Raw genomic sequence first — 65,413 nt, 5'->3', positions numbered from 1 at the left:
AGCATCTTTAAATTATGTATTTTTTCCCAACATTAAGATCTAAAAGCTCTTTAAAGCCTTCTTCTTCTCTCCCACTCACATTTTCTGACGTCATCTCAGTCAGAGAATACAGACTGATCAGTTGTAAACTCAAAAACACGGGGAGACTAAAGGTTTAAAAGAGCTCTTTTTAGAAGTTTGTTGTCTCCATGACAACCGAGCAAACTTTTACTGATGAAGACCATGAAGGAAACAGCGATTAATTGAAACATAAGTGAAGATATTTTTGGACTACTGTTCCAAAAGAAAAATCCTATTTCTATTTCTTATTATTAAATGTGAGTACATTGAGTCTTTAAATCACAAGGTCGGCTTTTAAAATCCTCATTTGTTTTAAACTCAGTAGAATATGAACGGCCTCAGGTGGAGAACCAGCAGAACATCCAGAGGACGTGACCTCACCTGTCCTCAACGGAGGCTTATCTGAGATCAGCTGATGATATCGGCCGAACCTCTGTATCATTCAGGTCTCCACTCAGTGGTGGACGGCTTCCTTTGTTACTGTGTGTCCTTCAGATGAGTCCAATAAAGAGATCTATACAACCTCTCTGTGTCAACGTGATGTGTGGAAGAACAAAACCTAAAAGATATTTAGTTAATCAGCACAGAAGGTAGTGAAAACCAGAATATTTTCACTGTTTAGAAGCTGGAACCAGAGACTTTGCTGCCGTTTTGTTTGAAAAACTACTCGAATTACTTCAAATATTTTTGCAAATTTCCTGTCCAGCGATTATATTTATTAATACTAAAATGTATTTATATAGAATGTACGAAACACTAATCATTTTAATCAAATAGAGCAATAAAATGAGGAAAAGGGACCAATAAAATACCAATATTCAGTGTTCAATGTTCAATGATTAATCCCCAGCGCAAGGTGAAAGAAGTACTCAGATGCTTAGCTTCCATAAAAGTAACATTACCAGTCTAAAAAAGTAAAACGCCTGTGAGCGTACATGTGGCTTTAAATTCCAAAGACTCATATTTAATAATCATGATCATACTATTTGTTTTGTATGTAAAGTAACAAATAATATTTCAGTTATTGTTGATTTTCTACTGTTTTTTTATTGCTTATTTATAATACTTGTTTTTTTATTTCATTTTTATTTTCATCTTGTCTTTCTTCTACTATGTCTCTTGTGTGCACTTTACTCTATGCTGCTGTAAGCCTGCAAATGTCCCCGCTGCGGGACTAATAAAGGATTATCTTATCTTATCTTATCTTATCTTATCTTATCTTATCTTAAAGAAAACTTTATTAGAGCTGAAGCATAAAGAAGCAGAAAATGGATACATTTAAGTAAAGACAAAACTTAAAATACTCTCTAAACTGTTATAGTTGTTATTGTTCGTTTTTAACAATAAATCATATTTTATACATTTATGTTTTGTGTGGTGAATCTTCATTTGTAAAGCAGTGGAACTTCTAAAATGTAGTGCAGTAAAATGTATAAATCAGAACAACATGGAAATACTCAAGTACAAGTATCTCTAATTAACAAAGTACTAAATAAATATACTCAAATGACTTTCCACAACTGTTAATCCCAATGTAAACACACAATAGTTTATATAAAAGTGTCTAAATATCTAAATGATGAAGATCTCCCTCCCTCCTTCCTCTGTGCTTCCATAAAGGCCCTCTGCTGGGTCATAATGCCCAAAGATTTCCCCTGCAGGTAAGCTAACATGCTTGTGTAATGGGTTAAAAGATAATAGACCATAGTGTGGTTAAAAATGGTTAAAAATGTAGATAGATTTGATGCATCATTAAAAGATAAAGTTATAGTAGGATTGATAAGATAAAAATAAGATAAAAATAGACACCCCTTTATTTTTTTTGATGCATCAAATCTATTTACATTTCTAACCATTTCTAACCACACTATGGTCTATTATCTTTTAACCCATTATTCTCCGACACAGATTTCTGAATGAGGTGGAGCTGTTTCAGCACCACGGACAGCTCCATCCTGATCTCTGAGGAGGCTCCAAACTACCACCAGACTTCATGTTTTTAAAGGCTGATTTAAGTTTCCAGAAGGGTTGATGGATAGAAAAACTATTCAGATTATTTATTTAATTAAAGTACATATACCACACTGTGAAAATATGCTGATACAAGTCAAAATCCTGCGTTTAAAATCATACTTTTTGTGGTTTTGTGTCTCTCCATCCATCTATCTACCTGTATTCAGGGCCATGGACACCACAAACACCCCATCATTCCTTTTGTTGCTCAAACAATATTAATATTTGAAGTAAATTACCAGCCTACCAAGTCAATATTTGTTATGCATTTAGGAGGCTGTGATGCGTGAAGCCGGCGATTCTCTCCTCATTCTCGAAAGCAATCAAACCTGAAGGCTGATGACTGTTGGAGAGCGTTGGTGAACTCAGTGACCCGGATTCATCACAGCTACGATGCCGAACACCGGAGCTGTGTAACTCATCAGGTGTCGGTTCAGACATAAACAGTCAGAGAGGAAGTGCAACAGCTGACATCTACGCAGACATCAGCGTCAAGCATTTATACAACGAGGTTAGAACGAGCAGCACAAAGAGCAAACACACATTAAGAGTGTGAGAAAGACATCAGAGGACACAGTCACCAACGAAGACACAGTTAAAGCAGTAAAGCACCAAATGAAATGTTGTACGGACATTCATGGTTCCCAGAGGATGAATGCTACTGACTTTCTTTGACTTTTTAGTGAAATATCTTGACAACTATTTAATGCAATGCTATGAAATTTGGTAAAAATATGTATGTCCCCATAAGGATGAATATTAACAACTTTGGTGATCCCTTAACTTCACATCTAGCGCCACCAACAGGTCAACATTTATATTAGTCCAATACTTTGTACTTTGCTGTGTTTTTTAGTGGTAATAGGCAAATGTTAGCCTGCTTGGCCATGAGTTGTGATGCTTGATCATGATGCTTGGTGCTCAAACACAGTCAAAATTGATGGACAATGTTTTTTTCCCCTCATGTTTAATTTTTCATGTGAAGATGTCGGCAATAGTATCTGCCCACAGAATCGTAAGGCAACGGTTTAGAGAAATATTCAGAATACTTCCCATGAAAAGACTCATTACAACATTAAAAGAGGAAGAGGCACAATAGACCACTTTGGTTCTAAAGGCATCATTACAACCTCCGCTGTGTTTTATTAATATATTTTTTTCATGTCTATCTTATTTAATTTTATTTGGTGGTATTTTATTTATTAACTTACAGCTATTTCAATTTTTTCCCAGTTTTAGGTAGCTCAGACCTGTAACAAAATGATGTTACGTCATTAGCACTTAGCACTGGCTAAGAACTGGCTTATCAAATGTTTTAGACGGAACGGAACAAGGTGACAGCAAAAAGATTGGTTGATGCTTCACCGCGTTGGAGCACTGAAACAAGGTTGAAACGAGCTTGACTGATATGCTAAACATTAGCATGATAGCATGTATATGTTAAAAGAAACACATGACAAACAATGAGGAGAAGGAAGTGACAAGTGAGATTTGAGGAGCTGCTTTTGATGCAACTTTGTAGGTTTGTTGGTTCCTTAATTCCAACCTGAAGCACCTTTTAGCAGCGTGTTACTTTTAATGCATAGCAGAAAACAGTATTTATTCCCAGAGTCCATCCTTTGCACAACCAAAGTGAGATTTCATGCATGAATAATTGATCGCACTTCTTCTCACCCTCCCATCGTCCACACTGCACATCACATCCATACTGTGCATATTGATCATGCTGCTGAGTCACCAAGCAAAGCTCCCTGTGGAGCTCCTGCTGACCTTCACCTGAATGCCTGCAGGCTCTGCACCGACCGCGGGAATCACACCCTCGGCTGAAACGAGACTCCTCTGGAGAGCGTCTGGCCTCGCTCTCTGTGAGCGGGTGAGGGGCCCAGAAGGACCTCTGTATCGAGCTCCTCCACGTGAAGAAGAGCTGGTGGAGGACACTTTGAAACATACTCAACAAAAAGGACATTCCTCCTGACAGAAGCTTCTCTGCAGCCCGTCTTCATCCAACATGGTAGTTTGTAGAGTTATAGACTTTGAAAGTAGCCTCCAAAGCTTAAGATTTATCTGTGAAAATGTAATTTGAGAATTAAAATGATATATATTACATGGGGCGTAGTAGATGCACTGTTTATTCTGCAGGTGTGCAGATAACATAAATTATTAATATCCTATTATTAATGTGAATCTTTCACCAAATCCTAAACAAGTGAGTAAACTCCCAATAACTGTGTGAACATACACCATGACAAGTACAAGTGCTTCGTTTAAAATCAAGTGAAAGTATTATCAAAATTCATAGCAGCACAGTCCAACATATTCAAACTGTTTGTCCCTTTCAGTCAAGATACAACTCCCCACAATGCAACCCAACTTATTCTTGTGATGATTAAACTGATTATATAGTTAACTATATATATATATATATAGTTAACTATATATATGGTTATATAGTTAACTATATAACTATATATATTATAAATGAAAGTTATAAATATGTATATAAATATGGTTATATAGTTATATATATATAGGTAACTATATAACCATATATATATATATATATGGTTATATAGTTATATATATATAGGTAACTATATAAACATATATAGTTAACTATATATATATAGTTAATCATATATATATATGGTTAATATACGGTTATATAGTTAACCATATATATATATAGTTATGGTTATATAGTTAACTATATATATATATATACCATAACCATATATATATATTAGTTATACTATATAGTTAATATATATATATATATATATATATAGTTAACTATATAGCTCTATATATATATATGGTTATATAGTTAACCATATATATATGGTTAACCATATATATAGTTAACCATATATATATGGTTATATAGTTAACCATATATATATGGTTAACTATATATATGGTTAACTATATAACCATAGTTGCACCATATATAGTCAACTTTAGCTCAGTTTTTGGAACATCAAGCTAGATTTTTAATATATATAAGTGCTTTATATATAAGTACAAATCTAGTTTGATGTTAAAACATACTTTAAGTTGTATATCTTAATAATACTTTATTACTTTAGTAATACTGAAGACTGCTTATAGAGCATGCTGAAGTGCCTACTTGTCAAATAAATGTGGTTGCGTTAAAAACTATTCCATGTCCCTCTGATATGTAGAATAATAGAAGTATAAAAGTACCATTACACGGAAATAATCAAGTAAAAGTACTTCAGAATTGTATTGAAGTACTTAAAGTTTAATTCCAGCTCAGCCTGTGAGCAGAGGTAGGATGAAGAGAACCATGTGTAGCTTTTGATCGACCATCTTTATTTTAGGGTCACAGATGTGGGGTCAACACCTGTCCGCCTTAAAGCGTTGATATCGTTGTGATTGTAAACTTTTAATGGAAGGAAATCATCGTGAAATGGAAAGTAATGAGTGCCATTCAAAGGGTAATTATTTAAAATATATATATTTAATTAGTTTGACGTTAATAGCTCGAAGTAGCGTGACGTTGATCTGAGCTAGCATCGCGTTAGCTTTAGCCAGCTAGCTTTAGGGGCGGGGCTACACGCTGATTGACAGGTCGTCACCACTACGTCACTCCTCCTCAGTCCATATATGGGCACTTCCTGTTCACTGGTTGCAACAAGATGCCAAAGATTCATTTGAAGCTGTATATAATTATATATATATAATATATATATATATATATATATATATATAATTATATATATATAATTATATATATATAATTATATATATATATAATATATATATATATATATATAATTATATATATATATAATTATATATATATATATATATAATTATATATATAATAATAATTGATCTGGAGATTTAAATGAAATAAATAAAAACCAGATTAACAATAAAATAGGTTGTATTTTATGATTTATCATTCTAAAAGTTATGTAAACACTAAATAATAAAGACTGTAAGTCCTCTTTAAGAAATGATTAAATGTCCTAATAAATACAGTACCAGTCAAAAGTGTGGACACACCTTCTCATTCAACTACTGTGAAGAATCTAAAATATAAAACATATTCTGGTTTGTTGAGCATTTGTTTGTTTACCACATAATTCCATATGTGTTCCTTCATAGTTTGGATGTCTTCAATATTAATCTACAATGTAGAAATTAAGAAAAATAAAGAAAAACCATTGAATGAGAAGGTGTGTCCAAACTTTTGACTGCTACTGTATTTCCCCCCAAAATCTAATATGTAATCAAAAAAATAGACCTTAAAGTGATTTTGTTTGGTAAAGTGTTGATGTGTGTTCATACCCACTTTAAGTACAGATGGGCCAAACGTTTTGAGAATGACAGCCCAGGGAGAGGGCTCGCTCCCAGCTTTGCCTCAGAACACATCCATGAATAAAGAAACACCAAAACATCCTCCGAGAGCAGCTTCTCCCAACCATCCAAGAACAGCTGCGTGACAACAATGCCTTCCCAGCATGATGACTGTGGTCAATCCTCAAGAGGCGGGTGGACAAACAAAAACCCACAAATTCTGACAAACTCCAGTCATTGATTATTGATTCTGATAGAACGGCTGCCATCAGTCAGGATGTGGCCCAGAAGGTAACGGCAGCATGCCAAGGTCTTGAAAAAGAAGGGTCAACAGCATGCATAAACAATGTAATTGTCTTGAATTTTACTTCAGTATACCAAAGTAACATCTTACAAAAAGATCTAAAAACACTGAAGTGAAAACCAATACTTTAGTAGTGAAGTACATCCCATCACTACCAAACTGTGTGATGAAACTGTAGAGAGCTTCCAGACAAATATACAATCATGTTTGGGGGCGGCAACTTACTAAAATCATTTAAAATATTCTGCTAATGATTTCCTAGAAAAGTTGATTTATTGTTCGATCTATTAAAATGTCAGAAAATTACACATCTATGAATCTCTCCTTTTGTCAAAACCGAAAATGTATTCAGTTTACTTTCACATTAAATAAATGAAATCATGAGCTGAGATATTGCAATTTGAATAAATCAAAAATGATTACAGATTTCTTTTTTTCTTTGTGGACCAAATGAGTATTTTTTTCAGTTTTTATATGGCTGTTAAGTGTCTGTTTTTTGCCATGCACTTCAGCAAAACAAAACATTATGTTGAGGGTGTAAGCTTTGGATAAAAGTTTATGCTGTAATGTAACCTTATTGAAGCTTAGTTTATGCTAACCTTATTGAAGCCGGCGTGAGGAGCGTGTGCGATCATGTGACTCACAATTATTTCCCTGATAAAATAACTACTTACATATCCAGCCATTTTACAAAGAAGAAGTCTTATATTCTTATAAGAATTTTGCAGCCAAATCAAAAATGTTTACAGGATATTCAACCTTTGTTTCTTTATATTACATTTAAAACTTGATTTGTTTCTTTACAGGGCTTTTAAAAAGACAATAAAGTTGTTTATGAATATGAGAAATGAGTTTACAGATAGTTGAAATCCCTCCTCGTCATTGTTTAGGTTGATTTATGGAGTTTTGACGTTTACACCTTCAGTCTATGTTCATATCCATGAGTTACTCGTTGTCTTTTTGATTCCTCACAGTTCGTTTTGTTTGTCTGGTGTTTTGGAGAATAATGCGGCGGACATTGAGAGAGTATAAACGCCTCTTTTAATACATCTAAGAGTATGAACAAAGCTTGACTCTTTATCATGTATCTTCTCTTCTTGCCTCTGTGGATGTTTTTGTTGTTTCCCCTAAAATCTGTGCCCCACCTTCCCTTTCCGTTTCCAGGAGCGAGTGAAGCGGAGTGGTTCTTCACGAAGGCCAAGGTGGCCCTGGCCGTGGCGATAATAAAGAGCAGGCCCTCGGGAATGAGCGGCAGGGAGTACGCCGAGGATTTGGCCCGCAGGTTCAAGAGCCGCGATGGAAGCTGGGAGGAAAGGGCCCGGGGGCTGCAGCTGGAGGTGCTGAGGCTGCGACAGGAACTGCTGATCACCAGGGCGACGGCAAACGTGAGGAGCAGCACGGAGGCAGCAGGTACTTCTACCTCCATGTTTGTATGTTAATAAACACCAGTAGAATATCAGATATTTAAGTAGAATGATCCTACAAGCAGGAATACTTCTGATTCTGATGAAAACTAGACTTCTGTATTTATCAGAAAGAACAGTATGTAGTTAAAGAGGCAGCAGTAGAGGAATGTAACCAAGTACATTTAGACAAGGTACATATTGTACTTTTACTGTACTACATCTCAGAGGTACATATTGTACTTTTACTGTACTACATCTCAGAGGTACATATTGTACTTTAACTGTACTACATCTCAGAGGTACATATTGTACTTTATACTGTACTACATCTCAGAGGTACATATTGTACTTTTACTGTACTACATCTCAGAGGTACATATTGTACTTTTACTGTACTACATCTCAGAGGTACATATTGTTTTATGAGTTGAGAAAATCCTCCAACTTCTTCAGCTAAATAAACTCTTTAAAAAGCCTCTTGGATCAGCTGGAAAATGCTTAGTCAAAAGGATGATTTCCTTAGTTGATTAGTCATTTTTTAAATACTTTTTCATGCTGAATGATTTATTACAACGAAGTTTACACATATAAGAACCAGTTTAAAGTCCCTCAAAGTACCTTTAAGTACAGAACTTGAGTTAAAGGAACTCTAAATAAAATAAATACAGGTGTCTGTACTTTGTGTTTTAAGGTAAAACAAGACTTGTTAACATAAGTTCTCTGTCTTAATCCTCCAGGTCATGACGACATGGACATCGCCTCCCAGGATCTGTTCGGTCCAGGTAGTGAGGCGTACAGCGCTGACCTCCAACCACGCTGCGACTCTGAGACTCCTGAACTCCTTCAGCCGGACCCCCCACCTGCCATCCCGCTCCCTCAGCCTCCAGTTCCCTCCAGTCCTCACGGGGGTCCTTGTGGTAAAACCCTGGTTCCTCATGCTCAGTTCCTCCAGTCGCTGTGCTCCCTCCACCGCGTAGAAGAGGACAGCCGAGGCCTGGAGTCCCTGTGGTTCAGCCCTGAGGGGGGCGTCGGGTCCGTGTTGGCGGACTCCGTGTGCCAGCTCTTGGACTCGGTGGTGGCGGCGTGCAGGGTTCCTCTTCAGCTGGGATCCGGCGACCCGGTCCTGCAGGCCTGCCGGGTCGTGACCAGAGCGATGGACCTCTTCTGCTCCCAGAGGCTGCCGTCCGTGGAGTTCACCAGGAGCGTGGAGGAGTCGCTGAGGGAGCTGACGGTGCTGCTGCTGCACAGCAATCAGCTCAGCAGGGTGAGTAAAGCTCGCAGTGTGTTTCCTTACCCATCTGGACACAGCTGGAACAGAACCGCCACAGTTAGAGGAGCTCAATTAAAGGTCCTAATTTATCAGATATATAAACATGCAACCGAATAGGGTCGCCTGTTTCTCAGAGTTCTTATTGCTCCTCATCGTTGTTTGTTCCTGTCTCTTCGAAGGATCAAAGTAATAAGGCTTTGCTCTGTCAGATGTTTATGAATATGTATTTTCAACTCAACAATTTGGCATTAAGATCCCCGTTTATTATTGTTAAATTTGACCTACATGTCTGCTCTCCATTACGTGACGTCATATCCAATTTCTCCGGGAAAAATACCTTATATTAATATGATATACAGTATCTAAATAATTAGATATATAGATAAATCTCGGTTCTGCTGATGAAGTCAAAGCTTCATGTGTTAAAGCTGCATTCTCTCTGCTGTCCACCAGGGGGCGACTCCTCTGGTTGTATAGAAGTCTATGAGAAAATGACTCTACTTCTCTCTTGATTTATTCCCTCAGTAAACATTGTAAACATGAGTTTATGGTCTCAATCTCTAGTTTCAAGTCTTCTTCAATACAGCATGATGTTCATTTAGTAAATGATGCTCCATTTAGAGTCAAACAGACCATAAAGCAGGGGATGCTTTAGGGCGGGGCTACACACTGATTGACAGGTCGACACCAGAGACGTATACGGCGTCTCTACGTCACTCCTCCTCAGTCCATATATGGTCACTTCCTGTTCACTGGTTGCAAATAAACAAGTTAAAAGTTAAAAGTTTGTCTTTCTCTGCAGCATGAAAATTAAAATGATGGCAGGAAGCAGCAAATATCAAAACTTTGACTTTCCTGGCAGCAGATGAAATCACCACATTGTTGGTGGTATTAACAGAGCTGAAGGTCTTTACACGAGCGTTGCAGTAGTTGGAGTACATTAACTGCAACACAAAACAAGTTTTTACACCTCCAAATTTCCCATGAGCACCATTAAAGATTCATGATATTCTATTTTACCAAAGGCAGGACAGGACTATTGGTTTGTTTGTGTAAAGATGATGTGTTGACTCAGTTTAAAATGCCCCTAATATATTTACTGTATAAAGTTTTATGGATCCAAAACAGCTAAAGGAGAAGCAATAAAAAACTAATTTTGGTTTTATTGTTTCTTCAATACACATTTGTTCTATGAAATGACAGAATAAAGTTAATATAAAACAAGGTGACTTTAAATGACTCTTTTAGTCCACAGAGTCAGCAGTACAAAACCTTAAATATATTCAGTTTACAGTGAAAAAGAAGAAGCTAGAAGTAGAAAATGTGTTGCACTACATTCTGCTGTATCGCTCCATATTCACTCTGATCAGCTGTTTATGGAAGCAGATCAATCAGCAACAAACATTGGACCTTTTTGGTTTGTTTGTTTGCTATTTAAAACCCTTTAAGTTTAAAAACTGAACTGAACTTAATTATATTTTGTCTGTTTGGATATTTGTGTGTTTTGGATATTGTAGGTGGATTGTTGAAGCCAGTAGTACAAAGCCTGCATGATATTACAGACAGTGAATCATCGACCAGTCACCCCAGCAGACAGAGACAGCTTGTAGAGTCTGCATATTTTTACATCAAACTCAGTTAATTAAGGGTGTATTTTGACCAAAGACGCACCAAGACACTTTATTTTGTTTCTGTCGAGTTTAAATGAAGAGTAAATGAAAAACAACACACATAAACACCTGCCTAACTTCAGTAGGGGGTCTGGAGTTTGTGAACTGTTCTTTATATCTGTTTTTATTCGAGAATATATACGATAAAATGAATATTATATTAAAGTTTTCTACTCTTTGGTTTTCAAAGAATATGATTTTACAGAGCTGATGATGGCTGTGAGATGTGTAAATAATAAAATATTGTTATTATAATAATAGATACTATTCAACTACTGCAAGTTTGGTTTTAAAGCTTTATGGGCTCTATCTATATTAGAAATAATGATCCAAAATGAGGTAATATTGCATAGATTCAAGCCAAAATCATGTGTAGTACCAGAGATGCGTGCCGTGTAAAGACATTTAGAGGGTGGTGTGTTTGTCCATCAATATCTGACGATTCTGGGTCATTTTATTTAAAAAGCAACAGCAGCTTGACATCATTTTGCTGTGAGACACTACAGCTACCTACCTCCATAATATTCCATCTTAAGCCTCTCCTACTCTTGGAATGGCATTGAGGATATGTATCATCACAATAAAGGAGCAAAGAATCTCGTCTCATCGGGTTTGACCTTCATTCAAAGCTCACTGAGTCCATAAAAGGTGAGAATAATTCGCAGCCTTCTTGTAAAAGTCGCCCACCGCCCATAACTCCCTCTGTCTGTTGTTAGTCGTGAAGAAGTGGAGTTTTTCTACTGAAGTCATGTTAAGCGGTCGTCAATAAAACGGTGGTGCTGAGGAGAGTGTAGAATAATGTAAATTAAATGAGGACCTGGATTAACAGAGTAGTGATCTGTCTCTGAGAACCTTTAATGTCCCCACAGAGACAGAGTAGGAACAGGTCACAATGATGTGGAGCAGCACCTTCATAATGTGCGTCGCCCCCGTGGGGAATCAGTATTCTTTTTTTTAATTATCATACGTGTTTTTAAGCTGTGATTTATTATTTTTACTTTTATTTTTACCCTTTTTAAAATAAATTAAAAAAAAAATTCTTTCATTTGTATTTATTTTAAATGTTTAAATTTTTAAATTTAAAAAAAAAATAATTATTGTTTAAATGTTTTTTTATTTTTTTATTTAAATGTTTCTTTAATGCTTACTTTTTAATTGTTATTCCTAATTTTATTTTTTTAATTCTTGTTTAAAAATGTTTAATTTTATTTTTATTTAAAATTTAAAATGATAATGCTTGTTTTTTATTTTTATTTTAAATTCTAAATTATTTGATTAAAAAAAAATTCTTAATTCTTAATTTTAAATTTTAAAATTGTAATTCTTGTTTAAATTTTTTAGTTGTTGTCTTTGATGTGCTTTATACTAAATATTTTTTATATAACCATCTTGCAACATTATTTCTGGAACATCATGTTTTTATGGTGCTACACACACACACACACACACACACACACACACACACACACACACACACACACACACACACACACACACACACACACACACACACTCAGTCAGCGGCTCCTCTGGCAGCAGCGTCTTTCTTTCCTCTCCTCTTACCCAGCATGCACACAGGCAGGAGTGAGTAACTATGGTTACGGGCATCGGTGTCGCTCAGGTCGTTTTTTTGTCGAGTGGTAAACCCTGAAAGTCTGGAGTGTAGTTTTAAAAAAAAAAAAGGTGAAATTCTTTGAATGTAAAGTATAGAAAACATCCACATTTATAATTTTAAAAGTAAAGAATTGTTTTTGAGGTAAACATTCACATTTTTCAATGATTAAGAAATGTACTTTGCATGTAAATAAGGTGCCAGAGTGCATAAAAAACATTTAAAGAGCCTGTTTATCAAAAATGATATTAATGTTCCACCCTTTATCCTTTATCCCACGTCTCAAAGTAGATGTGTTTTCCACTGAGCTGCTAAATTGTCTTCGGTTTATTAACCGTCACTGACTTCACCTGGGTGGTTTCCAGATCAGTGAAAAATCCAAACGTGCATGCTACGTATAAATAATGAGGATTAGCTTATAATTGTATAATCAGCCTGATCAATACGCTCTCGTATATACGGATCGGCTCACCGAAAATCTAATGTCCGCCCACGGCTTTCTGTCTGATGCAGAGTAAATTAAAGGAGCAGGAATGTCATTAGGTCGACTCATTCCGTGATTATTATGGAGGGACAGAGCTTAGTTATTATGATGGGAAAGTTATGGATTCAGATGTGATGAATAAAACATTTGAATTGTTTAAGCTTCGCTCCGGTAAATAAGAAAATGACCCATCGGTTTGTGGACTTTATGAAGCCTTGAGTTGGCCATCTTGGACAACAGCCGTCCCCATGATGTCTTTTTTGTAACCAGTGAACAGGAAGTGACCATATTTGGACTGAGGAGGAGTGACGTAGAGACGCCGTATACGTCTCTGGTAAGAAACCGTTAAACTCCCACGAGATTTAGCAGCACATTTATTCAGTCGCCTTTTTTCCTCACGACATCTTCCAGAGTGAGCTCTGTGTTTGCAGAGAGACGACACTGTTAAAAGTAAAGATGCTCTCAATGCATGGGTAATGAAGTGCTCACCTTCTTCTTTTAGTGAGTTTTTGTTATTTTCGCAGAATGAATTCTGACAAGGCCTCAGTGAAGAGATGTGAACTTGTTGCTCTGAGTCAAATGTGGGCATCCACAGGCGGAGGAATATCTCTTTGGAATGTGATCATTCAGCTGTGGGTGATGTGGGTCACTGATCTCAGATGTGTCTTGTTGCTCTGAATGCAACACCTTTTGTCTGCGTCACACTTTGGTCTGCTGCCAAGCCTGGAGAACATGTGGTTGCTCTGCTTTTTCTTATTATGGATACTCTCTTGTATGGTGAACATAACAGCTTTGGAAAGAAGAACTTTGCACATTTGATTTACAGAAGCTGCTACTGAAAGCCTTCAGTTTTAGACATTTGAAACATTTCGGAACCAAACCATTGATACATAATGTATAGCATACATATATGTTTTATTATATTTTATTTCAAAGGGACCATGTACAGTTTAAAACGTAATATTCACCATTGGATGCACCGTACCAGATTGTAGCTTTAGCCTAATTCACATGTGTAGTCCCTTTTGAAAGTCAAAACAAAGCAAACACATCAACAAACAGTGCAGAGTAAAAACATATTAATAATCAGAATCAGAATCAGCTTTATTGGCCATGTATGTGTACGCATACATAGAATTTGACTCTAGTTACTTACGCTCAATAATACACAGAAACCGACAAATAAACAAAAAAAATCAAGGAGGTCCAAGAAGAAAAAAGTATGTATAAGTATATATATGAACATAAAAACACAAAAAACAACGACAATGAAGTGTAGATAAAACAATAAGTAGTGTATAACATAACATAAATTAAACAAGAAAGAACATACAAAGCTACACACACGATAGCACATAACAAATGTATGCTTGTCAGATAAAACATTTTTTGAGATAGAGTTAAAGCTTTAACATAGAGCTGAGCAGCTTTAACATAGAGCTGAGCAGCTTTAACGTAGAGCTGAGCAGCTTTAATAGAGCTGAGCAGCTTTAACGTAGAGCTGAGCAGCTTTAACGTAGAGCTGAGCAGCTTTAACATAGAGCTGAGCAGCTTTAACATAGAGCTGATAGAGCTGAGCAGCTTTAACATAGAGCTGAGCAGCTTTAACATAGAGCTGATAGAGCTGAGCAGCTTTAACGTAGAGCTGATAGAGCTGAGCAGCTTTAACGTAGAGCTGATAGAGCTGAGCAGCTTTAACATAGAGCTGAGCAGCTTTAACATAGAGCTGAGCAGCTTTAACATAGAGCTGATAGAGCTGAGCAGCTTTAACGTAGAGCTGAGCAGCTTTAACGTAGAGCTGAGCAGCTTTAACGTAGAGCTGAGCAGCTTTAACGTAGAGCTGAGCAGCTTTAACGTAGAGCTGACAGAGCTGCAGCTCCTCACATCGTCAGGCAGGGTGTTCAGATGATTTGTCATTCTTAAAGTTACAGTTCAACTACTTTCACTTTCATTCTTCAACTTACAGTTCAACTCTCATATTTTAACTTCAACTCACAGTTCAACTTCTTTCACTTTTTCATTTTCAAACTGACAGTTCAATTTCTTTATTTTTTCATACTTCAATTAACAGTTCAATTCCTTTCACTGTTACATCAACTGACATTTCCATACTTCAACCTTTCAAACTTTAACTCACAGTTTAACTTCTTTCACCTTTTATCCTTCCACCTACAGTTCAACTACTTTTACTTTTCATACTTCAACTGACATTTCCATAGTTTCACTTTTCAAACTTCAACTCACAGTTCAAGTCTTTCACTTCTCATACTTCCATCGAAAGTTCTTTAACTTTTGCTGTTCATACTTCAATTGACAGTTCAACTACTTTCACTTTTCAAACTTCAAATGCCAGTTCAACTCTTTTCATCTCTCACACATGAACTTGACTCTTAAACTTCAGTGCTATGAACTACCTCCAGGGTTGAACCTTGACATCAAAGTTCCAATGGCTTTCAGTGATTACACTTAAAAAGACACTTCACACCCTTTCAGTTCACCACACTTACCTTTTTTTGTTTTTACAATAAATGCAGAAGATAACCTTCCCCCAAATTTTCTTTCAAAGAATTCTCATCAAATATTTGCATTCTCTCAAACTTTCTCAAAAAGGAGGTTTCAGAGGACTTTGAGGATACCTGTTAATGAACTCTTTCTGACGTTCAGTGAACGCTCCATCACTCTGCCAGTCAGACTGATCGTTCTAGACAATCCAGATATGGAGGCAGGAGGTCAGAGATGGAGGGCAGGGGTAATTTAAATACTAAAAAGACTCCCGACAAGATCAAAGAGTGTCAGCAGGAGGAAAACCACCGCTGGGACACGATTCTTAAACATTCTGACACCAGAGTAATCTGTCAAACACGCTGTTCTGAAACTATTTTATAATGGGATTTAGATGAGATTGTCTTGGAAACAGTGTATTCATGAACCACTGAGTGGATTTCCAGGGTTACTCAACTCACTATTTCCTTTCCATTATTAAAATAACTCCATCTTTGTTTATAGCAGAAACCAAGAAACACTATTTAATGTTTGATTTATCACATCTGGCCAATTACAAGATGATTTATTAAGACCCCCAACACTGATATATTTAATACTGTTTAATACAAGTATATCATTAGGCAGATAAATCACAAAAACGTTGTTAACATTTCTGTCCACAACAATATCTTTTGATATTTCCAAGAGTCAGTAAAGCTAGACATTTTCTAAAATTGAATAGATTTTGTATTCTGGCATATTTTGCTCTCCTTTTTTTTTTTTGAAACAAAACATATATGTCATACATTGTCATAAATATGGCTTTTGATTAGAGTTACAATAATATAATATAAATATTTAGATATAAATCCAGTATCATCTAGGATTAGTAACTTTTAAAAGCTGCTATAATCAATCTCAGGTGGCCTGAAACTCCACGCCATGTCTGCTGCACGAATAAATAAGCATTTGTTTGCTAACCACTTTATTCCATCAATTTAAAAGCTGATAATATGTTAGATTTTGTGTTTAAATGTTGACTTTCAAGGTCATCAATGCTGCATTATAGTTTTTTTTTAGGTTCTTTTTAAAACTGTGATTATTGTCTTTTTACAGAACTTTCAAACCCCTACACACACACACACATATACACACATCTTTGTACAGACATTAAAACAAGGAATAACCACCATACTAATCAAAAACCTCAATATATAATAATTTGATAAATTAAATTAAGAGGGAAGGGGAGTGTCAAATAAATACAAATAAAATAAAAAAAGACAAAAATTAAGAAATGGTGGATGTCCCGGTACTCCATTCTTTACTTTACATTCTTAACATATGCTGCATTATAGATAAGTGATTATTGGCTTACTGGATTATAACAATTATATGTTGACATTAAGGTATTATTAAAAAATATTAACATATTTGAGATTGTCAACTAGTGTTAACTCCAATGTGGTTATTTAATCTCCAAACAGTTTACAACTGGAATGACCACGGGAGTACTATACATACTAATATATCATGAGGTAGAGTACGTCTGTTGTGAGGTAGCTGAACCTTTGATCGTCAGCCTTACAAACCTGTTTCCTGGCCCTGACTTCTTGTTTGTTTTCCACCTCGTCTTGTTCGCCAGTCAGATGAAGAGACTCACAGACACATTAGGAGTGAATTGTAGTGTTTTTGTATGCGAGTGTGCCCATACAATTACCTTGTAACTCTCTTTTATGTGACAGGCTATTTATTCCTGGTAAAGGAAAGAAGAAAGTCAGTCAGTCCACGATGGTCTGTTTTCATGAATCACAGGCTCAGGAGGTTTGAGTTTAACGTATGTCTTCTATCGGCTGGTGTAGTTCTGCTTCCTTGTCACACAGGGACAGATGTAATACATCTTACTGTCCATACAAGCCTGTTCTGAACTGATCCATCTTTTGGATTCGGCCCGTCCTCAAAAGGGTGACAGCCAATGTGCTCGTAATCTCTCGACTAGGTATGAAAGTGTGCCGAACGTGTGTTCCCTTTGTGAGCTATAACCCAGCCCACAAACCTCCCAACTTAAAACATGGATCAGTAGCAGAGATCATTTTGGTTGTAAACTCAATTGGTAACATAAATTCTGAAACTCTGAATCCTACTAGAATTTTGAGGGTACTAAAGAGTTTTGGCTGCCTTCTTCACTAGCGTCCCTCCTCCTCAGTCCTAATATGGTCACTTCTGTTTATCGGTTGCAAAATTCAAGATGGCGATGTCCACAATCCAAGATGGCCACAGCGCCCAACTTCAGGCTTCATAACATCAGTCCACAAACCAATGGGTGACGTCACAATGACTACGTCCACTTCTTATATCCAGTCTATGGTCACAGATGTAGAGTTTCTCTCCTCTAGACATTGTGGCGCTGCAGGGAACCCGCCATCATTCTCCCTACCTTTTCTGAAACACATACTATGTAGTGGAACATTGAATAAGAGTCGTCGGTAAGTGTCAGCTAAGCGCTCACAGTTTTAAGTGTATTTCATCTCGAGGAGTGATTCTGCGAGCAGCTGCACTTTACCCAGCAGCAGGTCCTGCCTTCACAGCGAGCAGAGCGCTTTTCCTCCTGGCTCGGTTTCTCAGACACACCTGGAGGAGTTTTTGCCGTCTACGAGGAAGGAGATTGGACAAGATGAAGAGTCCAGACAATGAGATTGCAGAATCCTGAATCCCAAGTGGACTCATTCAAATGTCACTCTCCCAATGTGTTGGTCTGCGGGCATATTTGATGTAATAACCTTTCAGAGAGGAGAGCGGTTTGGTGTCTGGCTGGTCTCATAAAGCCTCACACAGGCATCATCCAACCGTGTCAACCTTTTGTCTGCCAGAGGAACTTTTATTACCTTCCGGTTTATTGCTTCCAGCTCGCCTGATTTGTTTCAAACCCAAACAGAACGCTCGAGTACCTCTTTTATAACTCTATTCATTTTCAGACAATGCTAACTTTCACTCATATGGCCACAGCATTTGCCTGTAAACATGAAAAATGTTTTAATGTAGAGCTTTGGCAGAAGACGTTTTGGAAAATAAAACATGGTCATTCCCACAGACATTCAGTGCTTTTCAGTCACCAAGAAATCAGACTTTCAACCCATAGAGGCTGGTGCAGCTGTGTTTCTTCCTAAACATGAGTTTATGGTCTCAATCTCTAGTTTCAAGTCTTCTTCAATACAGCATGATGTTCATTTAGTAAATGATGCTCCATTTAGAGTCAAACAGACCATAAAGCAGGGGATGCTTTAGGGCGGGGCTACACACTGATTGACAGGTCGACACCAGAGACGTATACGGCGTCTCTACGTCACTCCTCCTCAGTCCATATATGGTACATTGGTTCCAAAAAAACAAGATGGCGACGGACAAAACGGCGAACTAAAGGCTTCAAAACCTCAGTCCACAAACCAGTTGGTGATGTCAGGAAATCCAGTATGGAGCTAGACTATAAGAGCCGAGATGAAATGTTCAGCTTTCCATCTATGCTGAAACTATTCATTGATTCATTTCTCCGTGCCTTAACTTGAAACGTCACGTAAACGTTGTGCTCCCGGAACAGCACCGTGGATTAAGGGACACTGAAAACGGTGTACAACGGTTCCGTCTGATTCACAAATTTCAAAACGTCAAAGGAGCAAGACAAAGAAAACGTTATATGTTGGTTATTCCACTTTTCAAAACACTTTCCGCATTTAACAATTCAGAATCAAGAAATAAACTGCCATAAAATAGAAAGAATGCTGTCGAAAACAAAACAATCAAAAGCCAAGGTCAGATCATTTGAAAATAAAAGGCAGTTTAATAAAATATTAATAATAAGAATGATAAAATGATGATTAAAACCTTACATATGTATTAAAAGTAGTAGTTTTTATTTTCCATCACCTGTGTTTATGTGCAAAAGATAAAAAATATATATACTTGAGTCGTAAATAAATGCTCCATGTCGCGGTTACGTTAAGAGCTCGTAGTATTTAGTCCTGTTTCATTGGCATGACATCAATACTGATTACAAAACGGTCAAATGATAAGGAGCTTGTTGAATGGAGGAGAGAGGAACAGACTGAAGCCAGAGTGCAGCTTGACATTAGAGAAGTGGTGAATCAGAATCACAAAATCTAAATACTTCTTTCTCTTCTTTTTTTTCCATCTGTTCTCAAAGTAAACGACCAGCTCGGTTTGTTTGTTACCAGAATACAAAGAGGTGAGAGAAGAGAGGCCTCGTCAGTCCACAGCCTGAGAGAAAAACAATCTTCTCCCTTCAATTGTTTCAAATTATGAGTTAATCTCTTGATGGGATAATCATGCAGACAATTTCACATGACGTGCTGGCATCATTCAGCGCTCAGAGGTAATCAGCAGCAAAGGCAAAACAAAACAAATTGAATTTATTTTTTCTTTATTCTGTTCGTTCCTCTTTAAGTTGCTCTTGTTTGTGGAACAACCAAACACGCCTATCTGATCAGCTGTATGCATCAAACTATTTCAGCTCTGCTCTTCAGAGTTGTGCAAGGCTACTGGTTGAATCCCCCAAAACCAAATAGAAAGGCAACAATGGTCACGGTGCCCTTGAGCCAAACAATTTCTCCCCAGCTGCTGCTTCAGCGGAGCTGCCTACTGGCACAACAACAGAGCGCAGTTTGGATGTTTTGAAAATGTGAAAAACTGAGTGAATTTAAATGAGGCTGTTGCTGAATGTGAGCGTGCATGCTAAGCACACTCCCCCCAGGGTCAGGAGGAATTAAAACCTGGAGCAGAAGCTAACTGTTAGCTGCATGTGTTTCAGGATGGAGCAACTGAAAGGACAGGTCTGGTAATAATATATAAATCCCCTAAAAAGACCAAAACAACAGTGAACGTATCTACTAACAAGTACTGTGTGTTTCACTGCATGATATCCTCCTTTTTTACAATAAAAACTATAGTGAGCAGCTGTTTTAGGAGATTAATGATGAAACTATTTATTTCTGTTTTTGAAGATTCACGTCTTCAGTAGAATCCAATGAGCTTTGAGCTGAGAGACACAGACAGGAGGTAAGACAGTATTCAGAGGGTTATTTTTGGGTATGCAACCTCCGGTTCTGCACAGTGAAGCCGATGCTTCATGTGTTAAAGCTGCATTCTCTCTCCTGTCCACCAGGGGGCGACTCCTCTGGTTGTATAGAAGTCTATGAGAAAATGACTCTACTTCTCTCTTGATTTATTCCCTCAGTAAACATTGTAAACATGAGTTTATGGTCTCAATCTCTAGTTTCAAGTCTTCTTCAATACAGCATGATGTTCATTTAGTAAATGATGCTCCATTTAGAGTCAAACAGACCATAAAGCAGGGGATGCTTTAGGGCGGGGCTACACACTGATTGACAGGTCGACACCAGAGACGTATACGGCGTCTCTACGTCACTCCTCCTCAGTCCATATATGGTCACTTCCTGTTCACTGGTTGCAAAAATTCAAGATGGCGACGGCCATAATCCAAGATGGCCAAATCGACCAATTTAAGGCTTCAAAACATCAGTCGACAAACCAACGGGTGACATCACAATGACTACGTCCACTTCTTATTTACAGTCTTTGGACAATACGAGACATTTAATGATGTCACCTTTGGCTCTGAGAAATTCTAATGGGTATATTTCCCCTTGCAGTCTTTCGTACTTTCAATGCATACTTATTGTAACCAGTTTGTGATTTGTAGAATTGTGATTGTTGTAGCAAAAGGATAAAAATGACGTTGCTTTAAAGTTTTAAAGGTTAGTAAAAAGAACGTTTAAAGAACGTCTCTCAGTGAACTCTTGTTTTTTCCAAACCTTTAGCACCGGTCCGCTGAGAAGCTGATGGAGTATCTGATCACGCTGGGGAGCAGCAGCCTGTCCAGGACCTTCCTCATTCCTCACATCCTCTCTCTAATCAGCGACCTGGCCCATCAGCTCTGGCAGTTCTTCCAGGTAAACAACCCCACAACACTCATCATCATCACCCTCCTCTTCCTCTTCTGCGTCCTTTGGCTCGATATCAGCATTGATCCCTCCGTTGATGTTCATATAAAAACATCAGTTTTATAAATCTCACTCATGCTCTCACTTTCTTTGTTTGTTTCTCCCCCACCTCCTCCCTCCCTCTCTCTCTTTCATACACTATTGTATTTTCACCTTTTTGTGCGAGGCTGCAAACGGTTTGCCCCATCGACTGGTTGCCACGGCCACTTCTTTACCACCATAATCAATACCGCATCCCAGCAGTTCTCTGTTAAGCCACGCATTCAGACGTCTCTCAGAAGCTCTCTGGAAGCAGCCTGAAGTCTCAGACGGGCGATCGCTGCATTCTGGTCGGCCTGCTTCCTGTGAAAGGCTGAGTGTTGAGCCACCGGGGGTTCTTGGAAATGGAAATGTGTAAAACAGCAAAAGGATACAGATCATGTTTGCCTCCTTCGCCCCTCCTGCTGAGCCTCTGCTCTTTTCCTCTGCGGAGGCTCAGCACTAGCACCTGCTTTTCTTCTCCTCCCCCTCAAAAAAGCCTCTCGAGGTGGGCAAAGACAAAAAAAGGCAATTTAATCAACACTGCATTTTTATAAGGGCCAGTTAAAGAGAGAAAAACAAATGTTCACTGGTAACAAAGACAATGTATAACAGCTTTGTGCTGTGTTGAAGCCATGGTCCGTAACAAACCAACAGTGATGGGTATTTGTATGCAAGAATCTAGTGGCTCAACCCTCATCGTCCGAGATGTAATTTAAATCAACCGAAATGTAAGCGTAGTCCCTCGTTAATGTGGTAGTTTTGTATTTTAAAGCAATAAGAGCGTCAGTAGAGCTGTTCTGAAGCTAATACCAGGATCAGAAACGCCTCCGATACAGCCTAAGATCCTGGATCGGGTATAGGTGAGTACACGAGTCTATGCACAGATCAGATATCACATTTTCATATAATTGAATTATTTATTTACAACAACAACACGTGTCACTTACTTCCTGACCCATACATCCTGCCCCATCGCTTCTAGTAGTCAGCACCTGTGGTTCTACACTCTTGTGTTTTATTATTTACATCTGTTATAATACAACAAGAAGCTGGTTTGAGACTCTGGCACAGAATCTTTTTGCGTGGCGTTTTTGTTGTTCCATCACGGTCCCTCTTCTCTACCAGGCGGCAACTTTCAGGTCTGAAAAAGGGAAGTCAACGCCAAAGTGTCTTAAAGCTGCATTCTCTCTGCTGTCCACCAGGGGGCGACTCCTCTGGTTGTATAGAAGTCTATGAGAAAATGACTCTACTTCTCTCTTGATTTATTCCCTCAGTAAACATTGTAAACATGAGTTTATGGTCTCAATCTCTAGTTTCAAGTCTTCTTCAATACAGCATGATGTTCATTTAGTGAATTATGGTCCATTTAGAGTCAAACACACCATAAAGCAGGGGATGATTTACTTAGTTCAAACGCTCTTGTATCATTTCTAGTTATAAAAAAAAAAGATGTCAACCGCCAAAAAACTATTTAGCGACGTCCAAAATACAATAAATATTATTCCATTCACATCCTCCTACAACTTTGGAGCAACACTGTCAACACTTATTAATGTGTTGAAGCTGGAAACATAGAGTTACAAAGTGTTAGATCACTTTTACCAAATTGAGGGTATACCATATTGCCGGTTCCACCAACCTGGCTGGTCCAAACAACCTCCCACCTCTCATCTCTTTTCTCTCAGACAAAGATATTGCTTTTGAACCCTCGGTGTGTCCGAAGACTGAGCCGTGAGACTTTGTTATTTGCTCTCTGCGGCTCATTCTCTCAGGGCAAGAGGTCTCCAGGGAACAGCTGTGGGCCTCCACATTATGTAAAACACTGCAGGGGAGGCCACATCCAGTATATGTCTCAGTATGTCTCTCTGTAGGAGTACTAGTATCAATAAAATCCCAACGATTCTCATTCTTGAGATGATTCTTGAGCTGCAACCTTCAGTTTACCGAATCGCCACCATCACAGGCAAACTGTTTGTAGTTACAGAGGTTATAAGTACCCAAATACTCTCTGGACTCTAGAAGGTAGAGATGTGATGAGGAAGGCTTTTATACAGAGGGAGAGAATTAAAAGGTTGAATTAAACTAATTACAAAGCAAAACATTGTGATACTTTAAGTGGCTCTAATGGATGTTTTTGTGTCAATTCACAATGTGACGGTGTGATATAGGTTGCAATTAGTTTTTTTACTTGTACACCTAATTGATGAATCAATTCAATATGTAATCACAACACAGGATTAGAATCTGTGAAACATTTTGATATGGTACATAGTGGTAACCTTTAGGATGCTAACGAAACCCTTAAAGTGACATTAAAGCATTTGTCACTGAGCCGAGGACCTGCTAGGACTCTACAAAGACCCTCTGGGAGTCCTTGTCCCCAGTTTGAACACCACAGAGCTCCACTCTGCTCCTGAATAGAACTGGGAGCTTTCATAAACTCTCCAGGGCGAGTCGAAGCCATGAGCGGACCCCTGCTTCAGCTCTTTGTGAGCAGCAGGAGACCCCCGACTCCCCGTCAGTATAGTGCTGACTGGAAAAGTATTTCTCAGCGTGGACGATTTTCTTTGTGACATGTAAAAAAAAAAAACTGAGTGTGTTTCCTCTCTGTCTCCCTTTATGTTCAGCTTCCCCACATTTCTGCAAAGTGGAACATCATTTGTTGATCCAACTGTTTGTCATCCAGGACGTGACTTTTTTTTTTCACGTGGTTTGTGTGTTGCCTTGGGGTGCTTCAACACCTGTTTGGTTTGCTTTAAAACGACATCTGGTGCATTTGATTGCTTCATTCGGTTTCTTTGGGCCTGTGTGAGAGTGTGTATCCATAAAGTAGGTAATTACCTCCATTAAAAAGGTTGATTGAACTCTTGTACTTCCTGTAACGTTGCTGCACAAGACGCCTGTATTCCGTCCTGTCTCTACTCGTTTGTAGTTATTAGTAGTGCGGTGCTTCCTGTTTCAAGCCTGTGATTAATGATGTATTATATATTTTTACTCTTAGTCCAGGCCAAATGAACTGGACAGCAGTTGTGAAACATTTTTTAGACATTGACCAAAGCATGTGCGGCCCTTTTTACCAATTTATTTAAAAAGCAAGGAGCTCATGATTGAACGTCTGAGCTGCTGAAAAGAAGTTCTAACTCCTTTCTGAACAACACAAAGCCATGTTTCCAGTGAAGTACTCCGATCTGTTCAGTGGTGCAGGTAACGTGAGCGCCGTGCGTCATCATCAGGTTTCCATCAGACGCCGCGTTGCTATGCATTCCCATCTATTCCTGTCTAATAGCATTGATTACAGCTACCAACACGTAGCGTTAGTCATGCTAACTGCAAATGGAAAAAGTTTGAGTAATGAGAAGCTCTGGGTTGATGCCATTACATTACATTACATTACATTACAGTCATTTAGCAGACGCTTTTATCCAAAGCGACTTACAGGAAGTCATGAAGCCATGAATAAGAACGATTCCTTCTTCTACTTACTACTTCTTTCTCTGATTGATAATAACACGCTGCGTCTGAACGAGGCTTTGTTGAGGCGTTGTTCAAGCAGCAGCTGAGTTCAATGCAACGTTTGTGAATTGAATGGCTTTTGATGAAAAAATGCCAGGAATAACTGATTTTAGTTTATTAAAATCATGATACGAAGTTCTTCAAAATCTAAGTTACAATTAATAATCCCTTCAGCTAAACCTCTGTATGTTTGAGTCTCAGTGTCAGTCTGCCATGGTCTGATCTACCAGACAGCTGCTGTGCTTAGTGTCTGTGTCAGTGATTTATGTGGGTGTTTAGATTTAGTTAACCCTTCACTCCTGCTGATACCAGAACCATATGCTGGTCCGAAATCTCTGGCCAGCAACCCCCCCCCAGAGTTTTCTGCCAGCAGATTCAACATACTTCTACAAAAAACACAGCTGTCTCTTTCAATCGTACAGTTCCTGCCTTCTTCCTCATTGAGACCCAGTAGATTATCCAGAATTTGCAGCAACGTTAAGAAGTACAAGAGTTCAATCAACCTTTTAATGGAGGTAATTACCTACTTTTTTCTCACACAGGCCCAAAGAAACCAAATGAAGCAATCAAATGCACCAGAGGTCGTTTTAAAGCAAACCAAACAGGTGTTGAAGGCAAGAGGTGTTTTTCTGCAGTTGTGCATCCAAAACGAAGAGTAATAATAACAACAATGGAGACCGATACAGACGACATTCATGCCTCTAACAGTTCTAAAAAGCTCTAAAAATGAAAATGAATGTATCAATGCATGAAAAAATTGTTGTTCTTTATTTGCCTACCAATGATACATGGTTTGGATAATTTCATGTCTGGGAAACATTTATTATTTACATCTGTTATTATACTGCAAGACGTCGGTTTGAGACTGGACACGTAATGTACTTACTCTAAAAACTCTTTAACAAACTTGGTAAACACTCGTCCTACTTCAAAGCGTTGGCAAATCCCATAACATAAAGATTTTACTACTTCTTACAGTAAAAATGTTGAATTTCCCGAAAACCATTTATTTCGAAACCAATAATCTTGTAACCAAACAAAAGTAGTCCAAGAAAGACAGAATGAAGAAACATTGAATATATACGGTGCAATAAGTAGTATATTTAGATAAGTAAGTATTTATCTGCAGTAAGAGAAGCCATACTAACCATAGGCTGTCTATATCATTACAGTTACAATAAGTAGTTGTACTATTGTTATTAAGATATTAAACGCACCTACTGTCACTTTGGCGACTGCAAAACAGGCCTCCACCCTTCTCCAGCTGGTGGTTCAGAGAGCAGAGTTCCCATCTGTCCCGGGACTCTCAGCTGACTCACACTTTAACGTTCCAGAAGGTTGAGAGGACAGCTGGTGACGGTTGAAGGGCTTTGTGTCACGTTAACACATCATCAGCTTTATTTCCGTGTTACGATTCGCATCGTAGTGAGACCTTAATAGCTCCTCTGGGTGTTTGCCTGGAAAACGAGATAACGAGACATTTCAGGTCCTCAAGTACAAGATAGGAAACATTAAAACTATCAGCTCATGACCTTAAATAGAGATGAGTGTTGAGTGTGTTTAGTGTACACATTAAACATACCGTACAGGCTCTACATTGCAGATGAAATATGTAATACATTTCCCTGCATTTTGTTAAACATAATTACATATTGCAGTGGTTATTATATAATGTTGGAGTTGCATTTTTCTCATTAAAAAATGAATTATAAATACATAATGTAATAACCAACCAAAATAGACTTCTTCATCATGTTAAACCTATTTTATTTAACTTGGGCAACAACGGATCATTAAAAAAAGCAGCAATTATAAATTTAGAAAATGCCCAGATTACGTTATTATGCAGATGATATTATTTTGTTACTGTTGATGATCCGTGACGGCTGAAACTGATTGTTTTTGTTGTTTTGTTTTGTTTTAGCAGCTGGTCTACAAGGGTATGTTTGCCGTGAAGTGAATCAGACATTGCAGTTATGATTTACTATATTTAACATAACTTTACACGCTGCATGGTGAATCACTGTGATTGTCGTGAATGAAACCATTTCAAGGACGCCGTGAGTGTGAGTGGAGGTGTTGGCGGTCCTGAGTGTCCTCTCAGGATCCGGGTGACCTGAGGCCACTGTTTCCTGTCTGACACACATCCTCAGAGATCCTCGTAGCGCCGCCGCATACAGATGAGCTGAGCCATCTGGGCAGCGCGGCGTTCTGTCAGAGGGCGTGACAGTCAGTGCGGCGTACGGCGAAACCGCCACAGCACCCTTAGGACAAAAAACCCACCACGAAACCGTCGTTGACACCACAGCGCTGAGTTTAAAGGCCACTCTGACTCTGTCTGTCCCAGAGTCTGCATGTTAGTTAAACTGTGAAGTCCAGAGGAGAGAAGGGCAGTTTAAAGGAGATACAACCACAAGAGGAAACTGATGAATGACTTAAATGATTTACCCGTTTACAACAACGCTTAACCTGGAAGTGGCTCAACAATAAGATGAACTGTGAACGTATGAAACTAATGATTATTTTCATGAATGATTCATCTGTTGATGTATTTTGACTTCATTGATTAATTGTTTAATCTATAAAATGTCAGAAAATAATTTAAAATGAAGTTTGGTACTTTTACTCTACAGACGGATTTTGTCCTGTCATAATCCTTTTATTTGTGTTACGTGTTTTATTATTCTATTTATTTAGTTTTTTCACTCTCATAGCATAAGAGACGCTCTTAAGTATTATAATAATAATAATAATAATAATAATACATTTATTTTGTATAGTGCTTTTAAAGGTATTCAAAGACACTATACATGGTAAAAACAGTTAAAGCAATATATATATACCCATTATTATAGTAAAAAAAATTACATAGATCACACATTGCTTATTGTGACCTGTTGTCTTTTTTTTTATTATATAATAATGTTTTTTACCAAAATTGCCAGTGAACGAAATATTACTTCAGTCCCTAAAAACTACTGGTGTTTTAATAAAGATTGTCCGTGTTTAGTGACATATCTTAACATGAAAGTGACTTTGACCTTTTTCACTGACAGATATGTTATTTTTATCCCAAATGAATCAATTTTTTTGTTCAGTAAGAAGAGATAATAATGTCCTTTATTACTAGTAGAATACTTTTTGTAAATTAAATGTTTTATTTTATACTTTTCATGCAAATTTTGGTGCCTTATCCAGGGACAAAAAAAACGAACCAAATGAACCATAAAATAAATAAAATGCCTGCATGCCCCACGTGGAATGAATATAAATGAATTTGATTTAACATCAAACAACAACATTGCACTATTTTATTTGATCAAAGGAAGTGCTCCAATACATAACATCCCATCCTTTTATGAAACAAAATGCTCTAAATTGTCCAATTGATCATCAATGATGGATGACTAACAGCCCCAAAACCTTCCGGCGGGATGAAAAGCATGTTTTCTTTCAACAATCGCCAAAACTACACAGATTGTCGCAGCCAGAAGCTGTAAAAACTGTCATTATCGTCAGATTCTCGTCTTTAAGACGGTCCTTGAACACATTATGTGTGACAAATGCTAATTTAGAAAAAGCCTCCGAAACTAAGCTTAAATTTGTATTTATATTTCATCAAAAACATTTTATCCTACATGACTTTTTTTAAATCTTGCCCAAAATAAACCGTTTGTTTTAACCAGATTCTGTAAAAAACATTAAATTCTGAGCTCCTCAGTGAAACTATGAAGCCATGATTGATTCTTCTGAGACCAACAGTTACATGACAAAAAAATTTGCACATAGAGCCTAAATATTTTCATAACATTGGTAACACTTTTGGACAAATTTTTGTTAAATAAATTATCAAAACAATTCATTATCAAATACTTTTTTACAATATATGTCACTGTAGCTGTGTTATTCTGCACTGAAGACATATTTGTGTTCTTTCTACTTTTAGTCATGATTGTTCTGTTTCCAGTTTCCATAGAGATGCAGAACTTTTATTTTGAAATGAAAATCAAGGCCACAGAGAGAAAAATGTGACACGAGCGCAAAGCGCCCCGACACTTCTTTGTTCAGATGATTAACAGCTGAATGCATTTAAATCATCATATTCTGTCCTGAAATCTGGAAATCATAGGGCCCTAAGAACTCATAGAAAACATCAATGATGTCATTAACCTTTAGGTATTACATCTTGCAATCAACATTTACTTAATACTGATTGTCATTGGTCGCAGCCCTGGATCGGACTCCCTCTGAACCATTATGAGACATATGTGTGTGGAGTCGTGGTGGAGGTGGTCCGGCTCGTTAACCTTCATTTGTAGCTCTACTTGGCGTGAGATCCCCATGAAACCTCCCCGTGTTATTACCTCATTAGAATGATGTGATGGGTTTCATAAGCAGCCCGGTGTCTGGCCTGATTGCCCTTAACGATATTAAGTTTGGCTTTCGGGGATATTAAATCTGGCTTTTTTTTTGTGGTGAGACTCCAGACAGGCAGGGGTTCAGAGCCTGGAGGAAATGAGCATCACAGCGGACGACTCCAAACGCCAGTGCCAGTTCAATTTGCACTTTCTGGCTCCGCCGCCCTCGGCGAACGCTCGGGGGTATTTCTCTCGCCCTGCGTCACGTTTTCATGTTTAAATACCAGCAGTTTCACAATACTCACTCCTGGATTTTCCTTCTCTGAGAGGCGGGTCGTCTGAGGCTGCGATTGGAATCTCTTGACTCTTTAATGGACGTGCTTCTTCTGTGTTCGTGGTCTTTGGAGAGAGAAAAGCGTGGTTTGACCCTTTTTTGTAGATCTGCTTCTACAAACCATGGTTTAAAAACAGTAGAGGAGGATATGAAGTGTGTTTGTGGTGCAGAGCAGACATGAGCACATGATTAATGATAATTAAATAAATTAAACCAGGGCTAATTTGAGAAGTTTTACTGCCTGACGAAGACGTTCTGGTCAAAACGTGTAGAATACCTCTTTTATTTTTTGAACTTGGGTCGGACATCCACGCCCGCAAACTACATTTATCACTCGATAAAAATGAACAATATCTGTGGCCTTTAAACCTGAAAAATACGGGGAAATAATGTGATTTTTCTCACCAAAATACGATTCAGTTTTTATCTAAGTTCCTTATCTTCTGTAGTTTTCACAACACACAAACAATAAATCATTCTATAGTATGAACAAGAAAACATTCAACATAGAAGCTGCTCTTTCTGATGCAATGAGAAAAACTGAAGCATGAATTGATATGAATGAACATCTTTATTTAGCTAAAGAATTGTAAAAAACCTTCAATGACAGTAGGCATGTTTCCATTAATATAATCATAATGACTTTAATAACAACAGGCCTGGTTTGACCTTTGATATATATAAAAATAATATAAACCTTACTGATCTCTGATTATTTATTGAGAACACCATCGTATATATCCTAAAACGTTTTGGTCTTTCCAGCATTAGATCTTCATCTTGTTTGACATTAAAAACACAGCTGGAGACAATAACAGGAATAATCAGCAATTACTACAATGCAGGAATTAACTGCTATTTGTTACGTCTGTGTTTGACGGATTAAAATGTAAAGATCTTTTATTAACTCAAGACTCTTCTGATGGATGAAGATCAACATATTTTTGTCGTTTCTTAACTGAGATTTCTTGTTTCTTTTCTTTTAGCTAATTTACAGGCAGATTTATCCGTCTGGCTCTATTATACTTTATATGTTTTATGTGCTAAATCTATCTTAACTGGAACCTATGAAAGAGGGCAGAATCATTTAAGGCCCAATAAATATTTAATGCGTACATAAAATAACTGCCAGCGTGATTTGTTGGTTGTGTCAGCAGAGCTCCATGATGTTCACATAAACCCAACAGCACAGAGAGCTCTTTCTAGTCCTGACTCAACGGCTCTGCTGACGGTTGGAGTTATGAAGCACAGTGGGGGGGGGCATGTTTAGTCGAGTCAGCTGTAAGTTGAGACTCGGAGATGGTCGGTCCTGATTCAGGAGGGGAACCTCGCTGCTGCAGATACGGACATGCAGGTCTCAGACTTCTTTTTAGTCTCCATATTTACCATGTCAAACATTTCATCTCGTCACCAGCAGTTGGAAACACTTCTCTGGTTCAGGGTCCAGAATAAGACACCTATACCTTACATCTTTATGACTCAACCCAACTGAACTGATACTGTCCAATGTAAGACCCAAGGCTACATTTTAACTAACATACAGGCATAAAAACTGCCAAAGTTTTGGTGAATCTTGGCCAATGAAATTTTAATAACAGTCATACTGCACTATATAACGGCGCTTTGGTTGATTTGGCAACCAGTGAACAGGAAGTGACCATATATGGACTGAGGAGGAGTGACGTAGAGACGCCGTATACGTCTCTGGTGTCGACCTGTCAATCAGTGTGTAGCCCCGCCCTAAAGCATCCCCTGCTTTATGGTCTGTTTGACTCTAAATGGAGCATCATTTACTAAATGAACATCATGCTGTATTGAAGAAGACTTGAAACTAGAGATTGAGACCATAAACTCATGTTTACAATGTTTACTGAGGGAATAAATCAAGAGAGAAGTAGAGTCATTTTCTCATAGACTTCTATACAACCAGAGGAGTCGCCCCCTGGTGGACAGGAGAGAGAATGCAGCTTTAAGACATGAAGCTTTGACTTCACTTTTCAGAACTCGATGTTGTTGCCTGATTAAAACGTTATATCAACGATACTCACCGGCATTAATCACCGTTAGCCCGGCTGATCTGATCTCACAACTTTCCGGTCTTTGTCTTTCTGACATATTAACATCAGGACGTCAACGGCGGTTTCTCTGAAAAGTTCAGAGATTTTCAACTTCTCAGAAAAGAGACAGAAAAAGATGTCATCAGGACAAAGGCCCTTTTCCTCATTAGTTTGAGAGCCCTAAGAGATACTATCATTTTACAGTTTGCCATTTGGATTCTTTCGTCCTATTGGTTTATCTGAGTAGTTCTGTCTCCATTAAAACTTTGAGTAAGTTTAAGTAGATTTCTAAAATACAGATAAAATGTGAGCCGTTAAGTGTTCTCCACTACTGTTATGCTAATATATACTCTACAGATGTGACAAGATTACAGAATTAATGGAGCACCAACTCTGGTCCTTGGTGACATGTCATCTCTACTCCCACATACGCTGGCATCTGTTATTCTAATGAATGAATTAGTCTCTTCGTACTCACACTCATCCTCAGCGGGGATGAAGAGGAATGTGACAGCAGCCAGCCGTCCTGTCTCACCTCAGGCTGAGGCGGGTTAACTTATTCTATGGTAAATAAAAAATCTCTTTCCATCAGCCTGTTATCTCCTTTTCTTTAAACAACTCACTCATTGTCTCACTGCAGTTACATTTCATTTATAACCTATAACTTTTGGGGGATACTGAGGCGTTGTTTTTACCTCAGAATTCGTGGTTTTTAATTAAAAAGCACATGATTGCATGAATGTTTATTATCTTCTGTACATTTATTTATGGTATATGGAATATTTCTATACATTATATGATGGTTTTATTGGTATTCTGATCATAAAATTCACAGTTTCAGATCAGAACAGCACAACAGCTCATAATTCATCTCTAATATCTATTTTATATTAATGTGAAAACATCTTCAAACTACTGGATTTAGTCTAGTTCATCATCAACACTACATTTTACAGATTACATGTGAACACATCATCCATCCATCCATCCATCTTCCGTAACCTGCTTATCCAGTTAAGGGTCGCGGGGGTGCTGGAGCCGATCTCAGCTGTCAATGGGTGAAGGCAGGGTTCACCTGGACAGGGTTCACCTGGACAGGGTTCACCTGGACAGGGTTCACCTGGACAGGTCTCCAGTCTGTCACAGGGCTGACATATAGAGACAAACAACCATTCACACTCACATCCACACCTACGGGCAGTTTAGAGTCTTCATGAACCTAAGCTGCATGTCTTTGGACTGTGGGAGGAAGCCGGAGAACCCGGAGAGAACCCACGCTGACACGGGGAGAACATGCAAACTCCACACAGAAGGTTGTCCAGCCCGGGAACTGAACCTAGACCCCTCTTGCTGTGAGGCGACAGTGCTAACCACTACACCACCGTGCAGCCCTGAACACATCATGATAACGTTATAATTTACCTTCACCCAATACTAATTTTCACTGAACAGAGCCTGAATGCATCATAATGTAACTGAACAGAGCCTGAACGCATCATAATGTAACTGAACTGAACCTCCGTTTGTTTTTTGATGAAATTGTGTCTACAAGGGTCCATGTGGCTTTTTATCTGGATGGGACCCTTTATTGTACATTTTGAAGAAGTTTTGTTGCACAATAATCATTTTAAAACTTGCTTTACTGCTGTTGGAGCTCAAATTGCACATTTTTTATTTTCTTACCTATTTTTAAAAACATAATGTAGTGGGGGCAATTTACTTGAATCTGAGTCATTATTATACTGAAAATCAGGATGGCCTTTAAAATGATAACTGACTTATGTCTCTCGTCCTTGAGCAGGTAAATAGTTTGCTTTAAAACCTACATAATAGGTAAAAGAAAGGTGATAAAGACAGAATAAATGCTTTGTTATCATCACTTGTCAGTTAGTATTTTTCAGTCATTTTCCAGGGACTTCTTTTCTTTCCCGTCTTGTTTTTGAGGAGGCTCTGGTGGCATCTGTGGTGACGGCTTAATTAATTAGCATTCTTCTGGCTCTCTGGTTGCCTGTTGGCTTCGTCTCTATCTGTCACCATCCTCCCACGGCGCTCGCCTGTCTCAGCCTTCATTAAAAATAATCCACTGCATCTACCACACGGTAGAGCGCCGCCGCTTTTATTGAATTACGTTACAGGAACGGTCGGGACACGCTCCCTTTCATGCTCATCCTGGCCTTTCTTATCACGCCATGATGGTTGGCTTTCTGCAGACGGGACCTCAGGCAGTGGGAACGTACTCTTTCTCTCTCTCTTCTCAATGGACACCAGCCATAGTATTCAGGCAGCTTGAGTTATGGCCTCCAGCACTTCCCCGTGATGGTCATAATAGCTTTGGCATTTTAGTTTGAGCTACTATCTGACTGGCCCACAAATCCGCCCAGAGACATGAACACACTCGGCTTTATCAAGTCTGAGAAGCTGCTAAACTTAAGCAGTCCCTGCTGGAGAGAATGTGAGAAGTAATTGAGCCAATATTTAGACCAATCTGTTTCAGCGCCAAGTACATTTAAAGAGCAGGAGTTTGGCCAAGAACAAAATACATATTGGCAGGATTTCCCCAGAAAAGCTGCAGTAGAATCCAAACTATGACTGTGCAGAGTTACTCCCCAAAGCCACTGATGTGATTCATTTTTACAGCTTTAAATGCACAACATGTCAGCAGAGGAGAATTTACATAAATTCTGCTTTATTCTCGTGATCCATGAAGTTCAATAAGAGAAAGAAAAGCAGGATGGGAAAATGACTTATACAACATAATGGAGCTTATTTTAGCTGACATTTTCAGTAACATCTCTGTTAAGGAAAATGCTTTTCTAAAAACAATATCAATTCTTCATGTATATTTACAATCTATCTTCAATGTTCTCGTCCTGATTGCTGATACTGTAAATGTACAGTTTCCTCCTCAGTGACTTTTTTTCCCGATTAAAGGTTTTCAATCTTAATCAAGGGGCGAAGGACAGAAGTTATAGATCCTCAAACGTCTTGAAGGAAATGTGTTATATTGGGCTGTATTAATAAAATTGTCTTCACTTAAACGATTAATTGACAATCATAATTTTGGTTGATTAACATGTAGATTGACTCGTCGGTTTCAGTACTAGGCTGAGTCACACAGTAACTAGAATGGAACTCGGGGAGCACAGATAAAGAAGCCAAGACCAATGGTGCATTCAGGTGCTCCTCGGTTGGTTCCATCTCATTAATTCGGAGGCTGTTCTTCCTACTTCGGTTTGTTCATGAACTTTAAGTTATAATGTGGAAACAACATGGACGCTACAATGAAAATGTGTTGAGTTTTATTGCTCAGAGCGTTTAAACAACACGTTAATGGCTGTTTCTGAGTTGTTGTTCTGTTGATTTCTCATTAGAACCATTTTTTGACTAAACTTTCAAACAACGTATGCAACTTCCATACAGGTTAGTGCAGTGCAAAGTGCTTCATGAATTACTGACAAACCAAAAATAAGACAAGTACAAGTGTGGGCCAAGAAAAGTAATAAAACAATAAATTAAACAATTTGAGTTTTGAATTATACATTTTTAATCTGCGATTTCGAGAGGTTGTGTTTTGCTTGTTCATGACAGCGCTGTTGGGTCTGTTTTCAGACGAAGCAGAAGAACATTTGGTCTTGTGGCAATTACTTTTATGCTTGAGAATACATTAAAATGAAAGAAGAAACAAAAAGAATGACTAAAATCTATTGAGGCAAAATGCCCCATCTTCCAATATTAACAAAAAGTGAAACATAATGCTTGAATACACCCTCGGTGGTTCGTATCTACTTCATAATTAAATGGTTTCTTACTTGTCCCAAGCTGCACTGTTCCACCAAGTTTTATTTAAATCTGGTTATCAGTTTATCTGTTATCCTGCTGAAAAACAACCAAATGGAGCTGAAAACATAAGGTCTTTGGCAGAGGTAAATAAGACCAGAACTGCAGAGATATTTCATCCATTGTTTGACGCTATAGATAATAAGCTGAGTAAATGCTGAACAGAATGGCTCTTTGTTTTGTTAAATTATTGAGTCATTAATGAGTAATGAGCTTTGCAAAAACCTGTCGACTATTAAAAATGAGTGGTGTTTAAACCCCCCAGTGTTCCGGTTTGAAGAGTCTCGGCTCCGTCCACCGACGCTCATGTGACAGATCTGAAGAAACCATCAGATTGAGGAGGAGAGGCAGAAAAAAACTTGATGGACAATTAGCTGAGGATCAAAGCCGTCCTCTGTCCTCAAAGAGCATCACTGCTCTCATTAGTGGACTAACAGACCCTCTAACATACCACACAGGTGTTCAACAGTCGACTCCTCAACCTTTCATTTAGGGTTATTAAGATCTAGAGGAAAGCTGCACAAGTAGAATAATGATGGGAGTCTTTGATCTCAGCCGACATCACCTGTAGTTTAATATGGTTTATTTTTTCTTTATCGTGAACTGTATCTTCCCTGGAAACTACAGTGCTGTTGAGAAATGATGGCATATAACCTGCACTTTGAATTCAGAAGGAAAACATACAGAACATCCAACAGAGATCACTGCAATTTACAAGCAGAACACAGCAGAAAAGAACAAAATGTCATGTGAGAGATTTCATTAATGAAAGTACCAAATAAAACAAAAATACCATGAGGGGTTCATATGTGGCCTTTTTTGACTGAGCCCAGAGATAAAAAATAGTTTGACTTTTGGAACATTACAGCACACCACACCGCATGTCATGTGACGGGGAACAACCAATCAGAGCTGGCAGATACCTTTTCTTTCTTCCGTAAATAACAGTTAACAGGAAATGAATGGAGGAGAAGTTAATCATTTTTCAGGACTACAAAGAGATTTACTCTTCATCCCACAAAATATTTTAATTGCTTCACACTTTCCATCCACGTCACAATCATAATAATAATTCATTTTATTTGTATAGCGCTATAAAAGGTACTAAAATGCACTTTACATGGTAAAGACAGAAACAATTAAAGCAATAACAATGTAAACAAGGTGGAGAGATGACATTATAACAGAAATAAACAAAACAACAACAAGAAAAAAGACACGCATAACTAGCATCACAGGTACACAACACCTGGTTTTCAGACAAACTGTCACAGACAAATCAGACTGTAAAGCTGGGAATCCATCCTTTAGTTTAGTTATTGAGGATTGCTGCAAATGTTTTGTTTCATCATCATCATTATCTTCTTTCAAGCTTGCAGGTTTTGGTTGCTTTGTAACGACAGGCGCACTAAATTGATGAAAGTGGCATTTCCAGTGTTTTCCATGCCTTTTTAGTCATGTGAACGGCCTCTTACACAATATTTATTATCATACATGAATCATTAAAGTTACATGAATATTTAATTCTAAAATATCATGGTTATTGTCCATACCAGCACATGGTGGACCTGGATCACGAGGCAGATAAACATGTTATTTATCACGTACAGAAACGACCTCGGAGGAGGTTTGCACTCTCTAGTTTACCCAGAATTCATGGCAAATTCCTCGTAGAAAACACAAACAAACTTGTCTTGCCTAAAATAGTCGGAAGTTAGAAACTTAACCGTCCACAATGTGGGAAATTGTCTTTGGCTTCATCACAATTAACATGAATTACAAATGAAATGGTAGTAAAACATACTGAAAACAATGGGAGAGGGGTGGAGTTCAGTTTTACTAAATCAAATACAGTTCAATGATATAATGCTATTACAAAAAGTACAAAATGCAAAGACATTTAAATTCAGTGAGTCGACCTGAACAGCAGACATGTTTGTGCAGCAGATGATTCAGACGTTAGTTTGATCTCAGCATTGTGCAGCAGATGATATCACATGTGACAGAATGACCTCGTCTGTGTGACTGTCTCTGCTTCATGAGACCATTTAACAGAAACAGACAGAACCCAGAGGACCCCTGCTGGGTTTCTGATGCTCAGATAAACTTCCAGAAAACAGGGCGATGCCGTACCTTTGTGTGTGTGTGTGTGAGAGAACCAGACCAACCTGTGTTCTTCCAGCTCCTCTGGCGGGCGAGATGTCAAGATATGAGCCCAGAGAACGCCGACTTGGATGAGATTGGATCGATTTTCTGTCTTTTGAATCAGTGGATTGTCAGCGGACCGCCGTGAAAGAGAGGGAAAGAAAATAATAAAACACTGCAGGAGGATGCTTCAACATGACAGAGAGGAAAAAATCAATTCCTGGGAGTTGTTGTATCTGGAAGGTGGAGTGTGTTCTCACTTCAGTGGCAGGATTCATTAGTACGCCGCACTACAAAGGAGAGTCTCACCCTGGGTTTCATACATTTTTCATTTTTGCCCCCATATTTTCAAGTATAAAGGGCACATTTCACTTTTGGCAACATAGAAATGAATTTCTTATTGATTCATTTGTTTCTGATTACGTTAACCCTCTGAACCCCCAAAACCAGGCGGTGGGATTGAAAAGCATGTTTTCTTTAAAAACTACACCGTTTGTCACAGCAAGAAGCTGTAAAATCTTGCATTATTGTCAGATTTTCAACTTTACGAGGGTCCGTGAAGGTATCATGAGTAACGAATGCTTCCATCAGATAAAGCAGCCAAAACAAAGTTTATAATTGTGATATTTCATCAAAAACATTTTATTCTACATGTCTCATTTAAAATCTCGCCCCAAATAAACTGTTTGCTTTAAACAGATTCTGTAAAAAACATTAAATTCTGAGCTCTTCAGTTAAACTATGAAGCTATGATTGATTTGACTGAGACCAGCAGTCATGTGACAAAAAAATCAGTGAAACTTTGACTTAACTTCAGGCGTCCATTTTCCCCAACATTGGTAACACTTGTGGACACCTACTAAATGGATATGTAGATTCCAGTGTTTTCCATTTTTGTAAAATAAATTGTCAAAGAAATTCATTATTTTTTAAAAATGATTTATGTCACTATAACTGTGTAATTCTGCACTAAAGACATGTTTTAGTTCTCTCTACTTCCATCCATGATTGTTCTGTTTCCATAGAGGAGCAGGACTTTTATATTGCAGTGAAAATCAAGAACACAGAGAGTAAAATGTGGACCTGCTTGGGGTTCAGAGGGTTCAGAGGGTTCAGAGGCCTCTGGATCGTCTTTCTGAAGGGTCTATCTGTATTTTTCCATCCTGAACACTTTTGTGTTTTTGTGTCGTCCATGCTGTCATCTCTTTCACATCTTGCTCACGCTGTTTCTTCTCTCTTGCAAACTGTCGGTAAACGATCGATGTGATTGGCTCAATCGAGTGAAGCTATTCCCGTGTATACTCCGTTAGCTACGCCGCTGGTTACAGTCGCTGACCGCTGGGACAAAAGCAAAGCTCCTTGAAGATTATTGAGATATTTACTCTCGTTATTGGCATTGGGTACTGATTGAAATGTTATTTGGTTTGGATCCAATTGTTGATGATCGCTATAAAAAATACACTTTGATTCAAGAATAAGCTCCAAATAAAAAAGCGCAGTTTGAGCAATTAAATCAGATATGTGTAAAGGTAGCAGACACAAGTCAAACTGGACCTCTCAGCTCCTCTGAATGGACAGATAGTGGGTCAGCACCGGCTGTGGCTGTGGAGGCTAACTGACGGTGTTATTGCAGAGAGGAGGCTGAAGCTTCTCGCTCACTCTGCGGGCTTTCTCTTCTCTCTCCGGTGACAAATCAATCTCTGTCCTTGATCAGTAAATTACTGCCCTTCACACTCCCAGCCGAGCACAGCTTCATTATGTGCTCTTTGTCAGCTCCTCCTCTCTCCTCTCTCCTCTCTCACTGCCTCCGTCAGTTTGTCTCCGTCCTCGTTCTTTCACATCAATCTCACCCCCGTCACAGGTTTCCTTTCTCTGCCTTTTGCCTTTTTTTCTTTGCATTATTTTATATACTTGCCACTCTGTATATTGCATCTCTGTCTCATTCCCTCTCCTCTGTCTCCTATCTCTTTAATTCAATTCAATTCAATTCAGTTTATTTTGTATAGCCCAGAATCACAAATTACAAATTTGCCTCAGAGGGCTTTACAATCTGTACACATCTTTACACACCTATGTAGGTACAACAATCAGATAAATAAATGAAGCAACACCTGCTGGAGAAGGTATTGACATAAACACTAATGTAAATAAACACTAAACAGCAGTAAAGCGGCGAGTCACAGATGGTTTAGAGATAATTAGCAGCGTATTGATTCAATTATATTTTATTTGTAAAGCACAATGTCATTAATTTGCCTCAGAAGGTTTTGCAAACTGTATAACATACAACATCCTCTGTCCTTGGACTCTAGCATTGGAAAGGAAACAACAACAAAAAACCTTTTATCGGGTAAAAAGAGAGGAATGTCAGGGATAAACAGACGTACAATAAATGTCATCACAGTAAAATAAATATCTTTGTGTTTTGGACGGTTGGTCCAAAGACAACTGAAGATATGACATTATGTTCTGGGAACAAGTGATAGCATTTTTCTTTTCATTTTCTGACCTTTTAAAGACCATTTTAAGAAAGAATCCTGAGTGGCAGCCCTGTTTTTTTAAGTTTCAAGCTAAAACCCTTTTCATGAACCCTTTGAATCCATCTTCCATTATGTCTTCATTCTTCTATTTCCTCTTCGCTGGAGAAACTTTCAATCCTCACTCCTCAGCCTGACTCTTCCTCCATCAGTTGACGCTGTCAGAGCTGTAACGAGCTCCAGGTCCAATCAAATGGACGATTAAATCCCATTCAGGGTGCAGAGCTTTATAATCTCAAGGCAGCTGATGTTATCTGGGTCATGGTGCTTCAGGCTCCTTTTGCTGCATGTCCTCACCGCGGTCCAGGTCCTCATCCACCTCGATGCAAAAGGCCTTCACACTCCTCAGGGTGAGGTGATTATCAGGGTTCCTGCAGTATGCAGGTGTGGAGAGGTTGGTTCTTTCAAACATCTCTGCAACAAGAGCCCCAAAAATATGAAATGTTCAGCTGCTAATTATTTCTACAATGTCTCCAGAGCTCGACATTAATGCTTGCCCGGAGCAAATAAACTCTGAGTTTGGGGAAATGGAATGCTTCATTCAGTTTTCCGATTGAACAAGTTGAAATGTATTTCCAGAGAGCTCCAACAACTGCACAAGGGGAGTGTAGTCGGTAAAAATATGCTTATGGGAGATCAGTATGAACCAGGCGGCAACCATCCCATTCTGCCAAATGAAGTCAATGCTTCATGTGTTAAAGCTGCATTCTCTCTCCTGTCCACCAGGGGGCGACTCCTCTGGTTGTATAGAAGTCTATGAGAAAATGACTCTACTTCTCTCTTGATTTATTCCCTCAGTAAACATTGTAAACATGAGTTTATGGTCTCAATCTCTAGTTTCAAGTCTTCTTCAATACAGCATGATGTTCATTTAGTAAATGATGCTCCATTTAGAGTCAAACAGACCATAAAGCAGGGGATGCTTTAGGGCGGGGCTACACACTGATTGACAGGTCGACACCAGAGACGTATACGGCGTCTCTACGTCACTCCTCCTCAGTCCATATATGGTCACTTCCTTTTCATTGGTGTAAAAAAACAAAAACATGGCGACGGCCTTAATCCAAGATGGTGACGACAAAATCGCCAAACCCGAGGCCTCCAAAGTCAGTAGGATTCACCCTCTGGGAACCATGTAAGTCTGTACAGAATCTCATGGAAATCAATCAATTATGACAAAGAGCATTATTACATTGACAGTTGTATTGGATTCATTTTATCGCTGACACAAAGTACTGTCGTATTTGTTGGAGGCTGAAGCAAATAAAGTACAATTCTTACAGTCAAGGCAATGTTTGTAAAATACCAACGGAATCCTCAGACTGCCAGCTGTGATCGTGCTGCGCCATGCAAACACAGATGATTGTGCTGGGTTCTGTTGGGCTGATTCTCTTGGTAGATAATTAGCACCTTTGTAGGCCATGAAGCCTCTGTGTCAGAGCTGCAACCTCCTGCAGGTATTAGGCATCATGTTGCCAAGCTTCAAAGCCAGAAACTCCTCTTCATGCTCACCTGGGAAGTCTGTCACCAAACAACCTTTCCCCCTCCAGCCCCACCTGAACCCTCACAGTCCAACCTTCAGCTAAAGTCAGAGGAGATGTAGAGGATAGAGTTTGTTTTGGCCTCTAACTGAGAGGACAGAGAGGGTAGTTTATCAGGATTATTGAAAAGGCTGCAGCGAGTCCTGACACTGTCGGCCAGCGGCGGCCCGCCAGCTCCCCGAGGAGCACTAACGAGGCAATGGACGGCTCAATCAGTCTGTCCTGCTGTTTCAACCCACTCACTTAGAAAAATAATGGACTGTGGTTGCATGCAGATGGGCCCAACATCACTTCATCTAGTGTTCTTATCTCCAAATATCCGTGCCCTTTAATGGAGTTCTATTTGTCTTCTGGTTCAGCTGTGTTGTTCTTTGGCTACAGCTACTAGAGGGATATAAACATTGGTAGCCATTGGAGAATCATTGGTAGCCATTGGAGAATCATTGGTAGCCATTGGAGAATCATTGGTAGCCATTGGAGAATCATTGGCGCTGCAGGAATGAGTCCTAAAACAAAGACATGACTCAGCATTTCTGCACTTCCTGTTCTCTCGTCTGTGTTTTATGAATGTTTTCTGGATAGATGTCTGAAATAAGGTCTGTGTTTAACACAAGCTGAAGAGATTCTAACGTTTAGTTCTATGATTTTAAAAAGGTCAGTAAATACCCCTCTGGTGAATTTACCAGCTTTTACTTAAATGAGACGACTGAACGTCCTCACTAGAAAACCTCCTTTAGCTTAGTGGCCTTCTAGAGGGGAGGAGCTGGAGGAGCTGGGTGGGAGGGGTTTATTATCGCTTGTTATCTTAGTTGAAGGCGTTTAGCATCTTTCATTATGGTCATTTTAGCATGCAGATGTTAGCATTCGGCCTGTTTTGTGGATGTAAACTCTTGAGACGCATTTTGTCGTTGCTCATGCTCTTCCACCACCTACCCTGGCTGCCCGTTGATTACCGTTGCCCCTAATATGTGCTGTTTCCTGGAGAAAGACCTAAAAACATCATTTACTTTAGTAAGTTCATGTGAAGCGTCCTGGTTTTAAAATACTTTCAATGTCGGAGACTTTTCTTTTGTCTAAATTAAAAAGAGGAATTGTAAAAAAACTTTTCATTTACCTTTAAAAAGGTTAATTTACCTCAAAGTTACTGTATATATATAAAAAAAAAATATATATACAAATAGTCAGGTATTGTATTAGTACTAGTATTGTTGATACTGTGTCAGAAAAGGTATTGCATCAAAGTGAGGCATTGAGACTTCATGTGACGCAGAGAGGATTTTCTAAAGCAGGTTACATATGAGGAGGCCCCCCTCGGTGAAAAACAGTTGTGCTGTTTGCGTAATTCCTTCACAGATACTCCATCACGGCTCCCTCTAGATTCACAGGCCAGTAATCCATTTCCTCTCTCCATAGTATCCCCTTCATGGCTTCAGTAACTCCTGGCTTTGACAGGTTGGAGATGAAAGTAAGAATATCTGTGGCTCTCTCTCACCAACCTGACAGAAACCAGCTCCACCATCATGGATGCTGACACCTTTTTTGGAACTGATGGCGTAGTGTTTGAAAAGTAAATGATGGCGGCAGTTTGTGCAGGTTTCTGCGTCATTGCACCAGATGAGCTTTTTGTTTTGTAAAGCCTGTGAATGGTGAATGGATTTATGCATTTACAAAGCGCCTTTCTAGTTTTCCCACCACTCAAAGCTTTATTGACACACACATTCATACACTGACGACGGCCAAGGTGACCCCTGCTGATCTACACTAAATCACATTCACGCACACACCGATGGCCCAGTCTTTGGGAGCAAACCACCGATCTTCTGCTTAGAGGGCCACCCGCTTTACCTCTGAGCCACAACCACCACACAGGACGGTTCTTTTGCACAAATAACAAAATTTTTTCAACTGTTGTTATTGGGATGGGTACTATTTCATAAAACATGAATATTAAGAGAATATTACGTATTTCTTTTCCATTGGGAGGTCAATTTTTCTTGGCTTTCCCACCGAAAATATAGGCATCAAACGTAGCACGGCAGAACAGACATATTTAAAAAATGTACACACATTTTTGCAACAACACAGAGGCTACTTGGGCTAATCCAACACGGCAAACTTTATTACTTCTTTCAACCTTGACAAAGGCAGCACAGACCAGATCCACTCCTTCTGTTCTTACCTTTCAAAATAAAAGCCCTAGACATATACAGACAATGTACCAGAGGGTAAACAAACATTCACTCAGAGCATTTCAGTAAAAGAAAACTCAATAAAATAGCTAATAGTAGCTCAGGCTATACAATAGTTCATCTCATATGTTGTGTATGAGCTGGCCTTTAATATCATCGTAAACTGAATATCTCTGGGTTTTAGACTGTTGGTCGGACCAAACTAGACATTTGTAGTCATAGTAACAGTTAGTGGAATAATTGAAAGAATAATAGATGAATTGATTGTGAATATTGTCACTAACAGCATCCATTGGCCTGAGATCAGTGAGGGGGTTTGTCATCAGCAGCATCCAGACTGCTGAACATGTTTTATACTCGCTCTCGTTGTTGACCTGGAATCTGAAAGTGTTTGCAGAGCTTCAGTTGTTTTCTGCTTTAAAAAATCTGCATATTAATTAATGGCAAAGCCTGCAAATAGGATATGCACTGCTTAGCCAGTTAGACTGAAACCATGTTTCAAATAAAGCGTGACATCCTCAATGTCGTAAATCCTTTAATTCCCACACTTGCAGCTTCATTTCATTTCATGTTTTTGTACGTTTTTTTTAAATCTTAGGTGTTAATTGGATCATCCAACGGCACCAGTGGAGCATTCACAGGATGACAAGAAATCATTTCAGTGTGCTGAGTGAACCTCCAGACTCATGTGCATGGACAGAGCTCAGATGGTCTTCTTTTAGTGGTGCTGCAGTCTTCCCTTCCCTTGTCCACTCACATGAAATATGTCCTTTCCATCTTGTTGCCAGTTGCTGCAGCAGACTGTAATTATCTGAGTCCTCCGTGTCAAGCTGCCTGGCACCGTCCTGTAATGGCAGCGCTCCACTAAATGTGTCTACATACTGTATGTACATAAGACAGTCCCTTCATTTACAGTCCTACACAGGATTTGAGCCTGTTATGTACTAAGAGGTCTAACAGGAGAACTAAACAAGCCCGAGTAGTTCTTTCTGTTTTCATTAATATTTCAAAGCACAGCAGTCAAAGACGATTCCCCATCTATAACCATCTTTTTAATGACTGTATGTCATGTACAGTATGTCAAAATGTCAGGCCCTATCCCTCAGAAAGAAAAAGGAACAGGAAGCAGGAATAGCTCCTCATCCTTAAGGCCTATATGCATATTTCTTGTTTCGTTTGAAAGATAAGAAGCTAAGGAATATGAATCCATTGAAAGTAAGTCTGTTTTATTACCATTCCAAACTAAATGGAGATGCAATAAAGAATAAAATACGATTTTTATCCTTGCCTAGTTTATATATACAACATTGTAAAAGCAATATTAACATTATGACCATAAATAATGATGAAAATACATGTTTTTAATGCTCTTAACTACAACTTGAACTGTAAATTTGATAAAATGACATCAAAATATAACATTTATGACCCAATCTATAAAGAAATCCTCATGTGGTCTCCATGTTTGTCTGTTTAATTGGAGTTTTACTTCAAAACACAATTCATTTCCATTACAAATGACATAAATATCACAAAACCATTGATATAGTAATACAAACAATGGATATTGAGAGCTCCATGCTTTATGGCAGATGAATGGATAATGCATAGACATATGGGGCTTACGAAGGTTAAATATGTAAGACTTAATGGACAGTTTGGACTTTTAAAGCTGAAGACCATGTTTTCAAAACAGCACAACATCCATATCCTCTAGAACGAGACCATCTTCCATCCTACCTTTTTGTAACTACGCCACACAGGTGTACAAGGTACCCGGTCCGTCCGGTTTAACAAGTTTTTAATATGTATATTTGAAGAGGAATGAGACAGCAGAGATTTGATCTCATGTCCAGCTGTGTGTTCATCAGTGCCGTCGACTGTCCAGACATATTCATAAATATTTAGTGTATCTGCCCAATATTTCACGACAAAAACAACAGTGTGAGAAAATATAATGATGACTCTGTTGAGTCCAATGAAACTTGTTGTGTAAAGCCTTTGGGTCCTCATTGTTTTACTTGCTTTATACATATTTAATGAGCATTGTTGGATGCAGCCTGAGATCTAAGATGTTCGAAACCAACGAGTGCTTCTCTGTTATCGTTTTGCATATGACAAGAAAGAACTTCAAACTTGGCTATAATCGTTTACCTGTCCAGCAAATGAAACAGCACCTCCAAGTCAGTTTTGACTTTTTCTTCCGTTTCTGAAGCCCCTGATGTTCCAAATGCATTTCTGAGGTTCACTGTGGTGTTTGGAGAAGCTCATTCAGGCGCTTAGAGAACAGACATCTGAACCTTTCAACCATTGGAGGGACTGTCATTGATAAGCAACATATACAGTAAGACAGGCTGCTGACATTTAATGCAAAAGAGACTGTAAAATATCCATTATCAGCCCCCTTTTAGTCTTAAATAATCTGGTAATGTATCGGCAGAAACGGAATTTTGAAAGATTGGAGCTCCATGTCTCTAGAGTGCTAAGTGAGCGGATCGTGATGGGGTCTAAGTGCTGCTCCTGTGTGTGTTTTAAGGGGTTAAGAGGTGCTGTTGTCACATTCTGTCAGCTCTCTGAAAGCTCGGCCTGGAGGAATACCTGACAGCCATCTGCCGGTTGTTTTTCCTCCGTGGCATCTCACACAGGGAGACAAAATCAGGCACACACACACACACATTTGCAAAGGCACCGTGAGATGACGCCTGGAAGAAACACGGTAGCTTCTGTTCATTTGAATAATTAATATTTGCTCCGGAGTGTTGTTGAAAACAATCACACCGTCATGTGTTGTTAAATCACCAGTTTCAACTGTCTGCTGCATGTTGCGACACCATCCATCGATCCTTCATCCCTGAAGGATTACTCCAGTGTTGGTTTAAACTGCAATGATTCACATTTTCTGCTGGTTTCTTACAACTGTCTAGTAGAGACTTGTTGAATGTGTATCTCAGCAGAAGGTGAGGTCCAGGATGTGGTAGAAAGCTCTGACACATCGGACGTTTGAGAGTTCAAAGCTGCTGTTGCTGCTCGGAGATTTAGCCAGAAGGTTGTAATGGCAGCGAGCCAAGATGCTGTTAGCGAACACCAGAGAAAGGAAGCTGTCAAGATGGAGAAGCAGAGCTTTTAGGTTTGGTTAGTCCAGGGAGCTCCTGAATCAGCAGATAGGTAGAGACGAAACTACTCTAGTCGCCATGTGGGCTTTGTAGAGGATTACACCTTTTAGATCTGGTTATATGTTTAAGAGAAAGGCATCAAATTCCGTTAAATATAAAATAATCTACAAAGCCTTTCAACATCTTTTAGTCCAGTTAAAACACGACGCACGCCTTTTTTGGGTAGTACTGTTGTGAACCGCTCCAAAAAGAAACAGAAAGCAAAGTAATGAATGAAATAATTTTACATTAAGTTTTAGCAGGTAACATTGGAGAAACTAACAAAGGTAGGGCCTATGAAATCTGTTTTTATTGTTGTACAGATTCTGTGTTTTTTCTGTTTTGAATTTTTCAACACAGAGAGCAGAGGAGAGAAGCCTAAACATAGCAGCATAGTTTGGGGGTTTTCTGTTCTTTAAGTGCTGTAAAAAATAAAACAATTTAAAGGCAGGGAAACCACAGATGAATCATACATAAAAAAAAACTGCAAAAATTGAAAAATATATATATAAAAACAAACAAAATCAAGAAACGAAAGACTTAAAAAAACAAAACAGCAAATAGCATCAATCATAGAATTGTCATTCAGTGCTGCAATGATCCTTAATCCTGTTTATCAAATCTGACATACTTATAAAATCATCTAGTTTATAATGTCTCTGAAGCTCACACCAAGATGAGGCTCAAAAAACTTGAAAAGCACTTTCGCCAAAAACAAAAAATCCTAAAAGTTGTAAGACTTTTAGAAGTTTGCAGACGCAGTGATTTACACCTTCATCTCAGTGTTTGCAGATTCATTTTGCAGGTTGCCCGTATCTCAAATGTAGTCGCCCTCCTTCGTCTTTCAACAGCGGTCCACATCATATATCATCTTTGTGTCCGATCAGTAATTCAGCACTAACGGCGATGTCACTTCCTGTTTTAGGGCCAGGAGAGCTCCTCGCTGGACGAGTTTCCCGTGGACCAGTATCAGAACTCGTGCTACCTGTTCTGGATCCTGGAGGAGCTCCTGCAGAACTCAAAGGTACCGTGCAGGGTGGAAGTGGGGTCGGATCAGACGGGCTTCCTCCGTCACTTGGAACAGCGCGTCTTTCTTATGTCGGAAGAGTTCCCGTTGTTTTTCATCTGCATGTGGAGGTTAGGATGTCTCCTCACCTCCTCGGACAGATAAGATCCCCCGAGAGCAGGGAACAGGTTCTCCTTCCACCCCTTATAGGACCAGAACGCTTTGAACTGACACTACAACCAAGAATATGAGAAGGGATTCAGTCTAAAGATGGACATCCAGGCTTCTCTTCTTCTTCACCCTCAATAGATTATCGTCGGCGTATAGAAGTCAATAAAAAAACACAGCTAAATGTATTTAATGAGGATTTTAATTGTTCTACAGGCTTAATGAAATGTGTGGTTCCTGTAGCTGGCAGGAAATGTTGTAAATGTTTGTACTTTGGGCCCATTTAGTTTTATTTTGTTCGAGTGGTATGAAATGCATAACTGCACAATTTAAGGGGAAAAATAATACTTTCTAAAAGTTGTTTACTTATTCATTCCATCATTAAATGTATCCCTAACTGAGTAATAGCATTGTTTATTTTTTACTGCGGGCAAATGCGTCTTAAAGAGTTTTATTCCTTCTGTGTTGTTGTGATTTGTTGGACATTGAAGTGCTGCTTTTAATTGAGTAATAACTCTGAAACTATCACTGCAAGCCATACATTTACTAACGATTCTCATTAAGTACTAATAGTGTACTACACTAATCCTCCTTGAACCGCCTTCTGTAATGGATCAGTGCTTTCCCAGGGCCATCTTATTTATGTGAGTAATAACTGAGGCTCTTTACATTATTATTCCCCCTCTTGATGTTCTGGTGTTCAGTCTGTTTTGTATTTTCTGCAGCGGTTCAGAGCAGGTTTACAGAAGTGTGACAGAAATAATCGGGTTCATTTCCAGCTTCTTGACAGTTTGAGAAAAGTCTTCAAACTTTACAGAATGTGATGCAACAGACGTGACTCCTGGTTCATTCACAGTATTTGTTAGTGTACTCAAATTGATGTGAAGAAGGAAAGAGTGACCTTTGTGTTGAAAATGAAGTCTGTTTTTGATATGGAAGTTATTACACAAATAGAAAACTAAGTAATGATAAAGATAAAACAATACAAAACAACATTGAAGACGTTCTACAGACTGAAAAAGAAGTATTTAGCTGAAACTTATTCAGCCTCCTTTTTTTATTACATACAACCGATGTATTGACAAAAAAAATTCTATATTCTCACTACACTAATCTTATCACACCAATTTCTCTTCATTGGATTACTTCAAACTTACAAAATGTGCTAAACGTAAGCAGTTCTTCAATACTATGTGTGTGTTCTGACAAGTTTGGATACTTTTAGGTTTTGTTTATTTTTCTAGTTAAATCTATCTCGTCTTTGATGTCATAAGAAGAGGGTTTGAAGGTTTGTTGTACTTTATAAGTAGTCCTGAGTACATTCATTTTATGAATTTAATTTAATTTAACTTTCACTAAACCATTCATATTTTTAACTTCATTTATGAGATGTTATCCTTTTACTTTGTTATAGTCATCTATAGTGGTTATATCCATAAAAACACACAATTCAAATGATTAGGAAATATGCAGGTTTTTTTGCATAAGAACATCTTGTCATCAGTAGTTTTAACGATGTATTATAATCTGCTTAGAGCTAGTGTTAGGAAGTTAAACATCATAATTCATCTCTAATAACTATTTTATATTAATGTGAAAACATTCAAACTACTGGATTTATTGTAGTTTATCACCAACACTACATTTTACAGATTACATGTGAACACATCATGATAACGTTATAATTTACCTTCAGCCAATACTCATTTTCAGTGAACAGAGCCTGAACGCATCATAATGTACCTGAACTGAACCTCCGTATGTTAGCTATTGATTGGTATTGGTTGTTTACAATTTGACATTATGAGAGATTGGCGACTAGAAGTCGAGTATTTGAGTATTTGTATGTAGGATTGAGTCTAAATAAACTACATAGTTTGTGTTCTTGGTGATGAAGGAACAACATGGAGGCTCATTTATGTGTTTTTACTTCACTTAACACTTAATGTTAGCGTAACGGTGGAGCAGGAGGCACTAAATGAACATTTACAGGAAGGCATTGAGTAGTGTTTGTTGTCTTGCAGTCTTTTTCAGTCTCCTGCGATGGATGGCTGGATGGCTGGATGGCTGGATGGCTGGATGGCTGGATGGCTGGATGGCTGGATGGCTGGATGGCTGGATGGCTGGATGGCTGGATGGCTGGATGTTTGAGAGGCCTTGATGGCTCCGTCATAGGGATTTGTCTTTGTGATGCTCCAGTTGGTTTTTATCTTCTTGCAAAGTAGCGTAAGTGCTTTAAGCTGCATTCATCGTCTTTGAGCAGACAGCAAAACTTCTTCAGTACAAGATAGTGTTAGTTTTGTCAGATAATTATTTATTTTGAGTTTTAGTCTTGTGTCAAATGTCCTTATCATATTTAGTTAGTTACCTCTTCCTTATTTTATGTTAAGATTTAGTTGACTAAATTAATATTTTAGTCTTATATTAGACAAAGAAAACATTACTATTTTAGGATATGGATTGCTAAAAAACTATTTTATCTCCTCATTTTTGTCAACGAAAATAAAGATTATTTTTTTGCTACATTTTCGTCTTGTTTTGTGTTTGTCAACTATAATACAAGGTTTATTTTGTTAGTTTGTGAGTTAGTGTTTAATGACGTCTGGTCATCGTCTCGTCTTAGTCGTGGAATAAAAAGCTTGTTAACCAACATAGTTGTCAACACTGAAACTAACACTGATACCAGAACAGCGTTTCTGTCACAACCAGGATGGATACATTCAATTTCAAACTGGACGTCCGTGTTGCTAAAAAGCTTTTTCTTTCACACTTAAAGAGTCATCTGTCTTCACCCTCTTCCTGTGCACACCCTGCGATTTGTCGATGTGGCTCAGGGAGCGCTTGGTTTGATGCAGTGGATCTTCCTGCTAATGCAAACACGGAGGATTTGCTGCCACATAAAAACGAGAGAGAAAGACATGAATCGAGATACTGATCTTAATGCTATTAATTATGCAGCCCTCAATGGAGCAGAGGAAGAAGATATATCAGCCTTTGGAGGCACAGACATTTGTTAGTGGATGCATTTATTGTAGCTTTGTCTTTCCATTGAGTATTAACCAGATCTTCTCTTGTTATTCATGTAGGATGGTAGGATCGACCTGTCAGCGGCGTTTGACACGGTGAACCACCAGATCCTCCTCTCCACCCTCGAGGGGATGGGCGTTTGCATCCTACCTGACAGGCCGATCCTACCAGGTGACATGGAGGGGGCCGTATCGGAACCACGCACGCTGACTACGGGGGTTCCACAAGGTTCAGTTCTGGGCCCCCTTCTCTTCTCGCTCTACACAACATCTCTGGGTTCTGTTATTCGCTCGCATGACTTCTCTTACCATTGTTATGCCGATGACACCCAGCTGGTCTTGTCATTTCCTCCCGGTGACACCCAAGTGGCTGACATCTCGAAGTGGATGGCGACACACCACCTGAAGCTGAACCTGGACAAAACCGAGCTACTGTTCCTCCCGGGGAAGGGTTGCCCGCACCGAGACCTGTCCATCACCATTGATGATGCCGTGGTGACGCCAACTCGGACTGTGAGGAATCTGGGTGTGACCCTGGACGACCAACTGTCGCTCTCAGCAAACATTGCATCGGTCACACGCTCCTGCAGATTCCTCCTCTACAACATCAGGAGGATTCGCCCCTTCCTCACTGAGGAGACGGCGCAGGTGCTCTACAGGCTCTGGTCATCTCCCGCCTGGTGGAATGAACTCCCCACTGACGTCAGGACAGCAGAGTCACTGCCCATCTTTAACCTCACCTCTTCATGAAGTACTACCCTGAGCCTTCCTCGTAGCACTTATTACATTCGTATTAGTTTGTTGCAATTATTGTTCTCGTAGTAATTTGCCTCTGCACTGTACTTTTGCTCTGGTTTATGCTTTAAGATGCTTGTTTAAGAAAGGAGATGCACTTATGACTTCTGGTGACTAGTAGTTCTCTTGAATACCTATGTTGAATACACTTCCTGTAAGTCGCTTTGGATAAAAGCGTCTGCTACATGACTGTAATGTAATGTAATGTATTAGTGGGCAGGTTTTTATAAACGGACTGTTCTTTTCATGCTCTAAATGTTAATCTCTTCTGATGAAACTGCTCATCCACATATGCTGAGACTTGTCTGGGTTCTCTGGCGATGACGCAACCCGCCGCTCTCTGCGTCTGTCAATCCCGCTGAGGCACATTAACCATCAGTGCACGTATGAGCGGTCCATTTTGATTTCTTAAAGCGCGGCCTATCCCCGCCGCGCTCTCAACAGGATATGAAAGATGAGGAGATCACAGACGGAGTCGGGCAGAAACCCAAAGCAGACACAATAGCGGCGATGGCTATCGGGCTCAGCCGGGGCCGTGAGCCTCCGGTAATTCGTGACGTACCAGGGAGCTTATTTAGCTGCACTCGTGCCTGGGCCATTATTACAGGCACCAAACAAGCAGCAGGGGAAGAGGACATCGCTGCAGATGGAGTGGGAATGATGAAAGGCTAACAAGCTCAGAGCATCAGGAACCAGATGAAGACATAGAGTCCATTAGTGCGGCTGCTGGAGTTCCACTTCAATGACGCATACGTGTAGAACCGGACAACCGGGATCAGAGGACATCACTTATTGGTTTAAGGGACCGTAGTTCATCAGTGATCTGTACTCACCCCCCCACATTTCAAACTTACTCATGACTAGATTTGTTTAAACCCATAAAAATACAATCTTATATTTCCTTATCTTTGGATTTGTGTGTTTTTATGAAGAAGAAAAAAAACCTATAAATTACTATAACAAAGTATATGTTTATTATTTTTGATGGTTTACTGACTTCAGAGCGTTGAAATGGTTTTTGGGACAGTAGCAAAAACATGGATTCTTGTAGACCAGCTGCTATAATCAAACAACAAAGGGATCTGTATCTGACAAAAGGCTTATCAGTGATCAGTTATTAGTACCAGCGACAAAGGAAGGGCACCATGGACCTCTAAGGGTTACCTTTGCTCCCTTCTGAGCTGATCTGTGATCCGATCTGAGCCGTGAGTTTAATGATCCGTTGCACCACTACTCTATCTTATGTTGGCAGTGTTTTAAGCAGAGATATAAAGAGTGTCCGGCTCGACCATGAAATACTGACCCATGATGAAAAGCTTGAAATAAGGTACATAGAGAGAACATAAACAGGGGTGCAAACTCGTCACCTTTCGGCGAAATTCGCCGTTTTTGATCCAAAATAGGTCATTTGTGTGATTCGTGTAGATCTACAATAAAAAAAAAATGGGGAGGGGGGTCCTCCAAGTAATCTGCGAACACAAGCTGTCATGAATCTAATATTTTTTTCAAGCTTGTTTGTTTGGCCTCATGACACGCAAGCTTTTTTTTCCGAGTCTTCGGGTCTGTTCGAAATGGAAGGTAGCTGCTCGATGCCGTAATAGACAGGTGTATTACAGGTGACGTAATAGACAGGTGTATTACTAGACATGTCTTTCGGGTGAAGACATTTTCAAAAACCGTTGGTTTCGAGCGGCCTTTTTAAGATAGCATTGACGGTAACGTGTGACGTTGGTACGCTGCAGGAACGTCAGGCTCTCTAACGTAGGCTAACGTGCTAATGTTAGACAGTTGGCTGTCAGACGCCTCGCAAATCACATCAACCATTATTGCTGGTTACAATAACGGTGTTATCGGATAGTACAGTGTCTATTTCTCGGTAACTTTTGAAAAATCTAAGCGGAAAACGCAGAAAAATGTACATTTATATAAAAGACACGGCCGTCAGCGGAGTTTGATCCGGAGTTTAGCTGCTAATAAGTTACATATAACGTTAACATGCTGATATGAATTATATGGTGTGTCTGTAGAACATGAGTTGAACATGAGTTGTAAATCTGACTCTTTCAGAGTCAGATTTACAACTATATAAACCCAATAGAGTAGCTATATATATATATAAACCCAATAGAGTAGCTATATATATATATATATATATATATATATAAACCCAATATAAACCCAATAGAGTATATATATATATATATATATATATATATATATATATATATATATATAAACCCAATAGAGTAGCTATATATATATATATATATATATATATATATAAACCCAATAGAGGAGCTTAAATCACCATTAAATTGGCAGCTTGCACATTGACAGCACCCTGAGGGTTTCTACCTTTTCCCATTATAATTTCATGAGTTAAATCGCAGAGACTATAACATCAGAGATGTTAGATAACTAGCTATCATTTCATGCAAATTGAACTCTTCCATTTAATAATAACATAATAACATTCCAATAACATTGAAGCATATGAATATATATATATATTATATATATATATATGTAGAACATGAGTTGTTGTCAACATAAACAATTGATTGTTGTTTACTTTGCACGTGAACATATTTGGGTCAAATAACCCACTGTGTATGTATAACATTGAAGCATATGAATATATATATATATTTAAAAATATATATTCCCCTAGGGGTTCGGATCCTTGTCACCTTTTTCATCCCTGATGAGTTTGCACCCCTGATAAATCAGAGAGGTTAGAGTGGCTTAGTGAGCAGGTTGTGTAAACAGTTCTTCACTTGGATCCACACGCCGCCGTCAGGACGGGATGATTCATGAGCTCTCCGACGCCTTAAATCTGCAAGAGCTTGACTGATATGAAAAAAGAATTTTGCACGTGTCCATTCACCGCTGTTAAAAATGATTATATATCACATAAAATTATTATTTTATGTAATATTATGGATTGCAGAAAAGGGAGTTTGGGTGCCAAACAAGCTGGAAAAGAAGAACCTTTACTGTAGTTTTTGCTTTTTGGTTGATCGTTTGTTACCAGATTTAACAAAGGAGTCTAAAAGTGAGAGGAAAAACTGGATTTCATTGGTATTGACACAATGTTTTCCTTGAAAAAAAGAGATTCCTGTTGAGCCTGTGGGAGAATGTCTTTAAAGAAACATTGGTCACAATCCTCTGAGCAACAGAAGAGGATTAAACCTTTTCATGTCCGTGTATTTTGAATGAAAAAGAGGTTAAAGGGATCAGATGAGCTTCCTTTCATCACCAGGTCTTTGTGATTTGTCAGCCGTTTTGACCTTGATTGATATGAGAGCTAATTGAACTCTGATGCTCTTCCAGATGCTTTGTGTCTGACGTTCTAGATCATTGGCCTTATTTTGGCAGCTGTTTCATAAATCAGCTGTAACAGCATCTCATTATTTCTATTGCCGCAGAGCAATTAGCGTCCCAAATTATACCCCCCGAAAAAAATGTATTAATTAATTTTCATAACTGGTTTGGCAAATGAGAGGACGCCAGATGAACTTGTTGGAAACGACCTCAAAAGAATGTCTGGTTGGACAAAAGCCAGATATTATAATATTTTTTGTTGTGAAATGAGAAACAGAATGCTTCTTTTCTCACTGACAGTCATGTATTATGGATGTCAAACAATAGGGTTAAATAACAAGTTCATGGATTTATTCCACACATCACGCTGACACAAAAAGGAGGACGAATATTAAATGTGGAGTTCTTATATCTTGTCTTTATTCTGCAAATATCAAACCCTAAAATAAACCTAATCCTAGAGTGAGTTCACAAGCAAACATTTACTCCTTTTTAATCCTGATCTGGTGCGGTTTGTTTAGTATTCGGACCAAACTGCCGGTCCGGGACCCTTCGCTGTCGGGGGGGCTGTTCCCAAGCCAAATAAAACACAAGCTGCCTGCTCGGGTACTTGTTTGAGAAGGACTCAGGTAAACGACAGGTAAACGGAAGAGAAGAGAACATACTAATAAGATAAATAAAGACCCCAAAAAAAGGGATTTTTTTTAAAGTGGTTGGATAGAAACGGGAGGATTTGGGATTCTTGCGCTCAGTAGATCATTTCTGTAGATCGTACTTCTACCCTGTCACTTGAAGAAACTGTTCTTTGAACCAGTTGGAGCGAAAGCCTCGCTACAAAATGCACAAAATAATCAAAACCCAAACGATTAAAACATTTTTACAATTTAAGGCTGCTGTATTTTAGCCAAAAATAAGTAATCAAATCAAAAGTATATGGTTCATACAAACAAAATGTCCATTAAATCAAGAGAAACACACTTACTGAATCCAGATATGAAAATCAAATCTCCCTTAGGTTATTAAATGATATGAGGTCAAAGTGAGAGAACTTCAACAGCAGTATTTCAGAGTCTGTGATTCGCTGCATAGAAGGGAAGAGATCAATGTTCAGAACATGTTTTCACATTTGAATTTGTGCACAGAGAGAACGGACTAAAAGTTTCCACTTCCCTCTGACTGGGACCCTCCAAACGGACAGGAGACACTCTGATGGTGGGTGCTATATTATTATATATTCTAATAATGTGACATTGGAAAGGAACCCAAGTCTGAATGTCTTCTGATCAAGGACGCCCACAAACAACTGATACCCAAATGTTTGTGCACAAGCACTGAAAAAGTGAGTTTTTTCATATGTCCCCTAAAGAAAATAGAATTCAAATGTTAAAAATAATAGTTTGTAGCTGGAAAGATCTTAATAAATTGGTTTTCTCAATATAGAACTGTTCATGTTCTTTAGTTACAATGTCAAACGTATTCTTAAGTCAGTTCTTCAACATCCTAAAGAACCTGCTGACGTACAGTTTGAGGGCATTGAGCCAGTCACTGCTCTATGGGCTCAGGCTGATGATCTAATCTGGTTTTTGCTAAATGTAAATTGAGGACGACTTCTGCTCGTTCATCTTAATTCGACTGGTTTTTGCACCACTGGGAGACGACAGCATTATTTGCACTTCGGCCACGTTCAGTTGACGCATTCATTCCCAGCGTATCAGTGGGAATCCTCCGAGGAGGCAGAGGCAGCGTCTATCAATCTCACTATACTAAATGAGGGCTTTATTCAATGCACACTCTGCAGAGCAACATCAGCCAAACCACTCGTTTCTAGTTCCTCTTGTTCATCATTAGGTGGCCTAATGAAGATAGAAGTCATGTTTAAACAGAAAACTGGATTTACAAAAGACCAGCTACTCTCGTCCGTATCATCAAATGCCAACTGTGGAGTCAAACCTTAACAAAAGAAAAGAAGGTTTTTAGACATTTAACTAATCCCCTCACTCTTTGGTTACTGTTGCAGATACTCAACCTTTGCACCCTTACGGGGTTTCAATGATTTCAGGGATATTCTAAAGGAAATAATAGCAGATTTGTGGACTAGTTGTTCTGAATCATCAGAGAGAAGTAGACAGAAATAACTATAATATGCACTGGAGAGTTGCATTCACAATACAATTTTGTGTCTGAGTATTTTGAATAAAGAGGCCAATAAAATCCAGGGAAAAGCTCACAATGCAAATTTCTACACCCCAAGTCTACAAACGTATACAGGAACAACAGGGATCTGGCACAGCAGGACAAGTCGGTTTATTGTTGTTAAGTTGTGACTTCTTATAGCTTTCATTATATAATATAAAACTAATTTATGCACTTTTGCATTTGTTAAAAGCATGACAGGATATTGCTTCATCCACACACTGGGTCTCATAAATGAATACACATTTATATACAACCTTCTTTATTTGCTATCGTGCTAAGCTAGCCAACCATAAAAGCATCTTATCGTGGAGGTTTTTTTATATTTCATGGATTCAGCTGATCTGACCCTTTTGCATTTTTGGCTTCAGAGAAGTATTGGGAAGTGAGAAATACAACAATCTCTTCTAAACTTTAAGGATATCTTCTGTCAGACAGGCCTCTTGTGCATAGTTACGCTTTCTCATGTAATATTGGACAAAAGGCGTTCTAGGTAAGGGTTAGTCTTTTCTTGGTAAATCTTTGTGTCCAAGTAGAAAACACGATTAAAGCTTTGGGCCACAGTCCTACTGAGTAAATGGATGATTTTATCTTCAATAAAGACTTGACGGCCACATTCTGTGCTCCAGGGCTTCCCGCTAGCTGCCGCTTTGGTTCGGGATTTCCAGAAGCTGACTGTGGCGTTCAGTACCAGGTGCTCGCCGCTACTCATTAATGACATTCATTTGTCAAGAGCAAAAGCGGTAATGGATGCACATAGTCAATGACTCAGCCAGCAGGGTGACGGCGCTGTGAATGCCGCGGGGCCGAGGTGCATGTTGGTTAAAAAGCCTTCCCACCCGGTGACCTCATCACCAAATCGGACATTTTCAAGCGAGACCTGCAATCAAATGATTGACTTGAAAAAACAAAAGATCATTTCCATCCCTGCCTTGATTCCACTGTGCACCTGAACCGGGTTTACACCCTGATGGACAGGCCGGATTTTGGTCATTTTTTTATTCTGTCAACGCCATTTTGTTCTTTTTTGTTTCATCGTTAATTTTAAACATAAGAAAAACATAACTTACATCATTTTCCAACCCAGTGCCTTTACATTGTTTCTAGCTTGTGCTCGTTGTAAAAGTAAATCTAAAAAAAGCTTCTCAGATGACCCGGTGGAGCTCTTATCTGTCCCAGAATGACCATGTGTGGATTCTTTTCCAAAGCGTGTCAGGTGATGCTTGAGTTGAGTTTTCATTCATCTGGGGTGTTTTGGGCCTTTGCTTGGCGTGCCGCTCGCTGTGGGAACACCCTAATACGCCGTATGGGCAACGTGAACGGTGAGGACTCATTTTCTTGTGTTACTCGTCGGTTTGATCTCTTCTGTCAGACTCGTCTTTATTCACATGAGAGTGACGTTTTCATGACTTCCCTCTTGCCATGCAGCTCTCTGAAATATTCAACAAATAGTGAACTAAACTTGATAGAAACTCTGGTCCCGTCAGATTGTCTCTAATGCATTCCTCCATACAATCACTACGAGTTGACCCCGTTAATATCTTTTGTTATTTTTTATTGATCACTTTTCACCTGACAGGAAGGCCGGCCAAACAGCAGCACCTCGTAAAGCTGTGAAATCTGTGAAACGTTGGAGTTCAGTTGTGTTTTAAAACAGAACAAGATGATCAAAATCTCACGAATCACAGCAAGCAATATTGTCAATCAATATCCGTCAAAATATGTATATTTACTCATATTTACAACACTGGTTGCTTTGATAATTCTCAGTGAGAGAATCGTCTAAATGTCTAATGTATAAATATGCACAATGAACTGATTAATGTTGTAATAATAGTGCATGGTTGGATTATGGGTTTGTTAACAGAGTTGTTTGATTCAAGATATTTATCAATGTGATTACATTTAGGACAGATGAGGTGTCAGTAAGCTTCAAACTAAGTCCTTGTTGGTTCATCAGACAGCATATAAACACAAATAAATAGTTTCATATGTTGTGGGATTGAGTCAAAATACACTACAGTGTTTTGTAACTCTTCATTTTGGTCAATAGCTGTAAATGTCTGTTGTGGCAACCATTACTTTCAAAGTAATGTCCTAAACATCCTGTTGGTTAGTGGTGCACTAATAGCTGCAGGGAGCAGGTTGTACTGGAGCATCAGCAGAGTAATTAAACGTTACAGCCTTCTTTAATTAAGCTCCCTGCTCTCTATAGGCGATGCAGCATAACAAATGACTAATTATCTGCTCAGAACTATCATCACCGCCACACATTCTGCAGAGCGCTGGTTCATGGAGATGAGAGACTCGTGTTTGAATCCCACTAAATACATCTTCATCTCGCTCCAGTTTGGGTCATGTGAACACACATGGCTCATGAAAATGCAGGAGAGCAGAATGTTAATGTAGCTCGAGTGCTCTTTGTGCCATTTTGAACGATCATGCGTCAAACTGTCAGAGAGCATTTAAAAGAAGAGAGGGACTTTCATTTCTGTCAAATGTAATTTAAGCAGTCTCATTGAAGGTATTGACCCATTAGATCTTTCTCTTGTTGTAGTATTGAGCTGCTGCAGTCGTGTTAGAGAGACTCTACAACTTCTGCCAAAGTTTCATCAGGCTTAGTTTGCCGGGTCAGTTACTGAGCCTTCTTTAAACTCACTTCTGCTTTTTCTTTTTCACATGGAATCAATCACATGCTGAGAATTTAAGCACCGCTCTCACTCCGGTTATATAAGGACTGAATGGCCAGTAAATGGTACCCCATACTCTCACAGCACCCCAGGAAACACAGAAGCCATTTCCAAGAACACAAATCTACTCCCATGATCCCTCGAGTAACCAAGAAAGGTTGAAGGGCTGGTCCAGTTTTCCTCAACCAATCCACATCGATCCTCCTGGATGTGAGGTCGGCATTCGTCTGTTTCCCACATAAACTGACCAGGTTTCCAGTTTGGGGACCCTAGAGATGCTCTTCCACTCTTTGCGTACCAAGCCGAGTTTGAAGCTTGCACCTTCCCAGTTTGAGGTCATGGCTCTGTGCCCGACAACAGTACAGTTTCAGTTTGGGGGTGAGTTGAAGTGAAGCATTCTAGGATTTTGCAGTTAGGAAAAAATGGAGCGTCAGATCAACAGGCGGATTGGTGCAACGTACTGGATGGTAATGGTCTCAATTATCCCTCACCGGTGGTCAATAGCTAGTTGGGGCATCTGACAAGGATGCCTCCTAGGCGCCTCCTTTTGGAGGTCTTGGGCTGGTTCAACTGGTAGAAAACCACTGAGGTAGACCCAGAACGCTTGAGGGATATGTCTCATGTCTCTGGAACCCTTCAAGATCCCCACATGGATCTTGAAGATGTTGCTGAGGAGTAGGACGTCGAGTTTAACCCGATGCCACCGCGACCCGGCCTAAATAAAAAGATTGACCACATTCCCCCTCCAGGTTTCTGCCACCAATTACCAAAGTGTTTCACATAGTTTTGACATAAATTATATGTTATATTTTCTGTTATAGATATGTTCCAATTCCATTTTTTCCGCTTTGATACATGAACTTTACGATACCCGATACAGCCTTTAATGCTGGAGGCCTCAGATACTGGTATTGGTATCAGAACAACTCTACTAGTTCATGGACATGATGATTCACACAGATATTACAAAAATAAAAGTAACCAAAATTAAGAAAATTAGCAGCTACCTGATCCTGTGAAGCTCATTAAGCACCAGATTTTGGTTCCAGGAGCAACCAAAACCTGCTGATTAGGCTACGATGGATTTAAGGGCGCTTGTGTTTGCAGCGGAAGGAGCAAAACGTAACAATGGATTTGAGCCATGTGAGCCCTTCATGTTCACAATCACCAGCAGGAAGATTTACTCTGGGAATACTTCGCTCTAATGCTGGGACTAAATAAAAACACAATTCTGGATATTTAACCTTTCTAATGGTAGTTTCAGATGGTATTTTATAGCAGAACAATCATTTTTCCTAAAAAAGTTTCCTGTCTTTAAGGTGGAAAACTACCTTCTTAACAGTTTTACATTTGAGTGGTTAAAAGTGAGCGTAGGTTCTTCTCCACAGTGCTGACCTGAACTTAATGCTGTTTGCAGTGTCATGAAAACTTGATCCAGTTTATCATCACTATGCCAATTTAAAAAGGTTAATATCAGTCAATAAAGGTTGCTAGCATCGTCAGGGAGTATCGGCAGCTTAAGCTCACCTCTCCAGGTGAGACGTGGGAACTGACCCGAGGTCAGCAGTAACACAGATCGTCTGAGTCAGCAGAGGACGGATGACTCGTCTCTGGCTGCCTGTTTGTCCTTTATTTGTTTGGAGAAGATTTGCTGAGCCGGCTGGTTATTCCTCCGACACTCTGTTAGACGCAGAGCGGTAGTTCACTTTAGGATGGAGTGCATTTTCACATCTCGTCTACACTAACAGGAGGTTGATGTTAATTACTTAAGAGAGTTTGAGACCTCCAGTGGACCTGCAGGTTCCATGGCGTTCCTGTTTTGTTTGTATGTATTTAAACGTGCATGGAGCATTTCTCCTGTTTTCAGATTTACATACAGATACAGATTCAATGCACTGAAGATGGATTTTCTTTGTACTCAAAAACATTACATCCTTCTGGTCTCATTGGATGGAGATGATGCCACATTCTTACTTCCTTTAATAACCATTTTTCTTCTTGTCAGAATCAGATCAGAAACGGTTTATTGCCAAGAACATTACACATGCACGGAATTTGGCTTGTTGATAGGTCTGCGTTTATGGTACGAACAATCATGCTCAATGTCTGTTTCTCAGATTAATTGGATTTTCTTCTCAATATTACAAGTAGTGGCTTTGATGAAAGTTTTGAAATCACCATTGTAATCATTCAGGGCTGTGTCAGGGTTTAAGAGGCCTTTATTGTTGTTAAATGACGTCTAATTTGAGTTTTAACCACCTAAAGAGGAATTGACAAGTTTTTATCAATGTATATTTTACAATATTGCTAAAATACACTATATAACACTAAAGCCACATGAAGTCCACTCTGGCCTGATCTCTGGCTTCATTCTGGCTTCATTCTTCTCTGCATGAAACTAAAGGACGACACCGACTCTGCAATCAGACTAGAGCTGGAGGGAAGGAGGGATAAGCAATGATAATTAATCAGCATTCTATTAGTATTCCCTGACGATGTCTGCAGCGACCCTGGAGGCTGACGGAGAAGCATCAGTGTTCACAGAAACATAAATTAGACTTTCTGAAAAAAAAATCATGAAACCACAAAACGAGGTGAAGAAGTGACAACAACAGATGTGTTTTATTCTACAGAGTTTAAGTTGTTTAAATTGTTTCGTCAGAAAACAAAAAATATTTTCTTTATTTCTTTTTTTTCTTCTTGTCTTAATTTGCCTGGACAGCTGGTATACATTTGACTCATTATCTAATCAGAAAAAAGAATACATATATAGATAGTATATACTATAAATACAGGGGTATGTTCACCCGACAAATACTTTTACTTCTACTAGATTTATTTTTATTATAAAGTAATATTTCTTATAGTATTTTTTTATAGTGCTTTTCTACTAATTTCTTCCTTTTACCCAGATATTTAACTCCTATCAACAAATTGTATGATTTTCTTTAGCAGGACACTTAATGGAGCATTGTGAAGCATTTTGCTCATTACCTTAAGATATTTATTTAGTTGATGCATTTCATGTTATTTAAAATAAGTGCACTGCAGACTGAGTGCAAATCTACTCAAGTAAACAGAGAAAATGCGGACTGTAACATTGCTAAATAAATGTTCATTTAAGTTCAACAATCTTGTTAAATTTATTTTATGAGATGTAGAGAAAAAGGAAAAAACATGATATCGACCACTTGTCCATTCAAGTTAAGTATTAAAGTGACTTTGTGTGGTTGAGGAGTCGACAGGAAGTCCTTAAACGCATCTTTATTGGGCTCCATGATGAATTGGAGCTGCTGTAACTTAGTTCTATCATCGGCTTCATCACTCTGAATGACATGTTGCGTTTTCTCTTCAATCCAAAAACTCCAGATGAGAGACAGAAAAAAATAGAATCTTCACCTCCAAGGCAACAGGCAGTTTGAGTGTGTTTTTGTTTGTGTGTGTGGAAAGTGAAACACGCTGCTGTAGTATTCCCTCTGGAAGATGTCCGCCTTCAACTAGAATCAATGTCATACGGAGAGCGAATATATTTGGTGCTATGGCGAAAAACAATCGCAGTGGACACGGCTTAAGTGACCTGAAACTTACATTAAATATCTGTTTAAATAATGATCTGTACAGGCGTATAAAGGGCCCCATCATTGACTAATTATTTCAGCTCTATACACATCTCTAATCACTACCTCTGTGCAAATGTGTTCTCTGGATTCACTGAGTCGTTCAGCGATTTAGACTCGATGTGATAGAAAAATTAATTGGCAAATAGTTTGACGATCAATTCATCATTTGAGTCACTTTCCAAACAAAGAAACCAAACATTTGCTTCTGTTGCGTCATTATTGTAAATTATAATATTTGGGTTTTTTTGGACTGTTGGTCGGACACATAAAGACATTTGAATACTCCAGAGTGTTTGTTACTGTTTTCTGACATTTCAAAGAGTAAACATTCAATTAATGAAAATAATGGGTGGATGTATCAATAATGACAACAATCATTAAAAAATCAGTTTATATTGGGGTGAAACAGTTGGTGTTTTAGTTTAGTCTAGTCAAGAGCATTTTTTTAAACGCTTATCTATTTAAACAGATACGTTACATTGTTACATTACATTGTTACGTTACATTGTTACGTTACATTGTTACGTTACATTGTTACGTTACATTGTTATGTTAGATTGTTACGTTACATTGTTACATTGTTACGTTACATTGTTACGATACATTGTTACATTGTTAAGTTACATTGTTAAGTTACATTGTTATGTTACATTGTTGTTATTGTTACATTGTTGTTACGATACATTGTTACATTGTTACGTTACATTGTTATGTTAGATTGTGACGTTACATTGTTACGTTACATTGTTACGTTACATTGTGACGTTGAGTTATTATGTCACATTTTTTCTTTTTTTTAAAGGAATATCTATTCACGCTAGTAACATTGTTATGTTACAATGTTACGTTGAGTTGTTACTATATTAAATACAATGGGCGGATGACTCAGAAAGACAATAATCATTAAAGAAAGCAGTCATATTGAGGAAACAGTTGGTGTCTAGTTTAGTCAAAAGCAAGTTCAACACGTCTCTTTTAAAGTGTCCTCAGTCACGCTGTTGTCTTAGGGTCGTCTCTGGCGGCGTCTTGTTTACATGTCGTGGCTCCATCTGGACCCCCGTTAAGCCCGTCACAGCCCACCAGTCTGGACAGCCTGTCATCGGGGGGGTGCTGATTGACACAAATACCCACCGAGCTGCTTCTGCAGAGGGACGAGCCATTCAGTAAATCACAGTCAATCAGAGCGTAGCCTCGGTGTCCGATCCCGATGAGAGCGGGACTGTCACGTTCTCCTGGCGGACCG

At 38.8% G+C, this 65,413-nt stretch overlaps 2 protein-coding genes across 2 annotated transcripts in view; one reads left to right on the top strand and one right to left on the bottom strand.

Annotated features, from left to right (window-relative positions):
- LOC129107358 (5-hydroxytryptamine receptor 1B-like) overlaps positions 1-2,055 on the bottom strand; it is a 4,962-nt gene extending 2,907 nt beyond the window's left edge. The window contains exon 1 of the mRNA XM_054618824.1: positions 2,007-2,055. Within this exon, the coding sequence (XP_054474799.1) occupies positions 2,007-2,055 (49 nt within the window). The remainder of the gene's footprint in view (positions 1-2,006) is intronic.
- A 3,448-nt stretch (positions 2,056-5,503) lies between these two features.
- mei4 (meiosis-specific, MEI4 homolog (S. cerevisiae)) lies at positions 5,504-48,688 on the top strand. Its single transcript, XM_054618982.1, has 5 exons — positions 5,504-5,531; positions 7,868-8,113; positions 8,847-9,373; positions 21,482-21,613; positions 48,274-48,688. Exons 1-5 carry the CDS (start codon positions 5,504-5,506, stop codon positions 48,517-48,519), a joined length of 1,179 nt encoding a protein of 392 aa, XP_054474957.1. The 3' UTR covers positions 48,520-48,688.
- Positions 48,689-65,413: the final 16,725 nt, after the last annotated feature.

This window comes from Anoplopoma fimbria, chromosome 18, assembly GCF_027596085.1.
Source record: "Anoplopoma fimbria isolate UVic2021 breed Golden Eagle Sablefish chromosome 18, Afim_UVic_2022, whole genome shotgun sequence".
NCBI lineage: Eukaryota > Metazoa > Chordata > Actinopteri > Perciformes > Anoplopomatidae > Anoplopoma > Anoplopoma fimbria.
The sequence above is the reverse complement of the archived record's forward strand: the minus strand, read 5'-3'. Positions and strand labels throughout refer to the sequence as shown.

What these genes read in the sequence shown, in the direction of transcription:
- mei4 (XM_054618982.1), top strand. Translation starts at nt 5,504, where the DNA reads ATGGAAAGTAATGAGTGCCATTCAAAGG. An exon ending in ACAGCAATCAGCTCAGCAGG is followed by an intron (nt 9,374 to 21,481) that starts GTGAGTAAAGCT and finishes CCAAACCTTTAG; the next exon opens with CACCGGTCCGCTGAGAAGCT. An exon ending in AGCTCTGGCAGTTCTTCCAG is followed by an intron (nt 21,614 to 48,273) that starts GTAAACAACCCC and finishes TTCCTGTTTTAG; the next exon opens with GGCCAGGAGAGCTCCTCGCT.